The 72089-nt window shown below is 36.2% G+C and overlaps 6 protein-coding genes across 6 annotated transcripts; 2 read left to right on the top strand and 4 right to left on the bottom strand.

The window, feature by feature from the left end:
- Positions 1–17276: 17276 nt before the first annotated feature.
- LOC110864336 (AT-hook motif nuclear-localized protein 24) lies at positions 17277–18946 on the bottom strand. Its single transcript, XM_022113383.2, has 2 exons — positions 18600–18946; positions 17277–18525 (listed from the first exon to the last, which is right to left on the bottom strand). Exon 2 carries the CDS (start codon positions 18486–18488, stop codon positions 17601–17603), a length of 888 nt encoding a protein of 295 aa, XP_021969075.1. The 5' UTR covers positions 18489–18525; positions 18600–18946; the 3' UTR covers positions 17277–17600.
- Positions 18947–37456: 18510 nt separating this feature from the next.
- On the top strand, positions 37457–37945 carry LOC110866054 (uncharacterized mitochondrial protein AtMg00810-like). Its single transcript, XM_022115408.1, has one exon. The coding sequence runs from the start codon at positions 37457–37459 to the stop codon at positions 37943–37945; it is 489 nt and encodes a 162-aa protein (XP_021971100.1).
- Positions 37946–43075: 5130 nt separating this feature from the next.
- LOC110864337 (protein DETOXIFICATION 56) lies at positions 43076–44644 on the top strand. Its single transcript, XM_022113385.2, has one exon. It carries the CDS (start codon positions 43138–43140, stop codon positions 44575–44577), a length of 1440 nt encoding a protein of 479 aa, XP_021969077.1. The 5' UTR covers positions 43076–43137; the 3' UTR covers positions 44578–44644.
- Positions 44645–45346: 702 nt separating this feature from the next.
- On the bottom strand, positions 45347–50909 carry LOC110864338 (ATP-dependent Clp protease ATP-binding subunit CLPT2, chloroplastic). Its single transcript, XM_022113386.2, has 5 exons — positions 50552–50909; positions 50434–50472; positions 50218–50327; positions 45724–45903; positions 45347–45650 (listed from the first exon to the last, which is right to left on the bottom strand). Exons 1-5 carry the CDS (start codon positions 50773–50775, stop codon positions 45493–45495), a joined length of 711 nt encoding a protein of 236 aa, XP_021969078.1. The 5' UTR covers positions 50776–50909; the 3' UTR covers positions 45347–45492.
- A 13407-nt stretch (positions 50910–64316) lies between these two features.
- On the bottom strand, positions 64317–67524 carry LOC110866056. Its single transcript, XM_022115409.1, has 2 exons — positions 67459–67524; positions 64317–64982 (listed from the first exon to the last, which is right to left on the bottom strand). The coding sequence occupies exons 1-2, from the start codon at positions 67522–67524 to the stop codon at positions 64317–64319; spliced, it is 732 nt and encodes a 243-aa protein (XP_021971101.1).
- A 559-nt stretch (positions 67525–68083) lies between these two features.
- On the bottom strand, positions 68084–70730 carry LOC110864340 (ACT domain-containing protein ACR8). Its single transcript, XM_022113387.2, has 6 exons — positions 70352–70730; positions 70227–70272; positions 70017–70131; positions 69535–69602; positions 68868–69434; positions 68084–68784 (listed from the first exon to the last, which is right to left on the bottom strand). Exons 1-6 carry the CDS (start codon positions 70420–70422, stop codon positions 68323–68325), a joined length of 1329 nt encoding a protein of 442 aa, XP_021969079.1. The 5' UTR covers positions 70423–70730; the 3' UTR covers positions 68084–68322.
- Positions 70731–72089: the final 1359 nt, after the last annotated feature.

Here is a 72089-nt window from a genome sequence, read left to right as displayed (position 1 = left end):
TTGTTCCCTACTCAAACTCAACGTGAACTTTTCAGTTATCTTTGGATCCTTTCGAAACTCGATGCTATCGAGTGTTACCTGAACACCCATCTGAACATCTAGCGAACCGTGTAGAATGTTAGGTGCTTATACGAACGTCCTTGAGTTGGATGTCCCAACATCGAATGATTGATCGATACCATTCTTACTCCTCCTCGTTTGCTGAAACTCATGTATTGACGTCTCCGATCCCGAAGTGTGATCACTCCTGCAACACTCCTGCAACATACTGTGTGTTACTCGGACCACTTATAACATCGATGGACAGGAGGATGAGCGTAGCACTTCACCGACTCCAACACTTTGACGACCTTGATTACCAGCAATTAGCACCAGCGATTTGGCTTCAATCGAATCTTTAACCCTTGTTAGCGGCCCATGGGAGTCAACACCTACGAATCAATCGAGGCATAAGAAGTGATAATTGACCTTAGTGTGGTATGGGTAACAGCCAGCACAGTGAGTAACGCTTTAGGACGCGGCTCAGGACGTGAAAAGATGGACTATGATGGTGAAGAATCGTAGGGCTTGTTTCGAGCAACGACATTGGAGTCAGCGGTCACAACGACAACAAGGTGCTCGTAACTCTAGCTTTCAATAAGGAAATAAAGGAGCCTACATCATGAGTTGGCCGTAGATAAGTTAAGAGGTCAACGATCAAGGGAGTAACGGCAGTACTTGGAATTTTTGTAATGAAAACAGCAACACCAGAAGTAATGCTCTTGGAAAGGCAGTTAGAGTTGGCATGGGCGACGCCAAGATTGTAACAACATGGTGGCTTACACATTCTTAGTAACAAACCGCTTCGTCACTGTTTTGCTCAACCCTTATACTTCTTGAAACCGAACCTGCGGTGGAATCGGCAGGTGTCAAGCCCACTGAAACCTCATATGATTGTTGGAATGCAAACTCGACCTTGTGGGACAAGTGTTCGACGTCGACCACCCTTCTACTACTCTTGCTAGTTTTGATGCAGTGGTCCGTATGGATTGGTTATCCAGATATCACGCAGATACACCCAGTGAGGAGAAAACTTTGTGTAGAGAATTGTTATCTGACCTAACATGCCAGAGTGGCACAACGGTTAGCGCCATTTCAGCAACGGAAGCTAGGAGCGTCTACGGATGGATTACCCCGCAATGATAGCACTCGATACTGATGTCAAGGCTAAGGAAAGAAGGAGCGAGGATCCACCAATTGTTCGTGATTTTTCCCTAAGTACTACCAGAAGAATTGTCAGGTTTACCTTCACGTCGTCAGGTGGAACATCAGATCGGTATCATATCGGAAGTAAACCTTGTTACTGCTATACCTTATTATCTTACACCGGGAAGGTCGCAGGAACTGCCTAATCAACTTCAGGAATTATTGAACTTGAGTTTCATCGGATCTAGTTTTCGCTTTAAGGATCCCTCACTATACTCAACAAGGTGACAGTCAAGAACAGTTTGTCGTGACCACGTATTGAAAATCCGTCGACTAGTTGCGAGGAACAAGCTTCCATTCGAGGATTGGCTAGTGAACGAACTAACATCAGATGGTAGCCCAAGGGAAGAATGCTCTTAGAAGAGCATGTCGAATATAATGCAGCCACTTCAACGTTATGCACCAGGATCATCAAGTTGACCAACACACCAGCAGCTTCGGGGATCACTTGAATCGACCGCATTTGTTGACAACATCCTGAATCCTGACCAGGAGAATGGAACGCCATGGGTGGCATTTGTATCTTAGAACTCCTGAGGGAGGGTCCACTCCGCTCAAGGTCTTGTTAAATATAATCTCTGGATTAGAGAGGTACCTCTTGGATATATAATCAGCGTAGTGGAAATGCACGTGGATCTCGCTGAGATCCGTCTTGGTTGGAACTGATCGACACAAAAAGTCCTTCGTGGATACAACAACTTCTTAGTCTTACTTGATGATATTGCAGATAAATCACAATATTTGCGAAGGTCGCGCAACTTAAATCTCTCTAGCACAGCAGGGTGCTGTGTTCGTGAAAGACAGTACAGGAGGACGTCATTTCAGCTTTCGAAACCCGACTTTGCAATGCTCTGAGCATCGTTTTATCCGTGGATGCGGGTGATTCAGTGTTTTATCCTTATGGTCCAAATCAGAGTCCCAGCTACACGTCGACGCAACACAAGAGGGTGATGGCTTACGAAGCGGAATTATAAGAAGAGTTGCAAGAATCACAACCTGCGGTGGAAACCCCGGTCTTTGGATTTTAGATGGAGGCATCATTTGGACGGTGCCCGACACATTAGTTAGACCGATCACAAGGGCCTCCCGTGTACCTTGACTTCGACAGAACTAAATCAGTTAATGGCATCGCTAGAGGGAACTTTAGGATGATTACAATATGAAACCTGAACGTGCACAAGCTTTGCAGCTCGCTATCGACTCTAACTTACCAGTGTCAGACTCGCTCTGTTGAACTGGAGAACAGAAGGAAGAGGAATCTTCAAGTCGAACCCATGTGGGGCATGGAGAAGCAACCTTTGACCAGTCAGACGATACACGCTACTTCCTAAAACGAAAGTGGGTCCCATTACACGGCAACTGTAGGAAACTCGCGTTGAGAAAGCACACGAGTTTCAACATTCTAGCCACCTGGGTTTTGATGGAAGGCATTAGGATTTATAAACCCTGTATTGGTAATCGGACATGAAGTCTCATCTAGTTAAGTATGAGAATGATGGATCGACTTGTGGAAAGTCAAGGTGTAGCATCAGCAACCAGCAACACTCACATGGAAATAAAAAGCATACTGCCATGGATTTGGTCGATAGACTGCTTACAACTCGAAATAGAAACAACATCACCTGGATACTCATTGATTGTCTTGCGTAACCAGAATACTATCTAGCCATCAAAGAAATGGATAAGTTTCTACACTTGCAGTCATCTGTCTAAAGGAAGCGGTTGCTATGCACGGGGTGCCAACCTTCATTATCTCCAATCGCAACCCACGATTTGCATCTGATTTGTGGCAAGCGATGCACAAACCCTTTGGCTCGAGTTAAACATGAGCACAGTATATTACCCACAGACGGATGGGTAGACTGAACGCACCATCCAAACTTTTGAAGACATGCTTCGAGCACGTGAAATCGACTTAGGCATCGATCGGAGAAAAACACCCCCCCTTTTAGTGGAGCTTTCGTATAACAACAAGTTACCACACCAGCATTCAGGCTGCTCCGTTCGAGGCATTGTACGGGTGGAGGTACCAATCATCTCTTTGTTAGGCAGAAGTCGGAAACGGCCAACTCGCCGGCCCAGAACTCATCATTCACACAGTAGAGGAGATTACTCTGATATAACAATGAATGGCGGCAGTTTATGATCGCCAGAAAAGCTACGCTGTTTAGCACAAGAAACCACTCGAGTTCCAAGTTGGGGATCGAGTACTACCTAAAGTCTCACCTTGGGAAGGTGTACTTCACTTGGTATTCAAGACAAAAACTCAAACCGCGATATGTTGAACCGTTCGGAATCATAGAGAAAATAGGAAAAGTGGCCTACAAACTGAACCTACCAGCAGAACTCAATGGAGTTCACAACGTTTTTCATGTGTCGAATCTGAAGAAGTGTCTGTCAGATGAGACTCTCATAGTTCCTTTGAAGGAGCTCACTATCGACGACCAGTTGCGATTCGTCGAGGAACTAGTTGAAATCACAGACCGGGACGTTAAAGTTCTCAAGCGCACCAGAATACCTCTTGTTCGAGTTCGGTGGAACTCCCATCGTGGCCCAGAGTTCACCTGGGAACGAGAAGACCAAATGAAACTCAAGTATCTCCATTTGTTCGGAAACAGTGCAACCACTCCTGAGGCTGAAGCTACTGCAGAATTTCGGGACGAAATTCCAAACAACCGGGGGGATGATGTGACACCCAAGGAAAACCAGGAAACAACGCAACACAACTAGCTTCCTCAGTAACCACGTGCTAAATTTCGGGACGAAATTTCTTTCAAGTTGGGGATAATGTGACAACCCGAGTTTTCAAGGTCTCTATTCGACTTAACTTAGTACTTATTTGCAAAGTACATTTTTATATTTAGTTGATGTGCAATATACGTGTTGCTTGTAGATTCGTGGTGTGTATGTTGTGTGTGTATGTATTATATATATCTTGTATTAATAATATGATTTGTATAATGATTAAAACATGGACCCTTATTACCAAACACCCCACCCGAAAACACCCTCCTCTCACGAAAACACCTTAGTGTTTTCGTCACCCACTCCCTGGCGAAAACACCTAAGTGTTTTCATCTGCCATGGCCAACGAAATCAAGTGGGCCTTTGGCCCAGTAACGACCTGTTATATGTTTTGTTCAACCCTTGCGTGAAAAATTTTCAATCGGCAAACCCTAATCACTTCTCTCCCCTTATCCCTGTGTGACGACAAGTTTAGGGTCACAAAGCCTCTTGCATCGATCGATTCATTGTTCATCCTGCCTGGTTAGTAATCAACTGTGATTAGTTATTTGATTGGTTTCATCAAATTTATGTTTGGTTAACTATCATGTGTTAATTGTGATTGTGAAGTGGTTATGATCATAAAACCGAACGACGATTGATAAGTATCTATATCTCCGTGTATTCCATGTTAGGTTGGGATTAATCGTGACGGTTATGTGATCGTATGTTATTTGAGTAGATTTTTCAGTGATTTTGTTATGATGAAGCAATGATTTCAAACTGATATGAATGAACGATTTGTTGTTGAAACCGTCGAGATTATTAGTGATGATTTAGTTTTTTTGCGTAACTGATTTTCCGATGAAGATGATGTAACCAACGAAAACACAGACGAAAATAATAAGTGTTTTCGTCACACCCTATGCCCGACGAAAACCCTTGGATTTCGTCGCCTGGGGTTTTCGTCCGAAGTGATTTCGCCACCTAAGGGATTTCGCCCAAAAAGGGTTTTCGCCATAGTGATTTCGTCGCCAAAGATGTGATTTCGTCACAGAGGTGATTTCGTGGAAAGTTTTGATACAGTAAACTTTGTTAAGTTAGGTATGTTGAGTATATTAACTCTGTTAAGTTTAACTCTGTTAGCTCAGTAACTCTATTAGCTTATTGATTCTGTCAAGCCTGTTAACTCTGTTAATTCTGTTAAGTTTATTAACTCCATTAAAATATGTTAACCTTGTTAAGTATGATAACTTAGTTAAGGAACTTGCAAGTAACTTGGAACCTTGTATGGATTGACTAACTGTTTATGTGTTACATGATGATAACTGCCAAACACACCCTGTGATATTGATTGCATGTGAAACATTACGAACTTGAACTGATTGAGTATACGTGCATACTATAGGACTTGACTGACTATTCGTGAGCACATAGTTTAGCATACCGAACAAACCAAGGTGAGTTCACACTCTTACCAAGGCATGGGATTCCCGGTGGGTTGGGAATGGGATTTGTATGACTACCCGTACTTTCACCACCACCGTCGCGGCTGCCATCAACCTTCAACATCATCATCGTCATCACCGTCGCGGTTGATTAGCTCAACATCTCTGCCATCAAACACATGGTTTCTTCTTTGATTCTCTCCACCTATCATTCAACCTTCATCTCCCCTCAAAACCCCTTTGAAAAAGGTCATCAATTTGGTTCAAGAATCAGAAACCCAATTTATTGATTGATTGTTTGTATAGAGGGTGTTGTAAAGATGAGATTTTTTTTCACGATTTTGACCATAATCTTTGTGTTCTTGGAAACCCCTTTTGAAATATTTGATTTTAACAATCTTAGATCCATCTTGTATAATCTGGTATGTTCTTGATGATTGTTACTTTTAGTTTTATGTTTCTTGTTTCTGTAATTTCTCATATGGGTTTGCATTTTTTGAAGAAAGTTTGTTCATTTCTAATGTAATATAATCAAGATGCTCTGTTTTGACTAAAAGATTTATGCTTTTTGTTTATTTTGTTATGTGTGTTTGATTTATATGTTTCGACTTTTTTAACAGTTTGATATGTTGGAGATTTATGATAAAGTTCCTCGATTTGTTTGTCCCATGATGTTGGGTAGGAATGTGAATTCAGTTTAGTTTGTACAGACAATAACAATTTATAAAAACAAATAGTCTTATATTTTCAGCTTGAAGAGCTTCTGACCACATCTTCAGTTGCAGACATGAAAACAGATGAAATCAGCTTGCAGACAGTTTATGTCTGCAAAAACAAACAACACCTAACTAAATAGTAAGCAAATAAAAAGGAGTAAGTCATGATCAAGCGGTGTTAAACATAAAGAGTGAACCAAGGTGTATTTAAATCATTCTTAACTTTATCTAGGTGTCACGTTATCTACTTTTCCCTATTTCATTTAAAGAAAATAGTTTAATCTCGTTTAATCTAGATAACTTTATTTTTAGTGGTTTTTGGTTTAACAAAAATTAATTCAATCTCTTAAGATCCCGTTAACATGTTAACAAATAACCCCTTTAATTACCCTTAAGACTTTAACACAAGAAGAGAGTGGTATGCAATACCGGTTAACATGCCATATCACCCTTAATGTCTCTAAGTTGTTAGTGTACACCTCAATACCAAAATAAACGAATAACTCGCATATGAACTTCACTTTTTAGAATTTAGTACTTTTTATTAGTTAATAGAGACTTTTTTTATATAAAGTCAAAATATATAATATACAAATAAACTTGATTTTTTTAAAGGCTAATTTCATTAGAACACAAAAGGGCCAAAACTATCACGAAGACGAAAATATCAAGACCACCATATTCCTATACCAAAGGAATCCCAACGCCTTCACGTCCGACACAATCTCCACAACATTTAAACACCTGTTGGAAAACACTCTCTCATTCCTTTTCTTCCAAATTCTCCAACATGTCATAATCGTTATCCCATAGAAGATTTTTTTCTTAACCGAGGAACCGCCAAACAACTTGTGAAGCTCCAGAATATCCCTAGCCGGAAACACAAAGATAGGGGGAGTACCACACCAATTCGATATGCCTTGCCATACTCCAGCTGCGAAACTACACCCTCCCTCCAATGGATAATACTTTCGCCTTCCATAAAGATAAACGGGCACGAAACACCTCCAAGACAGGCAGTGGCAAAGCTTTAAAAAAAGTTCGGGGGATCGGATGGTAACAGACCTAAAAATTTTTTTCTATCGCGTAGTTTCGAGGTGTATGTTCGGGTCGGACGTCGGTGATTCGATTCGGGTCGGGTCGGGTCAAACATTAATATCAAATAAAAAACCTTCTCAAACATTAAAACATAAACATTGTTTAACAAACAAACGAATAAAGACACCAAAACATTAAAAAGGAGAGAGGAAGGTGGGCACCCGGTTCTCCTGGATGAGAATTATAGTTCTGCCCGTCTTCCCCATAGCATAATCCAATAATAAAACAAGTTACAAATCACCCTAAATTTCAAACTCTAATTTCTATCTAAATCAAATCACAATAAGATTAAACAAATAAAATTAAACATAGTGACAGAAAGATTCAATAAGTTTAGGGCAAAAATTCGGACCAATTTCACCCCTAATTTCAATCTAAATCACATAATTTGCAGCCCTAAATTAAATCTAAAGATAAAAAAACACATACCTTTAACCTTATGAAGATTGAAGAAGTCGAACAAGAGTACAAGGCCACAACAACGAGTCGCGTTTTGGCTTCTGTTCTCGAACAAGAAGCTGAAGTCGATCAGTTCTGGAACCTGCGTTTTCCCCCCTTCTGCAGTTCTGGCTTGTGGCTTCTGTTCTTCTAGTCGATGCCCAAAGTAAACGAATTTAGGGTTTTTTTTATAGGGTGGACTTTTAAGTTGGATTATATAATGATTTGATTTGGGTTATATAATATACATTCTAGTATTCTATCAAATATAATGATTTGGGCTATAATATTTGGGCTATATAAATAAAAAAATTAAAACCGGGGGTTCGAAAACGTATATACCTAAATTTTTTTATAAAACCGGGGTGTCGAAAACGTATATACCTACAAAATCCTATACGAAACATACATATATAACACTACTGGCCGAAAAGTTCGGGGGGTCGGGCGCTCCCTCCCGCCCCTTAAATCCTGCGCCGCTGAAGACAGGATCCCAATTGCCTACCATGTTTATGTTAGCACCAACCTTAATTCCAAGATACACAAACGGAACCTCACCCAATTGGCACCCCATCCCTTCAGCTTGCAACCTCACGTTTTCAATCGTTTTACCCACTCCAAATAATGTAGATTTATGCAAGTTGATATTTAGACCCGAACATAAAAAGAAAATTCTCAAAATGTGCTTTATATTTCTAAAATTAAAATTTGACCACTCTCCCATAATCATGGCATCGTCTACATAGAGAAGATGAGATAATACCGGACCCCCATTCGGCAAGTTGACACCATTAAACGCCCCAATCGCACATGCTTTCTTCATTCGGAGAACGCTTCCATCACAATATTGAATAAAAAAGGAGAGATAAGATCCCCTTGCCGAATACCTTTGTGACAATCAAACTCAAAGGTAGGAGAACCAACAATTAGAACCGAAGATCTCGCTGAAGCCAAAATACCCCGAATCTATTTACACCAAACCGAAGGGAAGCCAAATTGATTTAAAACCGACAAAACAAAAAGCCCCAACAAAAATTGTCATAGGCTTTTTTGAAGTTTATTTTAAACAAAAACATTTGCTTTTCCACCTTCCTCGCCCAAGACATAACTTCATTAATCACCATGGGCCATCTAGAATGTACCTACCCTAAAGAAAGGCCGACTAAGTCTCCGACGTTATAAATCGAATAATTTACACGTAAAATAATCATATCTTTATTCAATATAATTAACTAATTATAACATTAGCTAATTAAATGCAGAAATGTCGATCATTCATAACAAATTCAGTTATGCTTTCCTTTTCACCAACAATTCAATAAAGATAATAATCTCATCAACGATTACAATGTTGACTTTGTATTTATTGTGTGTGTAGGTGGCGATTATAGTGGTTCCTCATGAAGGTATGTTCACCTCTTGTTGCTTTGCCGTAATTGTCTGGTCTTACATCAGCAGTTGGTGCAAGGTCCTTAATATTTTCGTTTTCTCATTTAAAAACTTACTTGAAGTGCATGAGCATGTTGGGTTAAATGGCAAGAAAAAAGAGGCGTTGATGAGTCTTATCAGAATTGGTTGTTGGAGCATTTAGAGGCCGAAGAATGAAGCTAGATTCAGAGATAAGCCGGTTAAGCTAGAAAATATTATTAGTGATATAAAGTCTAAAGGTTATTTGTGGTTTTCGTCTAGGTCTAAAGGTCAACCTATCACTTGGAAAGATTGGTGTGAATATGTAAATTTGTAATTTTGTTCTGGCCAGTTTGTGTTTTAATGAAGTTTACCTTTAAAAAAAAGGCAGCCAAACATTGCATAATAACTTATCCTATCATAAGCCTAACATAGATTCAACACTTACAAACATGCTATTTATACGATTTTTTTAATACTACTAACATCCATGGTTAGTAAAAGTCTAGCCTAGTTTTTGAGTACTCCCCAAATACTCGTTACAAGGTAGGCTATCGAGTCCCGATTATTGTTCGTCTAGGCCGATTACTCCTTGAGTAATCTCCACCTAAGCCGAGTACACTCAAATCCGACTAGAAAGCGCCTAACGACTTTTGCGACCATGCTAACATCAATACATTCCTGTCTTATATCAAGTTAACCAACTAATAACTTTGCGAAAGATATTAAAAAAATGAGCACTTTTGTTACATGACTTTAATGTATCTGCTTGTTTTGATAAAAAAAAGTTTATGAGAAATAACATGAGCAAAACATTATATTTGGTGCCAAGGTATGTAATAAATATACAAACTTATATCATACCGATTGTTTTCGGCCTCCCCTAATGTCATAGTGGAAAAAAAACATGTATTACAAGTAATCATTGTTGGCTACCAATATTGTGTTGTATATTTCACGTTGGTTGTTTAATAATTATGTTCTAAACAACATGTGGATGATGTTAACTTATCACATGATGACAACATGTAAACAAAAACATGTTCAACGTAATGCTAGCATTACATGGTACAAATACTTAGAACGATATGTCGGTTGATTGTAAGCATTTAGGCGTCGCCGTACCCTAAGGTAAGAATATGGTTAGCTAAAGGAATGTGAGTGTTTATTATTAGAGCACATGGGGTGGTCCGTTATACCACCCTTATAACTCGTTGAACCATCACGCTACACCGTACCGCCGCGGACCACCCCATAACGCGTGATAAGGAAAACGCGTTGAACAGATAACGCGTTGAAGTTTTGAAAATTTGGACCGTTTGTTGAATTTTTGACCGTTTTAAAACGGTAACATTCATTTAAAAAAAAAAAAAAAAAAAAAAAAAAAAAAAAAAAAACCTTAACCATTTTATCTATTTATATATCTCCATTTTAAACCATTTTACACACACCAATCTACATATTTTAAACCAATTTAAATCCATTTCACACAATTTTTATATCTTTCTCAAATGGAATTCCCTACGGATTCGACATTTCCGATGTCTAGCGATAGCGATACCGAGTCGTCTTCCGACAACGAGACACTAAAATATTTTGTGTCGGTGTATAACGAGCTTGATGCCGAGTCGTCCCGCCCAAAGAAGAAGATGGCCGACCGTGATCGTATACGTGCCCATGAAGTTTTGATGAACGATTATTTTGTGGAAAATCCGCTATACAATGCCGAAACGTTTAGAGATCGGTTTCGTTTACCCAAAGAATTATTTTTAAAGATTGTTAGAGACATCGAAGCAAGCGAGGAAAGGTTTCAAGAACGTTACGATGCGAGGGGCAAACCAAGTTTCACGCCGATACAAAAATGCACGTCCGCCATTCGCCAACTAGCGACAGGTAACCCTCCCGATCAATATGATGAATACCTAGCTGTGTCGGAAAGAACTTCACGTGAATGTTTGCAATTTTTTTGCAACGCGGTCATTAAGTTGTATGCTAACGAGTTTTTACGTAAACCGACGAGCCACGACATCTCACGTATTTACGCCGCACACGAGGCTTGATGGCATTTTCCCGGGATGCTCGGTAGCATCGATGGTACACATATCGAGTGGAAAAATTGTCCAAGAGAGTTGCGAGGGGTGTATGTTAGGGGAGACATCAAAAGACCAACCATCATACTAGAAGCGGTGGCGTCGAATGATTTATGGATTTGGCATTAATATTTCGGTGTTCCGGGTTCAAACAACGACATCAATGTGTTGCACACGTCGCCGTTGTTCCAAAGCGTAACGGATGGTACCACACCTTCCTCTCCTTTCTATGTTGACAGTCGACATTACAGACGAGACTTTTTTCTTGTGGATGGTATCTACCCGTCTTGGTCTGTTTTTGTGAAAGCTCCCTCATTTCCTGTCGAGGCTAAAGAAAAGGCGTTCAAAAAATTGCAAGAATAGGCAAGAAAATATGTTGAGAGGGCATTTGGTGTTTTAAAGGGTAGATGTGGTATACTACACCGACCGGTTCGTTCGACCTCCAAGAAATCAATACATAACATAGTGTATGCATGTATCATATTGCACAATATGCTGATCAAAGAAGACGGACGTGCAATATCCCCGGATTGGGTGCCGGATCCTCCTACACAAGTTCAAGTTCCACAAAATATCCATCTAGAATTGCGTAATGAAGAAACTCACTTTCGGTTGAGATACGATTTAATCGAACTAGTAGATTCTCTAGGTTTGGAGTTTCATGATTCGGACGAGGAGTAAGTTTTTTCTTTTTTTTTTAAATTGTATGTTTCTAGTATGTTAAATTGAAGTAGTATGTTTTAAATTTAATGAAATTTTTAATTTTAGTGTTTTATTGTTAATTTCTAATTTAAAATAAAAAATTAATGAAATTTATAATTTAGTGTTTTAAAATAAAATTAAAAATTTCTAATTTTAAAATGAAAATTAAAAAAATTTGGGAGTGATAGAATTTCATCACTAGTGATACCACCCCCTACATTTCTATCATTAGTGATAGAATATTGGGTGATGACATGACATGATTTGATTGGATAGTGAGAGTAATAGAAATCTATCACTAGTGACCATTTTTCCATCACTCACAATATCCAATCATGTTCCGCCATGTCAGCAACCATTTTTCCATCACTCACAACCTTTTTTAGTGGGGGTGGTCATCACTCACCACCACACCCAACAATTTCCCCCCAACCAACAATTACCCTCACAAATAAAACCATCAAGGCGCGGAAAAATTAACAAAATCATGTTTTCGTTATACTATAACGCGTTATAGTTTCTTGTGGGGGTGGGAAAATGGAAGTTTAACGCGTGCTCATTTGTTCCCGTGATAAAATAACGTGGGTGCCCCGTGTGCTCTTATAGGTAAACATGGAGGTACGTGTATGGTTATTATGGATCTTTATGACGAAAAAAAGTGTAATACGAGTTGAAGAAAATTGCCTTTATATAACGCATAAGTCATCCTCTAGTCGTGCTCTTGTTGAACCAACCACAAGCAGAAATGTACAGTCGCATCATTTTTGTCGTCAGTCGTCACCATTTGGTAAGTCATGAACCTCTTAATTTGACCATCATGCATCTTTTTATTTATTAATGGGATTCAGGCAACACAACCCTCCTAATACGAGCACGAAATTGGGCCATGACCCCAACTTTTTATGTAAGTTGTCATTAGTTATACTTACAACCATAGCGTTGCACCATTCGTTATGTTGTCTTATGATAAGTTGACAACGTTTCATAACAACACTTCTATGAGTACTTGTAATTGATCTTTACGTTACAAACTAACCACAAGCAAAGATAGATCATGTTTCTAAACATGTATATCCAAGTGACGCTCGTTGTCAAAATTTTATTCTTTTACATAACTGAACTATTCTTTAGTCGTTGACATCTATGATACATGAAGAAAATGGGTATCTAGCGACTTGCACTCGCATATATATTGAATCAACGTACGCAAAGTACTACTGAAGAGTCGTGTAAAGCTTATGATACGTGATTGCGGATCATGTAAGACTTTAAGCACATTCTAAAGGTAGACTCACAACAAAAATTTTACGTATATGTCATTGCTATTTAGAGTAAGAGTAAAGCTATTCTAAATGTATAAATTTATTACAAACAAGGATATATATTTAGGAAAATAATAAGTTTCATGTTACTTTTTTGGATCTCAAGTTTCATATCATGTCATTATAAATTTACTAATACTAGAGATGAGGATATACATAGGCCGACAGTAAGTGAGGTGTCTCAAAAAAGCAAAACAAAGGGCGTGTGATTGCTTCAGTACGAAGCATCTGACTGACTTTTGTTTCCAGTGGATAACAAGTGTATACAAAGTACCTACAACTTTTAATGCACCTTCCACAACTCACACCATGCAACCTGTGTTTTGGGGAATGACATTTTCAGTGATCTATGTGCACGTACGCACCATCAAACAAGGTGAATATGTTGTCAGAGATGAAAAAACTGGGACTTTTTACACATATATTTGGAACACATACACTTTCTATAGATTGTATAGTTTCATCATATATAAACAATACTATAGCACAAAGTGTACAAAGTGTGCGAAAGATTAAAGTAATTATGTTGCTAAATATTGAGTTAAAGTAACAATAAGGCTATACTTTCTCTGATTCAATTTTGTTGTAGCGTGGTTACAGTATATATGAAAATGATATCACGTATTTTTCTTGATTTGTATGCTTTGTGTACTATAAAACTTATTTGTATTTGATCCTAAAATTATATGTCTATTTAGAGTACTTGCTTTTAAGTTCGATATATATAACCACTTAATTATTTCAATAAAAAATATTAGGAAAACAATATCAAACACTTTTAAAATTATAAATTGCTATATCAGAAGGTAATAAGAATTCACCAGATTTATGAGGTAGGTTTGATAGGTGTGACCACCTAAATTAATCTACAAACATACCAGTTCCGAGGTACTAAATTACTGATTTTGATGTATGTTTACATTTAGAAAAAATAATTATTGCGATCAAATTATTAGAGTATATGTGTATAACAAGTTGGTTTAGTGGTTAGTCACTTGATTTTTCTTCTTGAGTTCTCAAGTTCAACTCCCACTAGCATCACTTTGAAGGACATTGGTGACGGCAATGAAGTTTAGAACTAGGCCTCTCTGGAGGTCGCCAGTTCGAAACCGAGCCGAATCGGGTTTTACCGTAGTGGGCCTTCGGGCGGTGAATTTTCCCCAGAACTGGTGGCTTGGTAGCTCTGGTATGCATCTAACTCTGACCATTATGGGGAAATAGGTGCATTTGCTCGATTAGGAGCATCCCGGGATGCTTATCCAGTGATTTATATAGTTGGCAATTCAAAAAAAAATTAGAGTAAGGGGCTGTCTGGCAACTTCTGAATGGTTAAGTGGTGAATCAGTAAGAGGTCTGAACCATTAAGAGCCAGTATAATGCTTAACCACTTAGAGGCAAATGACTGACCAATTCAGATTAGAGGTCTTATAACCATTCAGACTCGGTATAATGCTTAACCATTCGGATGCAAATGTCTGAACCATTCAAACATCTGCTCACGAAACAAATAGTCTAAACCATTAACTGCTAAACCAGTAAAAGGTCTGAACCATTAAAAGCCCCATTAATAGATAAACCCTAAATTTCATACCAAAATTTGTTTCTTAAAGATTGCGATCTATGCTTAAATTATACATCACTCCGACCCATAATTCATATTTTTAGTTAATGGTGAGAGTCAACTCATCCATACAACAAATAGTACAATAATTTAATATTATATTCATTTTTAATCATTCATTTATCATAATACCATAAATCTAGTATGCTATACATATTACATAGAGTAAATTTCAAAGTTCGTCCTTTATGTATGTCTAATATATCAAAGTATGTCATTTATCTTTAATAACCTCAGAAAACATCCTTAATGTTTGAAAAACCAATCAGGTTATGTCCTTTACCCTAAACCTTGTTTGTTTTCCTAGTTAAATCAGGTCATGTGAGAAGCACATGAGGGTATATTGGTCTTTACCTTAATATTAGAAAAATAAAATTATAAAAAACCCTTCTGTCTCAACTCTCTCTCTCTCTTCCTTTCCCTCAACTCTCTCTTCCTCTTTCTCTCTCTAACTTCGTGTATCAGATCACACAATCTCCAACGATTAATTTCCGGCGAGATACTTATCTTCTCCGGCGAGCTATTCTAGTTTTTCCAGTTTCAGATATGTTCTTCATCTTCTCCGAATCAATATTCCGATCAGAATCATGCTATGTGTTAAACCACATACCCCTCCGAAACCCCTTTCTTGCTCCGACAAGACCACCACACACCCACAACCCCTCTTGCTTTCTGATCGGTCACCGACGACTCGTTTGTCTGGCAACACGCACACCCACACCCTTCCTCTCTCTGGTTCGACAACCCCCAAAACCCACCCAGCTCCATCGTTCTATTTCCGACGCTGATGACGGCGGCGCGTGGTGGCACGTGGCGACGGTCCGTGTCTCGGACCGATGGGTTTCACGGTAAAGTACCCCCTCCCCTGTTTCCTTTTTTGGTTTGTATCTTGACTGAAGTTTGATGACAAATTCTGTTGTTGATGATGGTGATTGACTGAAGATGGAGTGATGATGAAGATGGTGGTGGCCGGCAACGGCACGACCACCTGAGTTAGTCCAAACACTGAGTTGACTGAAGATGGAGTGATGATGAAGATGGTGGTGGCCGGCAACTGATCACCATTCTAACCCCAAATCTCAGGGCAGTCATCGCACCATCGTCGGCATCCGACGTCTCCGGCCAGTCATCAACAGAAAATGACGGTGGGGTTAGGTTATTCCAGATTTGGGGGGAGAAAATAATGGTGGTGTTAGGTTTTTGTAGATTTCATTTTGATTTTGATTTTGGTGTTAGGTCAAAATTTGGGTTTATGAGCATGATACTGTGGTAAATTTCAAAAAAATAATGGTTGCAGATCTCAATTCTAACTTGAAGATGGTGGTGGACTGGTGGTGATAGTAGTGGGTGGGTGAGTGAGAAAGGGAGGAGAGAGAGAGTTGTCTGTATATATTTATAATTTTTTTATTATTTATTTTAATATTTATGATAAAATGACCAAAATACCCTTATGTGGGGCTGACTTAGTCAAATTTAACCATGAAAAGTAACTGGATTAGGACTAAAGGACGTAACATGTAAGGATTTGCAAACATTAAGTACGTTTTCTGAGGTTATTAAAGATAAAGGACATACTTTGATATATTAGACATACATAAAGGACGAACTTTGTAATTTACTCTATTACATATTATCAGTTCGCCTCTCAATGTCTATTTAATTTTCTTGCAACTGTTCTGAATAACAACAGTACAAGTATATCGCATAGTAGACTGACTACTTTCAAGATTTTCTTAAAAAGAAGTCTGGACTCTGCTAGAAAATGTGCCGGAAGTTGCGTAAGAAACAATTTCCCACAAGATTTTTTCCATTATAAATATTTTATCGCAAATGCGTCAGAAAACACCGTTTCCAACTAAAAATAAGCATCGAAATCACTAACTTTCTAGTGGGGGAAAGAGGGGTATGGGCGGATAGATTGCGATTTTCAGTGCACTAACGTTTATGACAAAGTGAGAGGATAAGATAGCTGGTTAAAACATAGATAACGGTCCTTGTCATTTTTGTTCATTTCTTGAAAAGGAGTGTGCACACTGCAAAGTGAATCTAGTAATGTCCCACGTTCGTACATTTCCTAATATATTATTCGATTGCCTAGTTTTTATTTTATATCATATCTAGTGTATTAATAGTTTACAGATTTCAGTGAAGCTATATTCGAGCTTAAATATCATATTTGTGTACAAATTAATAAATGCTAAATAATTTTACCGAAAGACTCAGAAAAAAGCTTGGAGATTTTGAGTTTATATGATCTTTATACCTATAAAATGAGAAACTTGTCGAAGTAGAGAAGTATTAGGTTCGGTTTACTTTCACTGTTAACATTTTTCAATTTGGATTTCTTATTATAATATTATTAATATTAATAATACTTATAACAAAATAAGCTAAGATAATAAAAAAGAAGTATGATTATTTGTAAGTTGGTTGTAGATGTCAAGTTATATATAACAAGAAATAACTTATGTGAAAATTAATAATCAAACTCATGATTAACAGCCAAAGAAGCAACAGTTTACAAAGATGTTTCAATCCATATGATCATAAATACTAAATCAAGCTCATAACAATTAATTAACAAAGTCTCTATCTAACTAATTCATTAACTAAGAAGTAAAAGGGTTGACACAAATTAGGAATAGAAGGGTAAAAGAATGAAACCTGAAATCTTGCTCAACACTTCAATTCAAATCCTCAAGGATAATTAAACCTAAATCTTGCAAGCTTGACATCCAAATTATTCTTGTGTGATACTTCAATACAACATTCCATATTCAACGCTATGGTTAGTATGGTTGACGACCACCACCACCACTGCCGCCACCGTTGCCCCAATAACCATCGTTTGGTAATTGAATCGAGTTGAGTAGGTTTTGAGACATGCCATGTTGAAAAAGTGAAGGATCATTTAACATTTGTTGTTGTGAGGGATTGATGGCTCCCGGAGATCCTAAGGAGCCACCTTGGATTGGTAAAGTGGCCTCCTCCTCTTCTAGAGGAAGCCTTTCATAGGCGGCGTTGCTAAATGACGCCGCCATGATAACAACGGGCCCTGCAGCTAAAAGGGCCCCAACCACACCTCCACCAACCACCTGACCCTGTCCACCGGCTAGATAAATAGTCAAGCCAGTGGCAGCAGGTGGAGCTGGTGGAGGCAAAAAAGACCCTGACAACGACAAGATCTCAAATCGCCCGTGCAATGTAACAACTGCACCGGGCGATGCTGGTTGTCGGAGAGTGACATTAGTCACAGTTCCGCTACCACTCATAATACAAACGCCACGCTGGCGCCGCCGCGCAAAGGTGGCAATGCCTTCCATCACATCACTTCCATCAGCAATCTCCATAACATGGGTTCTAAGCGCGTTCGCGCTATCTCTTGTGATAATAATCGGCGGTTTCGGTTTGTTCTTCGAACCCGCCGGTCTTCCTCTCGGCCGCCGTGAGATTTCACCGTCTCTACCTTCACTACCACCGCCACCGCTAACATTCAACATCTCATCATTGTTATTCTCATCACGGTCTCTCTTTTGACCTCCCATGTTGAGACCAGTTGTACCACTTTGTTCATCTTCTGAATTTTGTTGATGAAACTGATGCTGCAAGTTGAAGTTTCTTGTGTGAAAAGGGGGTGGGAGAGAGTGAGCATGTGAAGATGCAGCTATCTGATCCATTGATCTTGATCTTGATCTTGATCTTCTTACAATTAACCTATCAAAGAGCAAGAATTTAGGTTATCAGATTAGGGTTTTGAACCTTTGATCCAAGATTCAAAAGGGTATTACTATTCACTGTATTGACTTTCACCCAACAAAGATTGATAAGTGGAGTCTTTAAGGATCCACAAAATCTAACTGAACAGTGAAAGATGAAGCTAAAGTTGAGGTTATGTAAGAGGTTTCATATGGTTGAGAGTTAGGAAGAATGATGAGGGTTTTGGTGCAGCTGCTTTCTCTCTCTAGACTCTCTCTCTCTCTCTCTCTCTTGGTTGAATGAATGTATGTGTGTTGGGTTGATAAAGATTAGAGGATTTATGGGTTAGGGTTAGATTTGGAATGAGATAGAGATATGGGATGGACGGGGAGGATCATCTACGGAGATCATAAATTTCCAAAATTTATGTTTTGACAACACATGTTCTAACTGGACCAGCATTTTGTTCCTTCTCTACTCAATACTTTGTCTTATTTTCTGTATTGTATAAACATTTAAATAAGTTTCCAAATTGAGAATTTTGGTCAACATTATTAGTATTAGTATTATTATTGTTAGAACTTGTTTAATATGGTTAGATTGAAGTTTTATAAAGGAATGCTGAACCTATATTCAAATGAGAAACTAATAAATTATATATCTTTTTATATGAAGCTTTAATGGTGGATGTTACATGATGGAAATTTAAGTAGAGAACTTAAAAGCTTAAATCAGATAAGGGTGAAGGAAGTGGAAGTAAGAGGTTTACGGGTAGGGTTACCCAAAAAGCTCGCGACTCGGAGCTTGCTTGGATTTAGCTCAGAAAAAGTTCGCAGGATATGGCTCTATTTGAAACTGAGCTGAGCCGGTTTGGCTTGGTTACAAAGTGAGCCTAGCTCGGCTCGGCTTGTAACGAGTCGGATTGGCTCGGTTTGTAGCTTTTAGCTCGGATTATTTTACTTGTAATATATTTTATTTTTATCTACATTATGAAATATTAATTATAGAAAACTGATTATTATTTGCATGTATTTAGGAGTCTAATTTGATATCTATGACATATTTGAAGGTTGATTACTATGCTAATAAACTAATATTGTTGTATTTCATTTAAATTTGAAACTTATTTGTGTTGTTGAATTTGATTTTGGCTTATAATGTATTAGATTGAACTGATCTTGAATATGTTTTCTAAACTATTAAATAATATTTTAGGCTACTGAATTTTGAAAGCTATGTGTTAATTTTTCTTTTTAAAATCGAGCCAAACCAAGCCTAGCTCAAGCTTAGATTTTCAACTCTGTTCAAATTCAAAGCCCCCAAGCTTGCCCTAGCTCGGCTCATGAACAACCCAAGTTAGGGGTGGGTCGCAACGAGGGTACCACAAGGGAGAATTAGGTTGAGGTTGAGAGAGAGTGGATATAATAATTATAAAATCGTTTAGTGTTTTACATGTAAAGTTACATGTATGATATATATGTGGGTTTCATAATTTTGTATTCAAACATGGTTTACAGAAAAGAAAGTAATGATAAGTATATCAAACATAGTAAAAAGACAATGAACAGAAATGATTGAAAATACTTTTAAAAGAGGCATTAATCATGGACATACAGTTTTCCCGTTGTTAATCATATAAACACGACATGCAAGTTGTTTGACCTGTCTGTCATTAAGCAATGTGGTGTCATAACGTCTTTTCCACTTAGTTTGGTGGATGTTATTGTTATATAATATAAAGTTATCCTTAAGAAAATATAATGGCATCACATTTTTTGGTTAAGTTTAAATTAGTTTAATATATGTCAAATTACTTTACCATAAGGCTACATTAGTGGACGACTTGTGACTTTACCAGGCTAGGTGTTGTACTTTTGTTGTGTATGTTGACGCTAAGGCCAAGTGTTATTGAGCAACGTCCTGGCAAGGTCAAGCGTTATCGAGCAACGCCCTGTCCATGTAAAGAGTTGCTCGGCATTATAGGGCGTGCCACCCCGCTTTTTGGGGTGTGACCAACCATGAAAAGGGGTGGGGCATGGAGCCAACAGGCCGCAGGAAGAGGAGAGTAAAAGGTGGGAATCATTTTCCTATGTATACACAACACATTTTCCTATACGCCCCGCTGGCGGTATGTGCATATAACATATATATGTGGGCGTTCGAGGGGCAAAAGTGAAAGTGCACTAATTTTAACGTTATTTTACTAATTTCGTGAGAATAACGTTAAAGAGGGGGATGGTTAATCATGTATCATATGGTGGCGTTGATAGCCAAAAGACAAGGGAGTACATGCACTAATCGGCCTTTGTCTTAATTGTTGAGTGTTATGTGTCTTATGTCCAAGGCTTGATGCAAAACTACTATCGAGCCAGGGTCTCACTGGAAGCAGCCTCTTTATTTTTAACGGGTAGAGATAAGGTTGTCTGCATCTTATTCTCCTCAGACCTTATCTTACCTTAGCTTTGCTATTGGTGAGTTTTACTGAGTATAACGATCATGATGATCACGGCGACACAACACATTTTCCTACAAAGCTTTCATTTCTCTCACGTTATCTCTAATTTCTTTTATTTTTTTTAAACATGAATTTCATTCTCGAGTCATCTGATCGATATAAATTTGAAATGTCTTATTGGTCAGTCTTATTTTAATTTTCTTGATATTCTCTTTACTTAATTCTTATAACTTAATATTTACGTAATATACATATGGATAAGATTTATGAAGGCAACATGTAAGGAGCATATGGATGTTACAATGAGACTATTATATATGTTTTATGTTACCAAGATGTCAATCACATGCACCACTACCATTCATATTAGCAACCTTCGCTGGGGCCCAATACACTTATTTCATCGTTGACACGTGTCACTATCTTCCATATTAACAACGTTGTATGGGACCCAATAGTCCAGTACACTTATTTCATCATTGACACGTGTCACTACCCCCACCCATATGAAAGAAGTAGAAGAAGATGATGGTGAGGACAACTCTGTTTTGGGTCTCTTTTCTTTTAACCTTTTCTTTTTCCTTTGAGTTGGCAAAATAATTAAAAGGCGGTTTTACTAAATTTTTATATAATATTAATAATAACAAACTTTTCTTTCATATGTATTTATCACTTTCTAATTTATTATTATGAAAAAAAAAACTTGGAAGCCAATGGTTCATTCTTAATCATCGATTTATAGGTGTCCGGATACGAGGTTTTAGGTTATGTTAGTCATTAAAAATAAGTAACAATCACACGTGTGATTACTGTGATATATACAATTAGAAAGTACATGTATATCTAATGGTTTCTGTAAAAAAGATTATAAGTGTGAGAAGGGTGAGAAACAATCTCAGCCAATAGATCTTTTGATCTAATGGTTTAGATCAAAATTGACTAAATTGTAAAATGTTTTTTTTAGTTTGGACTGATTTGAAATTTGTATGGGTAATTCTGTCGTTTACATCAACATGAAAATAGGAAACTGTAAATCAATTCCCTAAATTTTCGAATTCTCTTTCTTCTTCATTCGAATCATCCTCCTCCTTCTTCCAGAATTCGAACAGCGCCCCTCCTTCTTCCAGAATTCGAGCAGCGCCCCATTTTCGTTTTTCCGATGATTGCGGCGACGGCGGATGTGTCGTTCCGGCGGTGGTTTGGGTGTCCGAAGGTGCAGGGGTTCCGGCAAGGTGGTTTCGTACGAGCGACTAAAAGACATCCAGCAAGGTGGTGTCGGGTGGTTGGCCACCTCTACATGACAGCGGCGGTGGACCGGCAGTGGTGGTGCCGGAAGTGGAGAAGATGATACAAAGATATAATGATTATTGAATGGTGTTATATATGTGATAAATGGTGTTATATACTTTATTGTATGGTGTTATATATGTGCTGAATTGTGTTATATACTTTATTGAATGGTGTTATATATGTGCTGAATGGTGTTATATACTTGTTGAATGGTGTTATATACTTGCTGAATGGTGTTATATACTTACTTAATGGTGTTATATACTTGATGAATGGTGTTATATACTTGCTGAATGGTGTTATATACTTACTTAATGGTGTTATATACTTACTTAATGGTGTTATATACTTGCTGAATAGTGTTATATACTTGCTGAATTGTGTTATATACTTACTAAATGGTGTTATATACTTGCTGAATGGTGTTATATACTTGCTGAATGGTGTTATATACTTACTGAATGGTGTTATATACTTGCTAAATGGTGTTTATAGAGATCTTTTAAAAAAAACTAGTTCCTATAGTTAAGGTGGCGGTTATGGGAAGTTTTTAATTAATTGAATTATTGATAAAAATTACTTCTTTACCCTTTTGATTTAATTTAGATTTAGGACACATGTCACCTCCACAATATTTCTCACCTTTCTCACACTTTTAACCTTTTTTACAATAACCTTACCCTATATGAATATATATATTTTACGTAGCTATCAGTTAAAGTTCCGTGTGCGTATACTATTGTTTTTGCGAACACTTCTTAAAAAAATTTGTACATTGTTTGTATGGTATTAAGAAGACATGTCATTTTATGATATTTGATTCTTTTGTTTGTCGTATTAAGAAGACATGCGGTTTTATGTTATTTGAAGATACGAAAAACAACACACATTAAAACAATCAAAGAAACATCAAGTGGGTCAGTTCAGATCTACAATCACCATATTAATATTGTTTCTCTATTTAGATTGTTACCGCGACAATTTGGTCCCTTTTCTAAAATCCTCTTTCGATTAGCTAACCGTGGTAAAGAAGCTATGATGCAGGAGGGAGAAAGTTGTGCGATCACCTTCTCCTCGGCGTAGTGAACCGGACTATGTTGGAAATCGTCAATACTAAGCTTTTCCGATGATGACTGTTCTTTCGTCTTTTTGGCCGTGGAACATGTTAGCAATAATTTTGTTGGGTTCTATACTTCTATGAGATGTCCTCTAATGTTCAAACAAAGATTCATGTACACTATATTGGCCCAGACGGTTAAAACAATCTTATCAACAAACACGTGCATGATCAACAAACACGTACACGATCAACAAACATGAACATAAGATATTGGTAAGACAGATCCATGACTCTTTCTATTCAATCAAAGGAACATACGAACTTACAAGGAAAAGAGACAAATAAAAACAATAACATAGACCCTTATTTATAGTACTACTAAACTTGCTCTCCAAGATATTAAACCTTTCCTAAACCTATTACAAAACCAATTACCTAAAATAAATCAAACTTTAATAAAACTAATTATATCAATCTTTCATTTTGGCCCTTCAACTTTCAACTCATACGAATTTTAGGATTAACTTTCAACGTTCCCTCTTAATCCTAAAACCCGACTCGAACTTTCTTGACTTTGTACCGCCAAGGTCTTGAATCCCTAACAACATTCTCAACTCTTCAATTTCAATCCTTGGTTCGTCTTTATTCTTTCTTTTCAGTTGTTTGTAACACACATGTTTAACATGTTTTTCACGTTCATCATTCAAACCATCCACATTCATCTCAGATGTAAAATTTTGTACACTGTTATTAAAAACATCTTCAATTCTTCATTAGCATCATGTTGCAACGGCGCAGGGAAATTTAACTCGTGTAATTTTAATTTGTGTTTATAGGTTATCTCTACATGTGGACCTAATTGTATCATTTTACGTAATTTAATATTTCATCGTTACAACTATAACTAATTTTAGACGTGTAATATGAGTTGGAGTAAATTACGAAAATCGTCCCTAAGGTTTATGCCTTTTTGACAGTTTAATCCAAAATGACTTTTTTGTGCCAAACAGCCTTCACCTTTGGCTTTTTTTGTCATTTTCATCCAAAGCACTAACTTAGTATGCTTTTTTTGTGAAGTTGACGGATATTTGGATGGAATAGGCAAATATAAAACTTCAGGGACGGTTTTGACAATTTACTCAAACTCTTTCTAATTTATTTTATTTAATTAATTTTGTCACATATATATAAAACATAATATACATGCATTTTTTATTAAAAAATTAATAGTTTTGTCATATAATTTTATTAATTTTCATCCAAACCATTAATTCAGTTTATTTTTTCTTTTAAGGTGAATGATGTTTTAAATTTTATAAATTAAGAGAGAAATTAATATCCTGTTTTTTTATATAAATCAGTTTTATAAAGAGAAAAATGATATATAAAATAAATATCAATGGTGTGCAGCACATAACAATCGATTACAACTTTCAGTATTTAATCAAGTTTAGAGATAGTAAAAAATTGTAAAACGTTACATATTTTAAAATGTGTTGAGCACCTAAGAAATATTTTGGCAGAAATAAAATATTTATCTAATTAAGATTATGAGGGTAACTAACTAATATTTGTTCCGAGTGGTTTGACTAAAGAAAACTTTTGGTTCATGTTATTATACTTACTATTTGGTGGGTAATTTTAAGGTTTGGTAACGATACGTTGTTTGATGGGGGGAGTGGCTTCTGTTTTTTGTTAGGAGCGAATTTAAAAGAGTAGAAGATAAATTACAAACTTGGTACATATGATAAGATTTGTTTATTTGACCTTTTTTATATAAGGTCAGTAGCATTATAGTTTTATAAAATTTAGAGGTTGATGTAGATTTTATTTTTATAAAACTGATGTATATAAAAAAAGTAGAAATTAATTTTTGTCTTACTTTATAAAATTTAAAAGATCTTTCACCTTAATAGAAAAAATAACTGAGTTAGTGGTTAGATGAAAATTTATAAAAACTATGTGACAAAACTATTAATCTTTTTTTTAAACTGCATGTATATTATGCTTTATATATATGTGACAAAATTAATTAAATAAAAGAAATTAAAAAGAATTTAAGCAAATTGCCAAAATCGTCCATAAGGTTTTATACTTGCCAGTTTCATCCAAATATCCTTAAATTAACATAAAAACTAAACTAAGTTAGTTAATTGGATGAAAATGACAAAAACTGCTAAGGTGAAGGGCTATTTGACACAAAAAAAAAAAATCATTTTAAATGAAACTGACAAACAGACCTAAACCTCGGGAACGATTGTGGCAATTTACTCTATGAGTTAAACATTTAATTAAACATAAAAGTATCAAATAATAAATATTAGACGGGCATTATTTTAAATCAGAATATTATAAATTTTAGATAAATATTAAATTAAAAATATACTTTTCGGATTTCCAACATCAAAACTATCCACACTATTATTATATTCTCTCTGATTCCAAATCCAAAAACTTTTGATATATGATAGTACCACACTATATAATGACGCTAGAAATGAGTCGAGTATTTAACTTATGTGGTGACTTTTAACTAGGCTTTTGTACTTTGTTCTTTCGTATCTTTCTATTGATATTAATTTGATGTTCTTTTTTTTTATGAAATAAATAAAATCAGAGTTGGCTCAAGGGAAGTGAAATAAAGCTAGATGATTTTACCTTAGAGATTGTGGACATTAAGATTTATGATCTATAATTATGGATACACAAATGAATCATAAGATGGCAAACATTTTTTTTATTGAAAGGGCCCCAATTTTATTATTCGCTTTGAGCCTATAATATTTTGAGCCGGCCCTGAATAAAATTATCATATCCACTTACCTTTTATACTTAACTATTTTAATATAACTGTGACACATGATAAAACAACAAAATGAGATCGTGTGTGGACGACACAATAGACATTTATAACACGCTCTGTATCAAAATGGATTAAGGTGGATGAAGCACCTTCTCGCAACTAATAAATTTTATTAATAGAAAGTTGTCATCTTATTTGAAGCCACTCCAACCTATTTCAACCGTAAAGGACATCTATAATATTGTGTCACATTATCATCCAATACATCTTTTAAATAAATTGAATATTAAAACTTGTGTCACATCACATCCAATACATCCATCCATTTAGCACATGTTCATGAACCCGGAATACATCCTGCAAGCTGAACCCATGGTGGTTATGGTTTTCCCATGATACCTGGGTGAACACGCTACTCTATCTTGGAGACGCTCCTCCACCCTTAGACATTAGACTAGCTCCATTGTTAAAGAGAGGAGAGACACCCTTCCCCGCTGCCTTCACCAAGGGCGTAGCTTTGTAGGGGCGGGAGGGGGCGGTCGACCCCCCGAACTTTTCGCTCGTTAGTGGAGAGTATGTAGTTTTCATATAGAAATTTTTGGGTATATACGTTTTTGACCCCCCGATTTTATAGAAATTTTTGGTATATACGTTTTCGACCCCCGGACGAAAATCTCAAGCTTCGCCCTGGCCTTCACCTTTCTCTCTCTCCTCCTTTCTCTATTCCCACTCACTCATAAACCTTATGTTTTTGCTATTAGACTATGTGTAGTAGGGTGCGACCACATGCCATGTCACCACCTCTATTCTGCGACCACCTTTCTTAACATGGGGTGCCAAAACTTCATTTTCTCTTCTTCGTCAATGTAATAACGAGTGTGTGAGGGTGAAAGGGTGGGGCCACCTGCAAACCAACCAATAACACTTTTTTTTTTTCCTTTTTTATCTTTTGTTTAAATTTTAGTTAAAACCATTACACTCTTCTAAAAAGATAATGTACTTAAAGGACAAATGCCTACATACCAATAACATGTAGCTAAAACCACTACACATAATCTTAAGCAAAGATACCCTCTTCTCTCCCTCACTTCTACCTCTTCACGAATTATCTCTTCTCTCACACCTCCATTTTCATGTTACTCTATATATAGATAGTCTTGAAAGGAAATTTAATTATATGACATTATTCTCATGGTACTCTATATATAGATAGTCATAGAAGTAAATTTAATTATATAACATTATTCAAAAGAAAGAAACAATACATACACATCTCTCTTGAAAGAGTGAATTGCAAGTTTTGTCTTTTATCTTTAGTCCATTTTGCAAGTTTTGTCCTTTATGTTTAAATTTGGCGAGTTTTGTCCTTTATGTTTGAAAATCAAGCACGTTTTACCCTTTGGGGCAAAACGTGCTTGATTTTTAAGGACAAAACGTGCTTGATTTTTTAAACATAAAGGACAAAACGTGCTTGATTTTTAAACATAAAGGACAAAACGTGCTTGATTTTTAAGGCCCAAAGGGTAAAACGTGCTTGATTTTTAAACATAAAGGACAAAACTCGTCAAATTTAAACATAAAGGAAAAACCTTGCAAAATGGCCTAAAGATAAAGGACAAAACTTGCAATTCACTCTTCTTGAAAAGAAATTTTCATATATGAATAACTAGCTTACAACCCCGTGTATTACACGGGTTGAGTGACGAAAAATGTAAATTATAAACTTGTATATAATCCTTATTAATGAAATGATTTATTTAGATAAATTAGTAAAAATAAAGAACAATTATATTTTCGTTACTTATACATGTGATTTGATATTTTATTAGTAATTATAGTTTATATCCAAATAATATATTTTATCTTAACAAATATATATGGTTAGGGTAAAATAAAAACTTCTACAAGTTGTGAGAACTTAGAAAACTTAACCTTACAAAAGGTTTTTTGAATTTTTTTATACAGAGGGTGTGAATGAGCGGTTAGAGACTCAAAGTGTTGAACTTTTTGATTTTAGATTCAAGTGGTTAAAACCACTAAAACATAGGGACTCAAAAAGTAATTTACTATTAATTAAATTTGAAATTATACGTTTGATCTCTAATTATATTAAATAATATTATACTTATTATATTATTTGATACATTTATATTTGTTATAGATAATTATTATTTAAATTTAAATTTAGACGTTTATCTCTAACTATATTATTTAATATTATATTATATTTTGTGTATAAAATTAATATGTAATACTATTATTAAAAGGGAGGAGTCACCAGAGGGTGACACGTGTACAAAAAGATTTTCGTTTATTAATATATAGGAAGATGTTGATGCCATTAATAAAAAAAGAATATAAAAAGCTTTCTTGGATAAAAAACCGATCAAAAGCCGCGGATTTAACATGGGAACAATGGCGTAGTTTTGATGTTTTTTGATGTGTTTCGTAATGTATTAAATCGGCAATAGTATTAGTGCCTGGTGGCTCCTTTCTTTTCGGTGTACGTAATATTTGGTGCTAGCCACTGGCTAGAGTTAATAAAATTTTTGTTGGCCGTTCAAAAAAAAAAAATAAAAAAAGAATAATGTTGAGGGTTTGGAAAAGGATCGCGTGGGTGGACCTGACAAAAAGGGAAGTGAGCACGAGGGTGCAGCCACCCCTCTAACCGGCGTAGTCTTCGCTGACCACCCCTCATTTGGTGCCGTTGGGATTTGGTTGTAGCTAGCATGCTATGCCCTTCCCACTAATTACCACCAACATGGACCAATTCTAATCCACAATTATCATCGCATTCAAAACCAATACTATTTTTTAAAAATGGTTTTGAACGGTCAAAACTTTTATATAACTCTATAGAAACCGGACCAGAAAGGAGCTGTAACACCCGAAAACTAATGAATTACATCTTGTATATCGAGTAACGAACAATTTTATGGGGTTCAAGAAAAGAAACAAATTTAAGGGTGGAGGGAGTTGTCTCGGTGAATGATTTGGAGAGGGGAGTTTGCCGAACGGGGATGGAGTGTCGGGGTGGAGCGGTAATCGGGGAGAGGCAAAAGCGATGAGTAGTCACCTAGTGGAGAAGAAGAGAGAGGGGTTAATGGTGTGTCTCAACCCCTTTCAACCGATCACACTTTTTTTTAAACTGTTTAGCACTCATCATGTGTTTAACCATTGCTAGTGATTGAGTGTAAAATGAGGAGTGAAGTGAGGACTTGACATGATATGACACTATTGTTTATAATATAAGTTTACCACTCCCCAAATGGTGACCACTCCTTTCACCCTAAGCTATGTAATCTATTTTAGTAGGACTGGCGTTGCTCTCCAATAATTTTGTGTATCTTTTTTTTTTTCTTTAACTATACATTTACGGTGATAAACTACGTTGGAATATAATCTAATTCTAATAAAAAATTCTACTAAATGTTATGTGGCAATTTTTATGCTACCTCCACTATAATAAATTTCAAATAATGTCATGTGGCAATATCTCATCCACTCTCAAAAATAATGATAAATATGTATACTAAATGCTTGGATTATATATATATATATATATATATAGGGTGAGGTTCGGCTACAAAGTCCATTTTTCGTACAAAGTGTACAAAGTCATAAAACACTATAATTTCAGCCATAAAACACACTCAAACTCCACAAATAACATAGTGAAGATTACTAAAACACAATATCAAAACTCTAACAGTCCTTAAAAACTTCAAACACATCATCATACAACTATGAATATAAAACACAACATGATAATCAACATAAAACACACTAATGTTAGTCATTCGATAATCAAAGTCTTGTCATCAAAAACACAACACAAAACCCACAAATATGGGTTTCAGTAATCTTCACTATATTATTTGTGAGTTTTGAGTGTGTTTTATGGTTGACATTATGGTGTTTTATGACTTTTTATACTTTGTAGGAAAAATAGACTTTGTAGCCAACTCCCACCCTATATATATATTAAAATAATCTTATATTCATAATTATTTCACTTCGATATCATTAATAATTAATATTAATATTAGTTATCTACTTATCTCTCCATTTTAATAAAAAGAAAAGACAAATTTATTGAAAGAAAGAAGATGGGATAACAAAAATATATATATATACAATATAAACAGTATATATATGTTTATAATATATACATATGTTCTTAGATCGTGAACAAATTTCATTCCATCTACTTTGATAACACTTTCCAAAATAAGAAAATATAAATTTTAAAATAAAATACTTAAACGCATTATTTAAAATGAATAATGTTATATTTTCTTTAATTTTGTATGTAAAGTTCATATTAGAGTTATATGTATTTATATCAAAATTATGTTTATATGTGTGATATAAGAAACAAATGAAATATAAAAAATAATTCAAAATTCATAACAGTTATGTTCCTCGAACACAACCAACCTCAACAATAATATATTTATTTAAAAAAATTCATTCAAGTTTATATAGATGGAAAGCACAATTTTCTCAAAAAACTCGATCAACTTCATGATTATTTTAAGACCCTTTATTTTCTATTATCAAACCAATGTAATTACATGGGTCTATAACCTATTACTTATATTAGAAAACACCAATAAATAATTTAAGATAAAATGATAAAACTCAATGATAAGAAATAAACAGGAATCTTATATGATTTAAATGGTCAAATGATATTTTTTTGGGTTATATGTTAAATATTTCTTTATGTCCCGACCAACAACCATCTCATACAATTGACTATTTAACTTATTCCATTTTTAAAATTATCGTGAATTATTATTCAATTTCTTTGTGCTGCATTAGAAAATGACGGGTTCATAATAAATCTGCCACATTTTTCACATTTGATGAACACAAAAAAAATTGTTAAATATAATAGTAGATTTAAATACTTGGGTCATCATTTATTAAATGGTAAAAGGGTCTTGTTTGTAGGCCTGTAAACGAATCGAACGAACATGAAGACAGGCATGTTTGTGTTCGTTTATTTAACTTTAACCAAACACGAACATATAATCGAACACATTTTTTTGTTCGTGTTCGTTTATTAAGAAATCAGGCATGTTCGTGTTCGTTTATGTTCTTTCGTTTAAAGCCGAAACGAACAGTTCACGAACATAAACGAACACAAATGAACATAAACAAAAAAATTAACTGAACATATTTAAATAAACATAAACAAACATAAATTAACATTTATTAAAAAACATAAACGAACACAAATGAACGTAATTGTACATATATAAACAAACACAATTTTTAAATTTCATCCAAAAACAAATCTAATATATTACCGTTCATCCAAAAACACATCTAAATTAATGCTCATAGTTACTAAAACTTAGTAGTTTTTTTATATAAATATTAAGTAACTAATCAATTACGATCTAAGAAAAATTTTTAAATTTCATTTCTATTACTAGAAAACTCAATTACTAATTAACTATGTTTATATAAGTAGTTAGAAAACCTAATATTTATATAAACATAACTCTTTATGTATTTAATATTATTTAAACGAACATAAACGAACGTTCACGAACATAAACGAACGAACACAAGGTGTGTTCATGTTTGTTCATTTAGTTAAACGAACAAAATTTTTTGTTCGTGTTCGTTCGTTTATTAAATAAATGAACATAAACGAACTTCCCGCCGAACAAGTTCATGAACGTTTGGTTCATTTACAGGACAAGTTGTTTGCATATCAAAGAACTTCAGGGGAGGCTTGGGTTTTCCAATGAATACTCAAGTTCAATTCTCAGTTTTGTCATACTGGGATGGATATAGGCAACGAATGATTTGGACTAGGCCTTGTGTGAGGTTATCGGTTCGATTCCTGAGCCTAACCGGGTTTTCGTCCCATTATGTGTTACGCCAGAGAGTTCCCCTCTTGTGGTGGCACAACGACTGTCAAGTGGCAGCCGACGGTATAGTTTCCCGGGGTAACACCTAAAAAAAGCCAAACTTTGAAGCCAACGTGTGCCCGATTAAGACAACATAGTCTGGTTAAAGTGGGGCAATACAGGGCTCTCCGATTTAGAGAGTGTGGTAACTTTATACATGAAGTTCACCGTTCAAAAAAAAAAAAAAAAAAAGTTCAGGGGAGCTGAGTGAAAAAAATGTTTGGATATGAAAGAAGATTGACTTAATATTCTTATACCAAACCAAATGCAATACATTTGAAGTGCATCAACCATATTGTTTCTCGAATTTGTTTTCTTATTGATTCATTCATCAATCAACTCATATACCTTTTAAGTAGGGGTGTTCAAAACTATCTATATCCGAAAATCCGATCCGAAATATCCGATATTCGGATCCGAAATATCCAAAAAAATATCCGAAAACTTATATACGGATATCCGAAACTATCCAAAATATCCGTTTCCGAATATGAAAAAATAATAAAAAATAAAAATTAGATAAAAAGTTGGATTTTCGGATATCCGATTCACTATCCGAATCTGTATCCGAAATTTCGGATACGGATTCGATAGTGAAATATGGTATCCGAAAATTTCGGATATCCGAATTGTTACATAATATATGTCTATGGATTAGTTTGTATTTTATTGTAATCTTTAGGTAGTTTAGTGTAAATTAGATTGTATATATAATGTATCTCATATCATTTATAATGCAAGGAATATCAATTGTTTCATGGTATCAGCCAATAACTAGGTAATTAAGTTTCCCTTCCTTTCCTCTTCTTTCTTACCTTCAGTTTCGAGTTTCTTCTTATCTTCTTTGTCCAATCTTTTCTGCTTCATTTTTTCGTTCAACTTTTTCTCCTTTCTTTTCTATTTGTGGTTCCCATACTCTTTCCCTTCATGGCTTCCTCATCCAACACTCCTTTCCCTATGAATGGTTTGGCACCTCTGATTGCTATCAAACTAAATTCATCCAATTACATTTATTGGCGAACTCAGATGCTTCCATTACTTGCCAATCAACAAGTCGTTTCTCATATTGATGGCAGTCTCTCGGCACCTCCCTCTATGATCACCGCTGATAACAAACAAATTCCGAATCCGAAATATATCACATGGCTTCAACACGAACAACAAACCATAATTTTGCTTAATGCTTCTCTTACCGAAGAAGCTCTGTCTGTAACTGTCGGGCTGCCTACAGCTCGCGAAATTTGGTTGGCGCTTGAAAACGCTTTTTGCAACACATCAATTGAACGTGTTCAAAACTTACGCGATAATCTTCGTCTCATTCAGAAAGGAGACAAAACTGTTTCTGATTATGGCAGGGCTTTTAAGGCGATTTGTGATCAACTTCAAGCCATCGGTCATCCTGTCGATCCCATGGATCAGTTGCACTAGTTTCTGTGCGGTCTTGGTCCAGCGTTTGAAGGTTTTTCTACTCACATAAGGTCTGTTCGTCCCATCCCTAATCTTTCTTATTTACTTGCCAGAGCGGAAAGTCACGATTTGTTTGTCAAAGCTCTTCATGGGCCGACCACTCCTACGGTTGCCTATTCAGCCCAATCTCAAAATTTCAGGCCATACAACTGTGGTCAGTATAATTATGCTGCTGTGTCCAATCCAAACTCTCAAAAATTCAGACCAAACCGCTCCTCAAATCGGCCTAACAGTTCAAATTTTAGGCCCAATGGTTATTACAATACTAGGCCCAAGCGTTCTCCTATTTGTCAATTGTGTAGAAAACAAGGCCATTATGCCAATCAGTGTCATATGTTGACTACCTTTGCATCTTCACTAGCTCCTAATGAGGCTCAACTTGCGCAGGCGTTTCATGCTCAGTCTTATATGAACACTAACATTCCTGATTGGAGTGGAGATACAGGTGCGTCTGATCATATGGTTCCAAATAATGAAACCCTCCCAAACTCCACTCCAACTCAAGGTAATTCACGTGTTTTTTTTGGAAATGGTGAATCTTTACCAATTACTCACGTTGGCGACACTAAACTTTTTGGTTCTCTTAATCTCAAAAATGTTTCAGTTATTCCCAATCTCACCAAAAATCTTTTATCAATTGGTAAACTTACGGAGGACAATCCTGTTGATGTTATTTTTTCTCATCCTAATTTTTTCATACAGGATCGTCAAACCAAACAAATTCTAGCCCGCGGGTGCCGTGAGGATGGTCTCTACGTTCTTCACAACACCCCTCAAGCCTTGATTTCTTCCACTTTATGTCCGAAAGCTTCTTTTGAATTGTGGCATTCTCGCTTGGGACATGTCAATTTTGATGTTATTAATATGTTAAAGTCAAGTGGACTTATTTCGTTTACTTTTATTTTGCCTAAACCGGGTCTTTGTACCCCATGTGAACTAGCCAAATCAAAAGGCTACCTTTTGTTATTAATAATAAACGTGCATCTTTTCTCTTTGAATTAATTCATTGTGATTTGTGGGGTCCATCTCCAATTAAATCGGTTGGTAATTTTTTGTATTATGTGGCAGTTGTTGATGATTTTTCTCGTTTCACGTGGCTATACCCTTTAAAGGCCAAATCTGAGTTTGTGGATGCATTATCCATTTTTATACCTTTTGTACAAACTCAATTTTCCACTAAAATCAAAACTTTTCAAAGCGATGGCGGAACTGAATTTACCAATCATAAGGTTCGTCACATCTTTGAACAAATGGGACTTTTCATCGTATGTCGTGTCCTTATACTCCTCAACAAAAAGGGTGGGTTGAACGTAAACATCGACACATTGTCGAAACTGGTTTGGCAATGTTATTTCATTCAAAATTATCACCCTCATATTGGGTCGATGCGTTTACATCAGCAGTTTATATCATTAATCGTCTTCCCACCACTTTACTAAATGGAAAATCGCCATTTGAATTGTTATACAAACAGTCTCCAAATTATTCCATGTTTCGTTCTTTTGGGTGTAGTGTTTTTCCTTTTTGCGTGATTATGCATCAAATAAACTTGCACCCCGAAGCATCCTGTGCATATTTATTGGTTATTGCTTCAAGTATAAAGGATTTCGGTGTTTGGATCCTAATACTTCTCGGGTGTATGTGACTCGCCATGCTCGTTTTGATGAACTTTTCTTTCCATGCGACACTACCACAACATCCACACCTCTTCACAGTCTTGACCTTTCAACTTTCTTGGAACCTGAGTTTGTCTCTTTAAGTACCAAAAATTCAGTTACCCATGACTCTTCTCTATCCAACAACACTTCATCTTCTGTTTCCACCGCAACCTATCGAATTACCTTTTTTCCCAAATCATAACTTCCCACATGCCACTGTCTCGTATCCTACTTCAACTCCAACAACCACTCCCATTTCCACACCCAATACAACTCCTAATAACACACCACCTACCACACCCTCCACTCCTCCCACATCTCCGTTTACAGAATCCTCTACTCCACCCCAGACAAGTCCTGTCTCGACAACTCAATCTCCATCCGCACATCCTCCCATCCAACTTCCTTCCCATCCTATGATTACCCGTGCTAAAGCATGGATCTTTAAACCCTGACACCAACTTTATTTAGCTCATACTCAATTTATTCCTCTTCATCAAGCGCTGTTTGCGTCCACCGATCCTAAAACATTTCATTCGGCCTCCAAAAGTGAAAAATGGCAGATGGCAATGCAAGCCGAAATTGATGTGCTTCTTCGCAATCAAACCTGGACTTTGGTCCCTCGTCCGCCCAATGCTAATGTAGTCGGTTCGAAATGGATTTTCCGAACCAAGTATCATTCGGACGGATCCATTGAACGTCACAAAGCTCGTCTTATGGCTCAAGGATTCACACAGGTACCTGGACTTGATTATTCTCATACTTTTAGTCCGGTAGTAAAGGCCACAACGGTTCGTACTGTTCTTACCCTTGCGGTTATAAATAAATGGCCTTTGCATCAATTGGACGTAAACAATGCTTTTCTCCATGGTCATCTAAATGAGTGTGTCTTTATGGAACAACCAAAGGGGTTTATTGATCCACGCTTTCCATCGTATGTTTGTAAATTGAACAAAGCCATTTATGGGCTAAAACAAGCTCCATGAGCATGGTTTCATCGTTTGAGTGTTTTTTAACCTCCTATGGTTTCTTATGTAGTCGAGCGGATCCGTCTCTTTTTATTTTCAAGCGTGATTCTTGCATCATGTATCTTCTTGTTTATGTTGATGTTCTTATCTTAACAGGAAATCAACAACATATTCTCGCGTCCTTTACTAAGTGTCTTCATACCGAATTTGCAATCAAAGATCTGGGGAAACTTAATTATTTTCTAGGTTTGGAGGCAGTGGCAGACCCAGGAATTTTTCCATGGGGGTGCGGAACATTTTTAAAAATTTTAGGCCCCTATATATATAAGTAAAAGAATTGGTTCGTATCGGGTCAGGTCGGGTTACGTAAAACAAACGAACATCAAACTAAATTTATATAATCATCAAAAACAGGTCAAACCTTGTTACAAACATAATTAAAACATCATCTAAAGCTAATTTCTTAAGCAATTCTTTCTCTATATAACATAAGTTCATCGCTCTATAACATAATGTTTCAGTTTTAATTTTAATTTTCAACTATTCAAGCCCTAGAAATCAAAACGTAAGTTGTAATCACCCTAAAAATATATAAACAACATAATCATCCTAAAAATCATCTAAACAATGTCAAAACACACCAAATTTTAAACCTATTTAACAACTTTATTACCCTTTTTTTCTCCTATAATATCAACCAAAATCATCAAAATAACAAAGAAACTTACCCGTGTTTGGATTTCGGTAAGATTTGGTGTCAAACGACGGTGGTATGGTGGCTGATTACGGTGGTCGTCGGTTGCTGGACTGTTGTCGCTGGTGATGTTGTTCGTTGGCAGTGTAGGGACGCGAGAGAGAGAGAGAGAGAGAGAGAGAGCGGGAGAGAATTTCTAAAGGTTTTGGGCTTTAATTATTTTATTATAGTTTGAAATATTGTTGGGTTTGGTTAATGGGCTAAGACTTAGTGGGCTAGCTACTTAGGAATTATAAGTGGGTAAAGGTATGGGTATTTGGGTTTAGTTAGTTAGGTATTAAAAGTTATATAATTTAGGTAGTATTTTTTTTAAATAAGAGTTTACTAAAAAAATTTAAAATATAAATTGATAACACTTTTTACCTAAGGGGTGCGGACGAAAAATTTCAAGGGGTGCGGACGAAAAATTCCAAGGGGTGCAGACGGGATTTTCGATGGAACTTAGCACTAAATTTTTTTTCCCCGGGGGTGCGCCCGCCCACCTTGGGCTGGGCTTGGGTCCGCCCCTGTTTGGAGGTTACCTACACAAATAATGGTATATTCTTAAATCAATCTAAATACACCATGGATATTTTACAACGTGCTAAGATGTTGGATGCAAAACCTGCTCCAACACCTTTAAGCACCAATATTTCTTTTGTTTCTGCAGGTGAATCTTTTTCAGATGTTACTCATTATCGATCCATTGTCGGGGCCCTTCAATACTTAACTATCACAAGACCGGATATCTCGTATGCTGTCAATCAAGTTAGTCAATTTTTACACTCTTCGACTGTTGATCACTATCAAGAGGTTAAACGTATTCTTCGCTACTTAAAGGGAACACTTGCTTATGGTCTTCATTACACTCGTCCTACTCACACTGCACTACTGGGATACTCTGATGCTGACTGGACACGTTGTCTGGAGACGCGTCGATCAACTTATGGTTATTCTATATTTTTAGGAGGCAATCTTATTTCTTGGAGTGCTAAGAAACAACCCACAGTTGCAAAGTCTAGTTGTGAATCAGAATATCGGGCAATGGCCAATACTGCAGCTGAAATTGTTTAGTTAACACATCTTCTTCAGGAACTTCATGCTTTACCTCGTGATCGGCCGACTATTTTGTGTGACAATCAAGTTGCAATACTCACTCAAAATCCTATTTCTCACAAGCGTGCAAAGCATATTGATTTAGACTATCATTTCTTACGCGAACTTGTTGCTGCCGGAAGACTCGTCACCAAATTTGTTCCAACCACGCTTCAGGTGGCTGACATTTCCACCAAAAGTCTTCGAAGTCCTTAATTCAACACATTTCGTCAAATGCTTCACATTGGTCCTCCACCGTTCAGCTTGAGGGGGGATGTTACATAATATATGTCTATGGATTAGTTTGTACTTTATTGTAATCTTTAGGTAGTTTAGTGTAAATTAGATTGTCTATATAACGTATCTCATATCATTTATAATGCAAGGAATATCAATTGTTTCACGAATTTTCAGATATCCGGTATTAAACACCTCTACTTTTAAGAACCACACGATGTCATAAATATTTTAATTCATTTGCATATAGGAAATGAAAAATACAACTACATTGAACGAATTTTCGGATATCCGGTTTTGAACACCCCTACTTTAAAAACAAATGACGTATAAAAAAGTTATAGACATTTAAAAAATGAGGTGAAAATAGCATGTGACTTGCATTTGCATTATCTTTCTATTTTATTTGACAAAATTATCCTTTCTACTTGATTTCTTTTTAGACACTTGTTACTTTATAATGACTTCTTACACCTTTTATTTTTAAACTCCTTTGTACAATAACTCAAATTGTTATTTAAGTATACAAAACTAATTATTACTAATAACATTCTCGGTCTTAACCGTAAATATATATGTATTATGTTAATTTAATGTAAAGTACATATATTGTTACATTTTTGATGTTTCCATGATGACAACTTAACGGACAAAGGGTTGTTTAGCTTTCATTTATTTTTAAATAATTATTACATAAACATTTTTACTTAGACTACTTAGGGGTTGTTTATTTAAGCTTTTAATGGGCTCTTAATAATTCGGACCTCTTACTGGTTCAACATTTAATGATTCAGACTGTTTATTTCACGTGCAGATGTCTGAATGGTTCAGACATTTGTCTCTGAATGGTTAAACATTATACTAACTTTGAATAGTTAAGACATATTATCTGAATTGGTCAGATATTTGCCTCTGAATGGTTAAGGATTATACTGGCTCTTAATGGTTTAGATCTCTTGTTGATTTAGCACTTAATGATTTAGACATTTTACTGATTCAACATTTACTCATTCAAAAGTTGTCAAATAGCCTCTCAGTTAAGAAAAAAACTAATTAGCATCTTCTATCTCTATTTAATACATTAATCGTATATTAATTAAACAAAAACAATTGATTTGAATGGGGGATTAAACCTTAATGAAGGGGTGGACCACAATTAGCATGTGATTAGCATCATGGAATCCTTTCCACCCTTTGCGCTGTAACTCCATTTTTTGAGACCTTTAATTAATAATTCCATTTGATTTGTATTTTCTTACTTATTATTATATTATTATAATCTGCAGAGATTATTAATCATTAAGTTAACATGGCTAATCACTAATTAGAAACACCATGTGAAGGATTATGGTACATGACAAAAAACATGGGTTGGTGTGCTTAGCCGATTAATCGTCTCTTAAGTCTTAATTACTCGTTTTCGCCTTAGACTATTGATAAGAGTTTAGAATTTCGTATACTATTAGTTGAAATGATGCTAAATTAACCATAGTTTTCCATTTTTTTATACTTACAATACGTATGATGCGTTGACCAAATCATTTTGACTTTGGAAACGTTAAAAGACTTCAACATCTAATTTTATTGACCTATGAATATCGGTCACTTGTTGAAAATTTTGTGTTTAGACTATCGTAGTCTAGAAACTCAAAAACCTTTTATAAATCTGTTTGATCATCTGACACATCAGACGTAATGCTAATCGGATGCTAACTATTTGTTTAGTTTGCATTTAAGTATGATCAAAACAAGTTGTTGAGATAAAATGATTGATGTAACATACCTAATAATATGATTGTTTTCTTGATATAAATGGGTGTTGATAGAGACGAATCTTACTATTCGTATTATTTGGGAAGTGGGTCACTAGTATTCATTATGTTGTATGAACAACATTTAAATAAAATAAAAGTATTTAAGTTTGATAAACTTGATAAAAAGAAAGATCGAGTTGTGGTTTTACTATTGTTAATTAACTGTTAACTGTTACTATTTAACAAATAAATTTTGTTACACATTGTATTATTATAATGGTATATATGTAATAATTGATATTAAGGTGTTTAATTTTATATAATTTACTTCTCCCATGTTTTTGGGGTTGAACAGAAAATAAATGAAAAACTATATAAATACAGCGATATATATTTGACTTTGCGCTAGATTGAATTGGATCAAAATGATAGTTGATAATGATTGATTAACAAATACTTAATTATTTTATCATTTTTCTAAATTGTTGTTCTAAACATTATTCCAAAATACAGCCAAATCCAACTCAATTTAAACATATCTTTAAATACTAATATTAGTAAGCTTATCTTGTGTTTAGTATTAAAATATATTTCTTTTTTTTGTTTGACAAACATTTTACAGTTATGACTTACTTTTATAAACATGTGCCTTTAAAATAAAAACATTTTAGTTATGTTCGATTCAGTTGTATATTAATATGCTAGATGGGCCATGTTCACGGGTTTGCGATCAAACCCTACACAGATATAAAAAATCGTATGTGACACATGAATGTGAACGTAAATGCAAACACAACACACGTATAAGTGGTTTCACACTAACTTGTATGATTTTCCTAGAGCTAAACTCAATTTGAGTTTTCTAGCCATTGACGTGCTTTGTTTTCTTTGACTCGCTATATTGACTTTCTTCTATTTAAGATCTTGACTAAAGTTACTAGAAGTCTAAATACATCTGGGGCTGTAAATGAACCGAACGAACACGAACAAGGCTATGTTCGTGTTCGTTCGCTAAGAAAATTAACATGTTCGCGAACTGTTCACGAACGAAAACCGAACATAAGTTTACGTTCGTGTTCGTTCGTTAAGAAATTCAGTTGTTCATGAATAGTTCATGAACACTGGTCTCGAACACAAAGGAACACAAGCAAATAAAAACGAACGCAAACGAACATTTAACTTGAAAACAAAAAATAAAAACATTGTCATCCTTAAACATTATATATAAATAGTTAAATATAACCATCAAATGATAAATTAAAACACAAGAAGTCTATTGCACCACCAAACGATGAATCAGGTTTAACTAACTTAGACATAATTATCCCCCAAAATGTCTTAGAATGTCCAAATTTTAACTAACTTTGAAAAAATAGGGTTTCAAGTTTTCAATATGCTTAGATAAAAGGTTTATTATTTATTATTTATTATTTTTTAATATAATCAAACGGACACGAACGAACATAACCGCACATATTACCGAACGTTCACGAACGCAGTCGAACGAACGAGACCTGTGTTTGTGTTCGTTCGCTAAGCTAACCGAATGAAATTTTTTGTTCGTGTTCGTTCTTTAAGCTAATCGAACGAACATAAACAAACTTCCCGTCGAACAATTCACAAACTGTTCGCTGAACGTTTGGTTCATTTACAACCCTAAATACACCCGTATTGTGGTGTGGGACTGCCAAATGTCAACTGTGGGTATACATATCATCATGTGTATTTACCAAAATACCAAATCTCTTAAAACTTAGGTGAAAAATAAATGGTTCTGGAACTAGGTATCATTAAGAACCTCCGAACCGGTTCCATACCTGACCGGGCCTACCCTTTAGTTATTCACAGGTTCAATATCCAATGATTAGAAACTAGTTTCAACCCAGTTTTATCCTACCTGAAAAAGGACTTCTAACCATAACCGAACCAATCACTTCCCTCTCCAAAACTGGTTCCATACCCGTAGACTGGCAGTTCTTAATGAGGGCCAGGCGCCACCCCACCCCACCCCATGTTTTTGTTTGCTTCGTGGTGTAAATTTTACCGAAAATTTCCTAAATTCTTTTTATGTAATGTAAAATATTGGATCCTGAGAGCCCCCTGATTTTACCGAAAACTAAGTTCAAGATCCGCTAATGAGTTCCAACCAATACCTGGTTATTGACTCGTTGATTGGAACCAAGATCGGTTTTGAAAAAAACCTCAAAACCCCGATTTTGTGCACTTCACTAAATAGTGAATTTCCTCTTTTGGAAACTAACAAATCAAATAGTATGACAAATTTTGTATGCACTTATTTGTGAAACCAAAGTACAAGGCCCAATCATTTTGGGTTTTTTAGGAAACTACATGATATTATTGGATGTTTGTTAGTAGAATGGGCTCGAAGTGGGTCACGTTGGTTCAAGTTCAACACCACTTTTATTATTCATTTATTTGTTTAAAGGCGAATTTTTTTAATCCTGTCGTCTATAGGACATGAACCTAAAATCTCCAAACCTAAGTGTTTCTAAAGACACTTTATCTTTGCCAACGAGCCATCAACCACATTGGTACACAACTTTAATTTAGTTTATAAAAAATGAATGTGGCAAATACATAAACTATATACGGTCAGTGAATTAGAGATACAACACATGACCCATTTTTGTTGGTTGGATTTTTTTTTTATTAATAATCTTTTCGTGTTCTTATTAATAAAAGGTTTGTTTTAATGTTTTTCGCTAAAAAGAAGAGCCAAAAGAAAAAGAAAAAAAAAATATTATAGTAAGCTCATAACCACATACCCATGGCCATATAGCGTTTGTACTCTCATCATGCACTAAACCCAGTACCCACCACTACAAACACTACTACTTTTGTTAGTCTTACTTTAATTGGCTGAATTTTTTAACTCTTTCTTAAAACAAATAAATTTATTCAATTCAAGCATATATTGTTCCAATTTCAATTTCAATTAATATGAAAATGTAACATAAATCAACTTTTTAAAAATATACTAAAACAAATTACAAAAAAAAAAAAAAAAAAAAAAAAAATCATCATTGGAAAGTAAGCCAACCCCTTGTTTTCCACAAGTTTATTACCAATAGGAAACCCATGCATCCAAATCCCAATTGTAGTTTTCACCCTTAATATGTCTATATATGTATCACTAGCTTTCATTGCATTCTAATACTCATGGAGGAAGAAAACCCAAACCCGCACCCGCACCCGCAGCCTGAGAAACTTCTTGGAATGGCCTTAATGGAGCTTAAGACGCAGCAGGCGATTGTGTTCCCGTTGGGGGCAATGAACTTGCTATGGTTTGCCAAGCTAGCGATAACTACGGCGTTTCTTGGTCGACTTGGTGAACTTGAGTTAGCTAGTGGGTCACTCGGGTTCATGTTTGCAAACGTGACCGGTTTCTCAATCTTGAACGGTTTATGTGGTGCCATGGAGCCCATTTGTGGTCAAGCTTATGGAGCCAACAACTTCAAGCTACTTCACAAAACTCTTGTAATGATGGTTTGTTTGCTCCTACTAACATCACTCTTTTCTTGCTTCTTGTGGCTAAATGTTGATCAAATCTTGATTCATTTTGGCCAACAAGAAGATATCTCTATCGAAGCAAAGAAGTATTTGTTTTGTCTCCTTCCTGATTTGATCGTTACGTCGTTCTTGTGCCCTCTTAAATCCTACTTGACTTCACAAAGCATGACCATCCCTATCATGTTAACCTCGGCTCTCGCAGTGGTTCTCCATGTACCGGTTAACATTGTCCTTGCAAAAACTAGAGGTTTTGAAGGCATTTCAATGGCCATATGGATCACCGATCTTGTGGTAGTCATTCTACTAGCGGTCTATGTGGTGGTGGTTGAGTTCCGAAAGGGTGGAACATGGAAAGAAGGTGGGTGGTGTGAACACCGGTTCGAAGACTGGGTTCAGTTGCTAAAACTTTGTGGTCCATGTTGCCTTACTACATGCCTTGAATGGTGGTGCTATGAAATTTTAGTCTTGCTAACCGGAAAGCTCCCGAATGCTAAACAAGTGGTTAGCATAATCGCGATTGTGCTCAACTTTGATTACTTGCTTTTCGCTATAATGCTTTCGTTAGCCACATGTGCATCCATTCGTGTTTCAAACGAGCTCGGTGCAAACCAAGCCGGACCCGCCTACAAAGCGGCTTATATCTCATTGACGTTGGGCTCCGTTGCAGGGTTAGTTGGTGGGTTAGTCATGGTGTTAGCTAGAGGCACATGGGGTCGTCTATTTAGCCATGATAAGGCGATCGTGAGAGGCGTCGGGAATGCAATGTTGTGGATGGCTTTGCTAGAGGTGGTGAATTTCCCATTGGCGGTTTGTGGCGGGATTGTGAGGGGAACCGCTAGGCCGTGGTTGGGGATGTATGCAAACATCGGCGGCTTCTACCTATTAGCATTGCCTTTAGGTGTGGTTTTAGCTTTTAAGGTTCATATGGGACTCCAAGGATTGTTGATAGGTTTCATAGCCGGCGTTTCGGGTTGTTTGATGTTGCTATTAGTGTTCATTTCAAGGATTAATTGGGCCGAGGAAGCCGATAAGGCACAAAGATTTGCCGCTCCGGAGTATGTTAAAGATGAAAACATTGCCAAAACATGAGCAAAATGTGTAAACTTTCATCAAGATTGTACATTAAAGATTGTAGTATTTTTCATGATTTTTTCCAGTTTTAGAACCGAGCCCGAGCCCGGGAGTCCGAGACACAACATTACCGGTTGCGTCTTTCAGCCTAAAAGGTGAAACAAATCATGAAAGTGAATAGGAGATTAGGAACACTAATCCTAATAGGATTGCATTAACATATACCTTTGTTACAAAGAAAGCATTAACAATAGATATGCATAAAGTAGGACCCAAATGCACACTAATATAGTCTACAATAACAAGTATGTGGGTAAGAATGGTCAACATACTTTTAGAGTGTAACAAAACAAGGATCCCACTACCTACAAATTGGGCTTTTAAAAGCTCAAAAATTGTGTTTTTCTAGCTCAAAAGAGTAAATTACGTTTTTGGCCCCTGTGGTTATATCACTTTTACTATATTAGCCCAAAATAAGAATTTTTAACATATCTGTCCTCATGGTCTCTATAACTAACCATTTTGGCCCCTAAGTCTAACCATTTTGGCCCCCATTGTCTCTATAACTAACTATTTTGGCCCCCATGATCTCTAGACTTAGGGGCTAAAATGGTTAGTTATAGAGACCATGGGGGCAGATATGTTAAAAATTCTTATTTTGGGCCAATATAGTAAAAGTGATATAACCACAAGGGCCAAAAACGTAATTTACTCAGCTCAAAATATCTATCATCACAATTCACAAGTACACTAATGTACTATGCAAGTTGGACTCTTAAAAAATACATTTGAACAAAGAAACAAGAACAAGATTCTAATTATTAAAAAAATGGTATAAAGATAACATAAATCAAATTATCACAACATTTACCGGATTTAAACGGTTAGGAAGAAAAGAGTTTATGAGCGAAACAATGCATGCTAATGAAGCGGTTAATCTTCAACAAACCCTGGTTTTGAAATCAAAGCGTGAAGTTCTTGGGCTTTCTCGTCGTTAAAACCGAGCGTAGCCATTATTTTGTATCCCGCTCCTTCCTTTTCAGACCATACGCCGAGAAGCAGGTGAGACGTTGTAATTTCCCCATCATCACCTAAATTCATAGCCATTATTTGAGTTTATTAGCATCCTGCTTGAGTTTTTTATAGCACAGTATAGAAACTTGCCTGATTTGAGTTTCTCATCGACGGCCCAATCAAGGGCTTTTTGAGCCGATTCGGTTAGAGGAGGATGTTCGGGACTGAAATAGAAGTAGTCGGGTTTTCCAATCAATTTGATGGCCTCTTCGCGCACTTTGCCAAGTGTAAACCCGTTTGCACGCAAAAGTTTTGAAGCCCGATTTGTTCCTGCAAATTAACAGAAAAAAAGGGAATTTAAATAAAAATAATATAAATAATAGACTCGTTTAAGCTCGCAAGCTCGGCTCGGGTTCGTTTACTAAACAAGCTTATTATTAGGTTCGAGCTCGGCTCGTAAACAAGCTTAAATAAGCTCGGCTCAACTCGTTTACTAGACAACTTTAAATAAGGGGTAAATGTTATTAAATATTAATAAAAAATTAAAAACTAATATTACGCTAAGGCTCGACGAGCCTAACGAGCTTCACATGCCAAGCTCGGGCTCGGGCTCGATACATAAACAAGCTTTATTTTAGGCTCAAGCTCGGCTCGGGCTCGATAAGGCTCGGCTCATTTCGAGCTTTTTCTCGAGCCGCTCGGCTTGTTTGCACCCTTAATATTAGGTAATCAGAATAGGATTATCATGCATCTGTGCGAGGACATGATCGGTGATAGGAGTTCTTGGAGACGTAGGATAAAGTTTAGGGATTTTTTGGGATGCGTATTACATTTCTCTAAGCTATGTCTAGGTGTCTTGGCTTGTCCTACCTACAATCTTTCAGTCTAAAAATCTGGTTATAACCAGGGGTATTTTTGGCATAACTGTTGTGTAGTGATAACCAGGGGTAGTTTACAACATAATTTATAAACCTCATAATAATTTAATGCCAAAAATACCCCTGATTATAACCTGGTTTTTAGACTAAGTTAGGCAATGTGATCAAAATGGCAACAAAAGGAAAAGTCAGGGACCCAGAGAAGAAAAAAAAAACTATTTGGACTAAAATGGCAATTTGGACAAAAACTCATGGACTAAAATGGCAATTTACTCTATACTACTAGTATTTATTCTATGTTTTTCTCTATATTTTTTTTTTACTTTTTTTATAATATTAAATTGTTTGTTGAGTCGGGAATGTCATTGAGTGCAGTCTCTCTATTTTCTGGGTAGAGGTAAGGTTTGCCTCCATCTCACCCTCCCCCAAACCCTACCTATGGGGGGACTTTACTAGGTATGTTTGTTTGTAATGAAATTATCATGTAGAAGATATCATTTGGATGTGGTTTTTCTTCTAATATTTAAGAAGCTAATAGATATAATAAGAGTGAATTGCAAATTTTGTCCTTTATCTTTATATCTGATTGCAAGCGGTGTCCTTTATCTTTAGAATTGACGAGTTTTGTACTTTATGTTTTCAAATCATACACGTTTTGTCCTTTAGACCTAACCCAGTTAGTTTTTGCTGTTAAATTTGATCATGTGCAAAATTTTGTCAATTCATTTTTATAGGGACTGAATGTGTAAATAATATAAATGTTTTTACTTCACTAAATCCTTGAAATGCCCTAACCTCTGTCTCTAAACTCTCCAGACCTCAAACTTGGTGATTGTTGAAAACCCACAAACACTCCTCTCAAATTCTTCATGGCTACCACAATCATATTCATTATCTTATCATTTTCACCATCCAAACAGTGAAGAAACACGACGATTGTCTGACTGGCGCCGGAAGTGAGGATTTTTGTGGTTGAATTTTAGATCTGAAATGTTGTAATGTTGATGTGTTAAGATTGCAACGGTGGTGGGTGGGTGGTTATGGTGTGGTTGCAGCGTTCGTAGGTGGGTGGGTGGTGATGGTGGGGTTGCAACGATGGTGGCGACAGGTGGTGGCGGGTGGAGGAGTGGTGGTGGGTGGAGATGTGTGAGTGGTGGCGCTGATAGAGAGAGGGGAGGAGTGGTGGTGGCGTAATAACGTGTCGTTGAATACCGATGGGTTGTTCCGGTGAACCGGGTGTTGAAAATCGGCGGCGCAGGTGCCGGAAAATATGATTTGGAAGTGGTAAACAGGAAATCTTCTTTCTGGGAAAATGGCCAAAGAAAGAGATGGTATAGGGTAAACTGTAATCGTAAGAGATAGATTGAAACTATGAGTCTATGAAATAAGAGTCTTTATGTGTGTATATATGTGTTTAGTGAGTGAATGGGTATTGAGGAGATTGAATGGTCAGAAGCCTGAATGATGAAATGAGATCGTATGTAAGAAATTACAAGATATCTTGCCATCATGGCAGAAATCCATCTCTTTCTTTCTGTCTCTAAGAACGATCTCTGCAACTATGTGTGTGTTTTGTAGTGAAGATGGAAACAGAGGAAGAGACAAAGGCCGGTGTTGGTGGTGGCCGGAGTTGGCGATGGCAGGTGTTGGTGGTGGTGTTTGATGAAGAAGGTGGGCCACCTTTTTTAAGTATTTTTTATTTTTTTAAAAAGGTTGGTTATTTATATTATCTACACAATTAGTCCCTGTAAATATGAATTGATAAAATTTTTCTCATGTGTTTGCACATGATCAGATTTAACAGAAAAAATTAACTGAGTTAGACCTAAAGGACATAACGTGCAGGATTTTAAAACATAAAGTACAAAACTCGTCAATTCTAAACATAAAGGACACCGCCTGCAATCAGGTATAAAGATAAAGGACAAATTTTGCAATTCACTCATATAATAATTAGTAAGGGTACCTAAAAGAATGAGTTAATTGCCCGGATGGTCCCTGTGGTTTCATGTTTTTCACGTTTAGTCCCCACCTTTTGAAAATAGCAGGTATGCTCCCTATGGTTTGTTATTTTGTTACTCGCATAGTCCCCTAAGTAGATGTTAGTTAGTTTGGAAATAGCAGGTGTGCTCCATATGGTTTGTCATTATGTTACTCGGATAGTCCCCTATCCGAACTATCCGAGTAACAAAATGACAAACTATAGGGAGCATACCTGCTATTTCCAAAGGTGGGGACTAAACGTGAAAAAACATGAAACCAGAGGGACCATCCAGGCAATTAACTCTAAAAGAATTAACAAGCACTAAAGAAACGAATAATCGTTGGTAAATTCAAATATTTTCCAAACTTACAAATACCCCCCAAGGGGTTATATTACTTATATAGGATATTAGGATTGCATATTTAAACAATTTACTATGTATTATTGTGAACTTTTGAAAGCAAATAAGAACTTGTGAGTGGTTAGCCGAAGAAGACATATGGTTTTGGTTATATTAAGGTGAAATAAGTTGTTTCCAATATGTAGCTTGAGATTGATTACTTCAACTGATTATTTTTCAGTGGTTTAAAACTTCCAATATTACAAAATAATCTGATTATTCGCTTACACTTATAAGCTGTAAGCATACGCTGTTTAAATAAGTGATCCCAAACACCTCTTAAGTCCTTGGTTTTAAATTACACAAGGCGCTCCAAGGCAGTTAGAATCCCAGAAACCGAAGCGCCTAGGGTCTAAGAATCCAAGGTGTGAGGAAAGGGTGCCAGCCTCACCTATGCGAGGCGCCTAATATTTAAATAATGCTTGTATATTAAAAAAAAAAAAAAAAAAAAAAAAAAAAAAAAAAAAAAAAAACTCAACTTACATACCCATAGTAATCTAGAATCAAGCAAGCGATCATGAAGGTGATCCAGTGATAGTCTATCTATGCAGTTAATGCGGTAAAAATATTGGATATCGGTCAAGGACCGATATTTGAGATATAGGTTATAGGTTATCTCAGTGAGATATCGGTAATTATAATATAATGTAGAATTTATATATATAGCAATTTAACGCTTATAATTCAGTGATATATCGGTTATATCAGTAAAAAATCGGTGATATATCGGTTATATTGGTCAATATCGCTGATGATATCGGTACCGCTATTCTGACCGATATTTTACTAGGGGACCGATACATCACCGATATTAACTGCTTAGTAGTCTATAATCTATAATTATAGTATTATGCTAATTGTTATCATTATAACCAAGCACAAATTCATCTCCCTCATCATTGATATCTTCTTCAATCTCAACTTCAACACGGCCTTTTCCTATATCATTTCTTGATTGCCCGAATCCATCATTCATCACTTGCTCTTAACTCTTGATGCTCTAACTATATAACTAGGCTCATATCCCTTCGAAGCTCTACCTAATGTCCCACCCGTTAGGTAGGATCTCAGGAGGGTGACATGAGGTCAATCCTTACCTCTATCCCATAAGATAGAGAGGCCGCTCCCAGTGAGACCCTGACTCAACAACAAACAACATGATGCGTTTGGCAATTCCCGCACGTCCCCTGTCAATCCCTCATTGTTTCCTCTAATTGTCCAAGCTTCAATATCAGCGTTTCAATGCACGATTAAAAAAGGCCCTAATTTCTTCTTCTACATCTTCTTAAAACTAACCATATACATTCATTCATGCATGATCACAAAAGACAACATTTCCATAATAAATACATTAACAAAAAAAGAGAAATATTTACACTAACCTTCAACCAAAATCCCCATAAGTATAGCTTCAGTACCAGTAATCGAAAACTTGAGCTTTCTCGCCTCCAATTCCCCCATTGCAAACGACTTTATTCCTTTCAACGACCATCTAAATTACCTCAAATTCAACCCCAATTCATTCACTTGAATAAAAAATTAATCAATAAATTAAAACCCCTAATTTTCAACAAAAATTACAAGAATACAAAACTCACTTGGGAACTTTATCAGTTGAATTAATCCTCTCTGGATTCCTACAACCAAAAAAAAAAATCAAATTTAATAATTTGTTATCAGATTCATGCAATAAGAGTTGAAGAAAGAAAAACTCACGCAGTTGGGAGGCTGAAAGTGACGTTGGCGGAAACGGGTCGGGTCTTGGGAAGACGGGGTCGGGTATGGGAGTGTTTAAGGGGGAATTTGGTTACTACACCTAACCACTGAGACTGTAAGTTTTGTGTGGGTATTTGGGAAATTGAAGAAAACGGGTCGGGTTTGTTGAAGGAATGATGATGGGAGCATGTAGTAGCAGAGGAAAAGAGAGAATGAGAAGACATTCTTTTTGGTCGGGTCAGAAAAAAACTTTGGGGTTGCTTTTGGGTAAGAACAAGGGTATCTTGATATGGAAAGAAGAAGAAGAAAATAAAACTACCTGAACGACGTCGTCTCGGGTTTTTTTTTCTTCTTTTTTGGCTGATTTGAAACTAGAAGATTGTGGGGGGCTTTCAAACGAGCTGAGGTCCACTCGAAAAAAAAAAAAAACTCAAAGCCGAGCGTAAAAATAAGCTCGTTTAATAAACGAGCTCGAGTCTCGCTTATCAAGTTTGAGCCGGCTCGTGAGCCTAAACAAGTTTTATGTTTATATATTTTTTTATTAATATATTCAGTATATATTAAATAATAATAATTACCATTTATTAAAGTAACTAAATTATACATATAATAATAATCATAACTAATAAAAATTAATTAATAACTACTAAACAAATTGAGCCCGAGTCAAGCTCGAGCTTCAAAAATTACTTACGAGCCGAGCTCAAGCTTGAGCCTAGTCGAGTTCGGGCTCGTTTGCACCCATATCTTGAGAAACTATGGACAATATAGTTTAGTTTAGAGGGTGATATATCATTTTTGTGTGAAATAGAGTTAGGCAATTCATGAGCATATAGTTCAGAGTTAAACCACTCGTAATATTTTGGTTTCGTTTTGATTTTAACGCTTTGTTTTAGTTTATGTTGATGAGAAAATATTATAGACAGCTTGACCTAAACTGCTAAAATCAAATCGTGAATACCATTGTGTATGATACATTAAAAACATGGCATGTAAGTATCAAGATTTGTGATAATGCAGAGTAGAACATCAAGCAAAAGTACCGATCACAACGAACTATGTGAAAAGAAAAACTAAATAACTGAATTAACTGAACCAATTGAAAAACCATTATTTCCGTTAGTTTGTTCTTTATGTAACCAAGTATTAGGAATTATTTCACATATTGTTATAGACTTATATCTATCGGATTAGGTTCAAACGTGAACAAAATCCCAAGAGTGAACTGCGTGAACTGATCTGGGCCCTTGATTTTTATGATCTTGAGATTAAAGTTAGTGGCATGATAGTAATTATTTGGTTAATTTTTTTCATTTAATTAAATACAAAAAGGGCATATGTGTAATTTCAATCTTAAATTGATTGCATAAATCTCTCACAAATCAAGTAATCAATTATCTTCTTAAATTGATTGCATAAATCTCTCACAAATAAAATCAAGGATTAGGAAAAATGTAACTTAGTTCAATTATTAAAATAATTATTTGTTTAAATGCGATGTACACATGTGTATTCTGATTTTACCCTCTTTTTAATGCGGTGTACACATGTGTATATCGTCTGTTTTTGTGATATCTCAGAATTTTTTTTGTATTGAATGTTGATGTACACCTGTGAATTACTGTACACATATGTAACGATGCTGAGTACACATGTGTATTATTCTATTTATATCCAAGTACACATGTGTATACCGTTGAAATATATCAAAATTTGAATTCTGATGATGAAATCTGAAATAAAAATTAAAATGGAAATATGGTGATTTGTTGTTTGTTTTGATAATTATCTTATTAATAAATAAACATAATGTGGATAATGAATTTAAATTAGGAAAGATGTAACTTAATTCAATTATTAAAATAATGATTTAAATCTAATTTTTTATATAATTACAATCCTACCCTTAACAACTAAAAAGGAAATCAAGGGTCCATATCTGTTCACGCAGTTCACTCTTGGGAGGTTGTTCACGCTGGAACCCTACCCTATATCTATCTATATAAATGATACAAGTTAACTATTATTTAAAAAAAAAAAACATTTTTATTTTACCTTTTATACGTGATATATTATATGCCAAAAAACCTTGTTAGTTTTTTATAGATAATATACAACATGCCCGTTGATCTTGTTTATAAACTAGTCTTAACACTCCCGCATTGTGAGGCAGGAGACATAAAACCATGCTACTAGCGTTGCGGGACGGGAGACCTAAAACCGTGTTAAGTAACAACCAAACGACGACTAAAACCAGGAAAAAAATTAAAACTAAATCATGAATTTTTAACAACGAGTGACTCACGTGACTGACCTAAAACATAGACAAAGTCGAATGCATACCGACACATATTATAAGTTCAAGAGGGTAAAAAAAACCTGAGGGACCAAATGTGACTACCAACATCGTGCTAAGTAGCAGCCAAACGACGACGAAACCCGGGAAAAAACGTAAAACAAAAACTAATATAAAAAGTAAACTCAATTGACTTTTGTTTGCAAAATTATAAAAAAAACCAAAGTTTTAATCAAAAAATTTGAAGTTTACTATGAAAAAACCAAAAAAAACAAATCACAAAAAAAAAAAAAAAAAAAAAAAGAAAGTTACTATTACTCATGTTGTTGCGAATTAATAGATATAGAGAATTAGTGTGTTTGCTATGTTTGCTTGATCTATAACTTGGTTGAATTTATTAACCAAAATGGGCTTGATTGAACGACTATTAACTCAATTAACTTAATTGTCCTAATAACTGAAACAACTAAACTATCATTAATCTAGACCAATTGGCTATGGTTGTGAAAGTTTATAAACTGAAAAATGATGGGTTCAATCCTATAACCAAACTGAACCGATCAGTCTTATAAATGAATGTGAATTGTTCATTTGATGATGTGGATGTAATTATGTGCACGAGTGGAAAAAAGACCTGGTATTCAGGGGCGCAGGTTGGAAGAGGCCGGGGGCGTCCGAGCCCCCGAATTTTTCACTCAATAGTGTTATGTATGTAGCTTTCGTATAGACATTTTTAGGTATATACGTTTCTGACCCCCCCCCCCCCCCCGGTTCTAAAGAAATTTTTTTGGTATACACGCTTTCGACCACCCGTCGGAAATCTTAAGCTTCGCCACTGCTGGTATTCATGTGTATTCAAGTGTATTATGTACAAAGTTATGCAACCACAAACCCTTTGTTATATAACCAATTTATAGCATCTAACTTATAATAAAAGACTCCAAATAATGCCACATGTCATTCTCTCCTTCAATCTTATAAATTTTATTTATATTTGTTTAATAAACTTTTTTTTAATATTAATATTAATTAATAACCAATATATAGATCTCATTTATTTTTATTCTTATCTTTATCTAAAGTTAATAAATAACTTCAATTTTACTATTTAGACCCTTTGTCTTTTTACTTTTAACCTAAAGTTTTTCATCTTTTGCAATTTAATCTCAACTATTTTTTATTTTCAATTTTGGCCCACCATACTTTTTATCTTTACTAAGTTTTTCATTTCGTTCTAAATTTTGTGAGTTAACACACCGCAACGTGCGTGCGGGGTTCAACATTTTTTCGTATATATTTTTTCCTGTTTGACTCATTGACTGGCCCGTTGTGTCACATCTATTTTTCTGCGTTTGACAAGTTTGTCCAACACGCGGGTCCTGGATGGACTTAGTTATTTTTTTCTATGTTTTACGTTTCGGTTTAATCTCTCAGCAACGAGCGTGCGTGATTCAAAGATTTTACGTCTGCCTTTCGCCCGGCGTTATTTTTTCCCGTTTTTATTTATTTTGTTTTTACGAGCTTTTTCCGGTGTTGGTGGTCGCTGACAATTGTATAGTATTGCTACTACTTAACACAGTTTTAAGACAACCGCTGCAACGCAGGGGCTTAATACTAGTACGATGATATTTGAGCATTTGACCTCTATACCACGAAGTTATGAACTTATGATGCATAATTTGGGCCAATCCCATACGTTCATATAACTTATAGGTCTATTATTGGTATGTCTAGTTCGGCCCACTGTGTTTATTTTAAGGCGGTGAGGCCCATTTGAGAAGTTTAATAGGCCGAATAAGTGAATCACACGACCAAGATCATATGTTGTACTTGTGATATTTTTATTGTCTTTAAGATGTTTAGTATAGCATTTTAACATAACCTAGGATAATACCCCGCGGGCGTTGCGCCGCGGACAACACGTGCGGACATCACGTTAAAGCGTGCGCAGACGTCATACTAAATCGAGCTGAGTCGTTGCGTCTCTAGCTTTTGTTTAGCACGGATTATAACAAATCCATTGTGTACACATATTAGTAAGAATAACTATTCGTGGCATAGTATTCTACATATCATCTAGAAGCCGAAAAATGTGGTGCCAGTTAACAGCAAACATGCCAAACGACAACTATTTTGTCAAACCTGATGCCAATGTGGTGCCAATTATAACAAATCCATTGTGTACACACGTTATTTTGCCAAACCTTTATAATAACCTTCAAACCAATTGTCAAATGACCATAAATCTCACCAATTTAACCAAAACCCTTTGAATCTTTCAACTTCAATAATTGTACACGAACTCATTAGATCGACTTTAAAAATAAACAAAAAAAAACATACTTTTTGTACAATTATCATTAGAACCCCTCGCTCGAGCCACGGTTGTCATACCGCAACCTAATCGTCTCCATTTTGCGAGTATTCAGCCCTTCACTACTTAACCCAGATGGGTGCAATATGTATTCACTCCTGGGCTAGCTGTACTCACTGCTAGCCTAGTCTTGTATGCCTAAAGCCATTTTTCTGAATTTGATCATGTCTTCGTTGGTACTGGGCCGTGTCATAGTGTGAGCTCCCATTGTAGAACGACCAGTGTCTTGTCTTGATCCCATTATCAAGATCAGACAATGATGCGGAGGCGAGCAGAGTATCAGACACACACAGCTCACAGCTGCACATGACAATGTCCTGCTTCTCTCATCTTGTATTTCTTCCATGACACCGGGTATTGTGGCCAAGGTGGACTGCTCGACTGCCGCCAGCCCCTTGGCTCTCCCCAGATGTGCGAAAACCCGACCTCCACCTGCCCGAAGGCACGACAGTGGATTAATTGGTAAAACCTCACCTCCCATCTGAGTCGAACCGGCGCCACCCGTATTTGCTCTTCACTTGGATGCCGCAGAAAATAATGAGGAGAGTGGGAATCGAACCTGGGTCACAAAGAACACCAATTCTTTCTCCAACCACTCCACTCTTTGACAATATTTATTAGGTAATTAAAATTAAGTAGACATATTTTATTTAATTATAATTACATAAATATTTTCTAAAACATAAAGTGCAATTTGCGTCCCTGTGGTATGTGCCAAACATCAACCTGAGCCCCTAAATTCATTTTTTGGTTTTTTGAGCCCCTGACCTTATGAATTCATAACACTTTGAGTCCCTGTCGTCAGTTTAACTGTTTGTGCCAGGGGTATGACCGTCTTTTGGCATATATTAATAACACTTTGCGTCCCTATGGTATGAGTGAAATATCAACATGAGCCCCTAAATTCATTTCTTGGTTTTTTGTTAAGAAATCGTTGATTTAATAATTGAAATTAACTCTTTTAATCAATTATTAACTCGTTTTAAATAAATGCAATCTAATAATTAAATGTATACTATATATAGCAAATTATTAAAGCCTAAATTGTATATTAAAAGTAAACTTTTAATACATACAATACAGAGACAAAACGGCATACCAACTTCGTAGATTTGACGGAACTTACAGACTCGAAAACAAAAGACCGTAACATACAATACAGAGACAAAACGTCATACCACCACAAGCAATTGTGGATATTTACTGATGGGTGCACTTCGGAATGTAGCAGATATGAATGAATATAACCCCAGTGGTAGATATGTAATTAGCGAGCTCTGGAATTTCAAGGAAAATCGAAGAGCTACACTGGGGTTATATTCATTCATATCAATCACTTCCTTATGTGCACCGCACCAGTTTCTAGGAGGTTGTCAAGTGTTCTCGCCTTCGTAGTTGGTGTTTTGCGTATCTTTACATCCACAACCATTCTGTACATCGAATCAAACCAAAACCAAATAACTGTTATCATCGAATCAAACCCAAAATACCCAAATAACTGTTATCATCGAATCAAACCAAAACCAAAAATCAAAATGAGGAACACATTCAAATCATTGAATTAAACCAAAAATACCCAAATAACACATTCAAATCATCGAATCAAACCTAAAATACCCAAATAACTGATTATCATTGAATCAACACATTCAAATCATTGAATCAAACCAAAACATCACAAACAAACCTGAACAAACCAAAACAAATCAACCCTCTGTTTTTTCAAAGCAAAACAAACATGAAGAACCCTCTGTTTTTTCACAAGCAATACAAACATGAAGAACCCAAAATACCCAAATAACTGATTATCATCGAATCAAACACATTCAAATGACCAATAAACACATTCTGTTTTTTCAAAGCAAAACAAACATGAAGAACCCTCTGTTTTTTCACAAGCAAAACAAACATGAAGAACCCAAAATACCCAAATAACTGATTATCATCGAATCAAACGAAAACCAAAAATCAAAATGAGGAACACATTCAAATCATCGAATCAAACCAAAAATACCCAAATAAACATTCAAATCATCGAATCAAACCAAAAATCAATATTGATGTGTTCAAATAACTACACAAGAATCAACACCAAAACACATTCAAAAACCTCTGTTCTGAATTTAGTACCGTATTCATAACCAAAACACATTCAAATAACTACACAAGAATCAAACCGTATAATGACTTTAGTACCGTATTCATTTCGTATATGAGTTATCTAACCCGTATGAAGATAACCCTCTGTTTTGATACCCGAGACAAAAACCCACAAGAATCAAACAAAACCAAACCTCTGTTTTGATATCCGAGACAAAAACCCACAAGAATCATGTTATCGATGCGATTTAGGTATGTGATTTCACCTTGGATTGTTATCGATGAAGATGAAGATGATCAAGCTGATGAAGATGAAGATGATCTGTTCTGAAGATGAAGATGATGATGATGATAATCAATGTTGGGAGTTGGAGAGATCTTGTTGAGAAGTGTGATGATTGATGAAACTGATCTTTACATTCATATCTGCTATTAAGTGTAGATGTTAAGGGTCAAGGGCATAAAGGACTTTTCACACTTGTCAAACGGTCAAATTGACGGAACACTGACGGCAGGGACGCAAACTGTTATGAATTCATAAGGTCAGGGGCTCAAAAAACCAAAAAATGAATTTAGGGGCTCAGGTTGATGTTTGGTACATACCACAGGGACGCAAATTGCATTTTTCTCTATTATTAATTACATTTTTGGAACTAACAAATATTAGAGAAATAATAGATTATATATATTTTAGTTTATTAATAATGCACTTTATTTTCTAATTTACAAACATTTAAAACCACATAATTCAATTTTTTTTTTTAAATCACCCAAAGTTAAGAGTACAATCAACTAAGCTCAAACTTGTTGTTTATTTATAATGGTTAAAGGTTAAATGCTTGAAAATAAATTAAAAAAAATCCCATTTCCATTTCCGTGCATGAGGATAATGTCGTAGTATTTTTTACCATATAATATAGGGGTCTTGTGCCATTCAAAAAAGATAGATAAAAAGGGTAAATTGTCAAAATCGTCCTTGAGGTTTGGGTAGTTTGTCATTTTCATACAAAACAACTTTTTTGTACAATTTAGTCCTTCACTTTTGGGATTTTTTGTCATTTTCATCCAAACGTCTCACTTTTTTTGCCAAAATCGTCCCTGAGATTTGGCGTTTTTTGTCATTTTCATCCAAATGTTTGATAGAAAAAATAAAGTAAATTAGATGTTTGGATGAAAATGACAAAAAAAAAATCCCAAAAGTGAATGACTATAGTGTACAAAAAATTGTTTTGAATGAAAATGACAAACACGCCTAAACCTCAGAGACTATTTTGGCAATTTACACAAATAAAAAAATAAAGGGGGCTTGTACGTCAGTACGTGTAATATCACTCAACATGACCTTAGCACATACATTATCTCAACATCCTACCCAAGCATGTAAGGAAGATGACCTTGACCTCATAACCAAGGTATTACACTTTGGTAACGGCGGCAGAAGTGGTGGTGATTGGCAGCAATGGCGGTGGTAGTGGGTTATAACGGTCGTCGGTTGTGAGTGATAAATTAACGGTTGGTGTTGATTGCTCGTTCAGATTCGTTACAAGTTAGCTAGTATCATAAGGGGAGGGGGTAGTCACTACTGATAAAATTCTATCACTCACAAGCACCAATCAAGTTCCGTCATTTCATCAACTATTTTTTCATCACTCACAATCTTTTTTAGTGGGGGTGGTCATCACTCACCACCACACCCAACAATCTCCCCCCAACCAACAATTACACTCACAAATAAAACTATCACGGCGTTATAAAAATAACGAAAATCGATTTCGTTGAAAATATAACGCATTATATATGGAGGTGGGGGTGGGATTTATGAAGTTCCACGCGTGATACAATTGTATCACGGTAATTAACGATTGTGCCCTGCCTGCTCTAAGAGTGGCTCGTTTTACGCATCATATAATTTAAGTATCCAAATCAACTCATTTATTTAAAAATGGGTTATGAGACCATGTGTAGTGGTGAACAAACATAATGCTCCCACCATGGGGCATTATCCGACACGTGGCATCCTAGTCATCGTTGGGCATTATAGCAAAAGTGGCGTAGTGGGGCATTATCCAATAACGCCCCTTCCAATTAGAAAAAAAAACAAACAAAATGGGCATGTCCCTGTGCATATTTCGGTCACTGTGCATATTATTTTTTTATTGCAAAAGTAGGGTTATATCAAAAGTTGTCAGAGGCATAAAGCAATTTGATTGGTGGGTCAAAAGGTGGTACAAACCAATTTGAGCGTTTTAAATAAAACGCCACCAACAAAACTTTTCAAAAATAACGCCGGCTAACGCCGGGTGTAGTGGGGTTAGGGGCGTTTTTTTTTCAATTTTTTTTAAAAATCACGTCCCACTACGAATAGTCTGATTGCAATGTATAAGTTGGTTCGAAAAATAAACACATTTTTTACAAGTATAGGAAGCTAGAAAGTGCCTCGCTTTATTTAAGGATCTTGTGGATGCTAATTAAATCATATCAAACTTCCGTACATTTTATTCTTTTGCAAAATTCAGTAGCAACCCACCCAAACCTTTTATTATTGACATTCTTATTCCATGTTTTCCAACATGTGGAATAAGTGATAACTTTTTTTTTAATATATATCTTCTACTAGAGTGGATTTCTGTAGCTAATATTTTATACACTCATGGCCTCATGCATAAATAAACTAGTTGGCATAAATGTGGATTGTTCAATTCCGCATTTACATTATATTTAAAAATAAATGTTTTTATATATTTCTACAAAAGTATGAAATATAAATGCGGAATTGAACAATACAAACACCAAAGAATTGAAGATCAAAAGAATAATGAGAAGTGATTATAAAAAATCTAATGATTTAGGGCTTTATTGATTATATCAAATGTTGCATGAAAATGAGAAAATTGTAAGAGATACAAGAGTGAATGACTAATCTCTAAACATGACTAGAAACTTTGTTTCATACTAATGAGTAACTAACTTCAACTAGCTAAAGCATGCTCTAACAATCTTCACAGCAAAATACCGAAAATACCCTTATTCGCCAATTTGACTATTACCACCAATTTTGACTTTCAACACTTTTAGTCAACAGCCCATGGCATTATAGCCTAGTAACGTCTTAAGGGTGGCATAAAGCTTAGAGACCATTAAGTCTTGGGTTCGATTCCCACAATGAGCTTTTTCTATACTTGCCGTTAAAAAAAACACGTTTAGTCAACAATCTTCACAGCAGAATACCGAAATGCCCTTGTATCCATGGATTCAACGATTAGCTCCGTGGAGCTTATGACAACTCTAATATAATACAATGTACTTATCAAATCTTCTATAACAATGTCTTGGGGAATGTTACAATGACCTTTTTAACGAACATAATTTTAAAAGAGTTTATGGTCGTGAATTCTCCGTGATCTTATTCCTCCAACTGATCCCTTTAAATAGGGAGAAATATAATACCTATCTATCTCTAATTTAGGTAATACGATCATAATATAATTTACAAGAGATCAGACATATCTAAACAATAATAATTCAAATATTATTCCTAATAAAATATATCGGTTAAGACTCCCCCGCAGTTTGAGCGGGCGGAGGACAGACGCTCAAGCTGGAGCGAAAAGACTGAAATGACTGACGAGCAAGCCCTTTGGTAAAGATATCCGCATACTGCAAGGCGGATGGCACATGTAAAACTCGAATCTGTCCGACGCGGACTTTCTCACGAACAAAATGGATATCTATTTCTATGTGCTTCGTGCGCTGATGCTGAACAGGATTATCGGACATATATACTGCAGAAACATTGTCACAATAAATCACAGAAGCCTTCTGAATAGGAAGATGCAGCTCAAGCAGTAAGTTACGAAGCCAAGTTGCTTCAGCCACAGCATTAGCCACGCCACGATATTCTGCCTCTGCACTGGAGCGTGAAATTGTTGGTTGCCGCTTTGAAGACCATGAAATCAAATTATGACCAAGAAAAACACAATAACCACTAGTCGAGCGACGAGAATCGGGGCACCCACCCCAATCGGCGTCTGAGTAGGCAACCAAAGAGTGTGTAGGGGATTTTCCAATACGAATACCATACGTAATCTTGCCCTGTAAATACCGTAAAATACGCTTCAGGAAGGCAAAATGAGGATCCCGTGGAGCATGCATGAACAGGCAAACCTGTTGAACAGCGTATGAAATATCCGGTCGTGTAAAAGTAAGGTACTGTAATGCGCCAGCCAGGCTGCGGTATAATGTGGGATCATGGAAGAGAGGACCATCGGAGGCACTAAGCTTTGTTGATAAGTCAACCGGAGTCGTGCAAGGTTTGCAAGAGGACATAGAAGCTCTTGAGATGATGTCCTTCGTATATTGAGCTTGATCCAAAAATAGCCCAGTAGATGTCCTAGTTACTTTGATCCCCAAAAAATGATGTAGTTGACCTAAATCGGTCATGGCAAACTCGCGTGATAGCATACGAATAATATCCTGTAATAACTCATCTGAGGAGGCAGTGAGTACAATATCATCAACATAAAGAAGTAAATAAGCAGTCTGAGGGCCCCGAGAGTAGACAAATAACGAGTTGTCACACACATTGCTATGAAAACCCTGTGATAAGATATGAGTGGCAAAACGAGTGTACCAGGCCCGAGGGGCTTGCTTAAGACCGTAAAGGGACTTTTTCAACCGACATACAAAATTAGGATAACGTCTGTCGACAAACCCGGGGGTTGATGCATAAATACAGTTTCGTTTAACTTCCCATGCAAAAAAGCGTTTTTGACATCCAGTTGATGGATAGGCCACGAACGAGAAACTGCAATGGACAAGACGGTCCGTATAGTAGCCGGTTTAACAACCGGACTAAAAGTGTCCTCACAGTCAATTCCCACTGTTTGAGATTTCCCATTAACAACCAAACGTGCTTTGTATCGTTCAAGTGACCCATCAGATTTAAATTTATGGCGAAATAGCCACATACAACGAATAACTGGTCGATCTGGTGGTCTAGGCACCAACTCCCATGTATCATTTTCCTGTAAAGCACTAAACTCAGTCTGCATAGCATGTAACCAATGAGGGTCGGCAAAGGCCTTAGCATAAGTAGTAGGAAGCGGTGAAATAGAGGTGGAGAGTAAGGTACGGTGTGCTTTAGACCTGGTAGTCATGGGGTGGGTGTTGATTGAGGAAGTAGGCTGAGATATGTGGGAATGTGAGGGAGCAACCGTAGGAGGTGATGTGGGCAGGGAAGGAGCGACCGTAGCAGCATGTGACGGGAGGATAGTGGTGTTGGGTTTCGGGCGTCGTTGATTGGTTCGTATGATGGGTGGAGTTGGTGTGGTCGTAAGGGGTTTGGAGACGGGTTGGGTAAACGTGAACCCTGGTGGTATAACATCATCTAGGAACGAGTAAGTAGTGGGTGAGGTAGGAATGGTATAGGGGAAAGTGTGTTCATCAAAAGTTACGTGACGAGATATGATGACCTTACCGGTAGTCGGGTCAAAACAACGATAACCGCGAAAGTCAGGAGGGTATCCTAAAAGAATACATCGAACGGACCGGGGGTGTAGTTTATGTGGTTGGGTGGCAGATGTGTTCGGATAACAAGCACACCCGAAGACACGTAAGTGGTCGTATGTAGGATGGCGGAGATACAAAGCAAAGGTCGGGGTGAAAAAGTTGAGTCGTTTAGTGGGAAGAATATTATGGAGATAGGTGGCGGTGTGAAGTGCTTCGACCCAAAACATAGGTGGTAACCGTGCATGAATGAGCATGGAGCGGATGATATCATTTAGTCGACGAATCATTCGTTCCGCATGACCGTTTTGGGAAGATGTTTGGGGGCAAGAAAACCGAAACAAAAGACCATGTTGTTGGGCAAAATTTTTAAAGGCATGGTTATCAAATTCGCCCCCGAGATCACACTAAAAAGTTTTGATGTTGCGGTTGAATTGGGTGGTTATCATTTTGTGGAATTTGGTAAAGGTGGGAAATGTCTCGGATTTGTATTTTAAAGGATACACCCACACAAAGTTTGAGAAATTATCGATTAATACCATATAATATTTATAGCCAGTTTTGCTAACGATAGGGGATGTCCACAAGTCACAATGTATAATATCAAATGGAGAAAATGTAAAGGAATTTGATTCATAAAAAGGTAAACGTGTGCTATTAGATAAATGACATGAAGAGCAAAAAGAAGAGTGCTTATTCGAATTACAAGGAAAACCAAAATTTCGAGATAAAACATCTAAAACTTGTGCTCGATGCCCAAGGCGGTCATGCCATGGTAAAGTCGTGGACGCAATGAAGCAAGCTTGTGGCGGAAGGGTAGGTGGAGTGACTGGATAAAGATCGCCCGTGCTATTGTGGCGGGAAAGGAGTCGTCCCGTTTTGAGGTCCTTCAAGGAAAAACCAAATGGATCAAATTCAACGGAAACATTATTATCATGGGTAAAACGGCGGACGGACAATAAGGTTTTGATAATGTGAGGACTATAAAGTATATTGGGTAGTATATAAGTTCGGTTATACATGGGAAGGTAACCGGTGCCCGAACCCTCAATTGGTAAACACTGTCCGTTGCCGACTAACAGTTTAGTGTTAACAGTAAATGAATTTGGGTGTCTAATCATACCTCGATTGTCTGTAGCATGACGTTCAGCGCCTGTGTCCATAATTGGATACGGATCCGGGTAATTGAGTTGCATGGTATTGAAGGCTTGGCTGAGATCCGACGGGCTCAACGCATCATACCCGGTTGTGGGAGGTGCTGGATAAGTTGGTGCTGGACCATAAGTGGGCAGACCTGAGTAACCTGTGTAATGGGCTGCGGAGTTGTTCGGGGCTTGATTTGGCCGCCATGTGGTTTGGGTCGGATAGGGACAAGGTGGAGTATTCCACCAAGCCCACTGTGGGTAAGCCTGTGAGTTCTGGAATTGCCATGAAGTCCCCGTAGGGTTCCCCCGGTAGCCGCGTCCACGTCCGCCCCGTCCACGGTAATTTTAACCATGTTTTCCACGACCCCGGCCTCTATAATTGGACTGGTAGGAGCCTGAGTTGGTTGCAGTTGTGTTATCAGGTGAGGATGTTGCTGCAGAGGGCTGTTGCGACTGGGTTGTTGAGTTTGGGACGGTTGAGGCGACTAAAACGGATGAAGATTGCTGTTGACGAGCAGCCTGACGGATGACTTCATCGTTTAGCATAGATCTGGCAAGATCCCAATCTGCATCCTGTGAGTTAATTAAAGAAGCTGTGGTGTCATATTCTTGAGAGAGGCCACGAACCAATTGAAGTACCAGACGTGATTCCGTCACCGGCTCGTCAACATCGTCCAATTGATTTGCTATATCCTTTAATTGTTTGCAATAGTCGTCAACTGAGCTACAGGCCGCAAGGGTGAGGTTTACGAACCGTGTTTCAAGAGCTGCTGCTTTGGCTTTCTTATTGCTAAGAAAGATTTTTTCAAGCTTTAGCCAAGTGGTACGGGCCGATGCCTCTGTGTCAAGAATTCGAGTAAGTAGGTCATCAGAAACTGTGCTATAAATCCATTGGGAGACCAAAGCGTCTAATTCCTTCCAATCCGTGTATGTTGGATCAGCCGACTCTGGTGGTGGGGTGTCATCGATGTGATTGATGACCCGATATGCAACTGAATGAAACTTGAACAACTTTACCCAGGAGGAATACGTAACAAAGGTGCCATCAAGGGTTCTGATTTTTTATTGTATGTTTGAGACAGAGTAGGCAGGATGAAGGGTGGGGGTTGTCTTAGGATTGGAGGAGGACTGCTCATCAGTTTTGGGCATAGTGACTGTGGTCAATAAGTATTCAGAACTAAGAAGGAAAGAACGACAGAAAAAAATTCAGAACTGAGAAGAAAAGAACGAACAGAAAAAATAAAGAAGGATGATATTCAGAACCGAAGCTCTGATACCATAAAAGAGTTTATGGTCGTGAATTCTCCGTGATCTTATTCCTCCAACTGATTCCTTTAAATAGGGAGAAATATAATACCTATCTATCTCTAATTTAGGTAATACGATCATAATATAATTTACAAGAGATCAGACATATCTAATCAATAATAATTCAAATATTATTCCTAATAAAATATATCGGTTAAGAAATTTGTCTTCTTGATCCTCCACCTCAAAACCATAAATGATTATATATAAAAATTTAGGATTAATAAATTTATTATAAGGTAATTCTCAACATAGGGTTAGGTTCATTTGTGAACAACCCCCTTGATAATGAATTGTGTGAACTAATCCTAGCCCATGATTATAAATACACAAGTGTAAATCAATGGCCAGGATTTGATAGTGTATTTTATGAATACACTAGTGTATTTTACGATTTGATGATGTAAATCAATGGCCAGGCTTTGTTCACTCAGTTCACAAATACACTAGTGTTCACTCTAGAACCCTACCCTATCAACATATTCATGTCTGGTAATGTTACTAAAGTTAATTAGTTGATGCATAGAAATCTAAAACATATATTCGAAAGATTACATCTCAAATATTAATCAATATAAGTGGTATAAATGTTGGTATATACCAAAGGGGAAGATAGTTGATGCATGATGCATCATGCCGAAAGTTGTATGAACACAAGTATATGTGCCAATATCATATTCTGCAAACCATACTTTCCTAAAGTCAAATGAACATATTCCGCTTGATCACACAATTACTTGTATGATCCATTTCAATACAAATCATAGGTTGATCACACAACGACCCGTGTTGAATTTCAATCCAGTTAATCAAAAAACCACCCGATGATCCATTTAAATACATGGATCACGTAACTACCCGTGTGATTTATTCATTTCATCCGACCACAAAACTGTCGTTGTAAGCATTTCATCACATCCTAAATTAAAATCATCATGTTGTAAATATATTATTCACACAAGTAAATACATGTTTGACCTCTTAAGAAAAAAGAATTCAAAGTTTGACTCCTATATCTACGCATTTGTCTGTTATAGAATACCTCAACCACTTAGGAAGGAAAACCATTATATACACACGTTAACACTGCTAGACTATATAGCTTTGGTATTTAGAAAATGCTTAATTCACAACTATCAACAACTATAGATGTATCTATGTTTTGAGGATAGGGGGCGGCCACACCTCATGATTATTTTTAGTATATATGCGATTATAATCTCGAGGAACCCTTAAAGAAACTTGAACGCCGACCCTCATGACATTTTGACGTCGTGCCCCCATGATATTTTGAAACGACCCCATGAAATTTTAACACTGGACCTTTAAATAATATTTGTTTAAGATTTTAAGATTATACAAATACATTGTATAAATGTTTATAAACTAATTAAATATTTTAAAACGAATAAACCTAATTTAAACAATTTAAAATAATCTCATTTTAAACTAAATGCATTAACCATTAAACCTAAGTACCCATTAATCATTTTAAAAAAACTAAGCTCAAACACCATTTGTCCCACTAATTTTTAACAAATTTGAAACTAACCTTATAAAAAATGAGAGCAACATTTTTTATTAACCATAAGCTAAATCAACAACGATTCTGCTAAGACACTTATTGTTGCTTGTCGTAGAGGTGTGTATGGGTCAATTTTGGCCTCAAACGGAACCAAACACCAAAAATTTTGTTTCTGGTTATTAAAACCGGTAAGTTTCTTTTTTTTTTTCAGTTACCAGATTTCACCATGGGTTGAGTCTGTTTTCGATTTTTCTAGCTTTGTCACTTGGATTTGAAATTTTGGACCGAAACATTTATTCTATATTTTTATTATGTAATCTGACCCGGCTCGAGCTAAAAGAAAATACTATTTAACGATAGACAATGGACACCAAATTTTCCAACCCTCTGAAAAAATATTTTGCGTCAAACATTGCCAACAGTCAAAGCAGAATAATCAAAATAAATAATCAGCTATTATTCTATAATTAAGATGATATTAAAATCAACAATCAGAAAATAAATCAAAATAATTTTTTTTCAATATGTAGTTTTTTTATTAGTTTATATGTGGTTTTTGTCTCTCTCTTTTCTTCATTACAAAAACTCGTCTCACCCATCCTACCATGAGGTATGGTCCCCCTTCCCCCAAAGTCCATCTAGGCGCCACCTCACCTCCATGTCCACCTCATCATTTTTCTCATGCGTGTGGTGTGGTTCTCCTTCTTCCCCTTTCCCCATTCCATTTTTTATAATATTTTATTTCATGAATTTTATTTTTTATTTCGTTTAAAACGATGAATTCTTCCACGGCCATTGCGTAGATGATGATGGACATCTTTGTTCCCGATGCCACACCCCAAGATCTAAAACATGGACGAGATGGATACCGAACGATAAACCTAAAACCGTTGAAATAACGTCGTAAAACATCAAAAATATGCTCAAAACTGACTATTGTAGATGCTTTTAAAGGTTTATTCTCTCTAGACAAAAACCATCAAATGACATCACCTAACTTTAAATTCTATTTCTGTTTTGCATCTTCCATTCTCTCATATACCTTACATACATAACCATAATATTATTAAATAATAATTTTCATGTTCTAAAATACTATATTATTTATAACTTATTGGATCATAAAATGCAGTTTTAAATGGGTTAACGTCCATTGGTATAATCCAAAATCTTTAAAAACACTTACGTTTGATGATTTTTTATTCAAGTTCCAGGTACGACGGACCTAAAGAATTTTGCCGTTCAAAACAAATGTAACGCGGTTTTGAGAGGAGAGAGGTGAGACCAAATACTAAAATTGCATGAACAAGATACTTATAAAACAAGTTATGTACACCCAACCGTATCTATGTGGGGAACAAACATGTCCATCATCATCATCTACCTAAATAATTGCCACTGCCAGCAAGAAACCATTCCAAAATAATTGCTGTTGTTCCTGTATTCTACCTACTTAATACCAACCATCACCCAACCCACCAATATATACTGTACACAATAAATCATATTCTTCTCATCTCAAGAATATGACTTAATCAACCCCCCTAAGTTAGAAAGGTTCCTTCTTAGTAAGCTTCCAATTGATAACAACACTGCCCCACCCTCCACATTCTCCCCCTTTTCATTATTCCTAAATGCTAATGGTAATTCCTTTACTCTCAAGTAATCTAACCCGATTCTTTGTCGAACCGATTCTATGGTTTTTGAATCAACGTGGTTTCCATGTGCATCCGTCACGTAGAATATGTTCTCCGCCTTACCCATTGTCGTAGATATTTCGGCTCTTGTAACGTTTAGCGCGTTCTCCCTGAATGCTCGTGTCACTTCGGCTAGTAGTCCTGGTTTATCGTCCTTGCGTAGCTCCAGCCGAACACCCCCAGATGCTCTTCTCTCGATGGCGGATTTTAAGCATAGAGTCACACGTTGCTTTTCGTCTTCTGAACTTATTGCGGTCCCATCCGTATGTCTAATAAAAAATTCCTGTAACATAAAAAAGATTAAAACTTAAGCAAACTTAACAAAAGCCCATTAAAAATAAATAAAACTTATGTATGAAAATGTACCAAATACGCGCCGTTCTCTGTAGTGTCGATCGTGGCGTGGAACACTGTGTATTGCATATCGGATAGAGTGAAAACAACATCGAATAAAAGCTTGGGACGATCTTTGCACTGGATGTTAACAACAGAGTACCCTTTCTCTAAACAGTTCTGAACCGATACAGCCAGAGAGCATTCACCGCTAGTTTTAACCGAAGTTCTCTCGTAATCACGATCTGCAAACATCATCTGGTGAAGTCGTCTCTCTGTGTGAGTAACCGCCATAGAAACCGAGGTTTTTGCACTTCGGATATCGTTATCCCCTTTGAGCACGTTTCTTAATCGAGCCTCTATGCTCTCAAGTTTCTGAGAATCGTTAATCGGACATCCTGACTCGCAATCTTTTAAGTAAATAAGAGAAGCGATACGCCCGTTGTGAGTCCATACTTTGGATTCCACCACATCACACTTGAGATCAGAGAGGACTGCGAAAACCTCGGATAAGAGACCGACTCTGTCGGTACCCGTTAGCTCGATTGCGGTCATTCCGTCTATAGATTTGGATCTTGTGTGGTGAATGGTTCCTAGTGACTGGAAATACATCAAAACAATCATGTAATTAGTCTACAAAATATATAGTTAGTTAGTTAGTTAATAGAGTAACAAAAGCATCATGGATTAAGAAAGTTACTTGTTGAATGCAGTTAATGATGCTGTCATCAGTTAGTTTTTTTCCATCCAAATTCGTCACATGAAACACTGTAAATAAATAAATAATACACAAGATGAAATTCAATTAAACGGTTATTAAAAAAAAAAAAAAAAAAGGGTAAATTACTTTTTGAGTCCCTGTGTTTTAGTGGTTTTAACCAGTTGAGTCCAAAAGCAAAAAGTTTAACGAACTGAGTCCCTATAAGCATTTTCATTAACCATTTGAGTCATTTTGGGTCCAAATTTTAACCTGTTGAGTCCAATTTTTTGGACTCAAATCGTTATAAAATGAACAAAATTGGACTCAAAACGTTATAAAATAAATGGCTAGGGACTCAGGGCGTTAAACTTTTTGATTTTGGAGTCAAGTGGTTAAAACCACTAAAACACAGGGACTCAAAAAGTAATTTACCCAAAAAAAAAAAACAGAAATTACATTAAAAAAAATAAAAGGTTAATTACCATCCATGTTCCAACATCCATCAGAGGAGACATAACCTTTTTTAATTAAAAGATTAAGATCAGTAAGAACTTGAACCGCCTCTAAAAGTATCCCATCTTTCCTGGCACTATCAATCTACAATATAATTATAAATAATAATAATAATTAGCTTAAATATAATAAAATTAAAAATTTAAATATTATTGAGCTACTAGAATAATGTAACGTACCATGACAAGAGTTGCGTTTACACAACCAGCATTATCTATCATCACCCTACCAAAAAAAAGTTGATTTAGACTAATTAAAAAAAATTATAACGTAAAGAAAAATTCCAAAAAAAGAAAAAAAGAACCTTGGAGTGTTCATTCGAACAAGAAGCTTTTCAAACTCATCTAAACAAGGTCTCATCTCCATCTCCATCATTTCACCTTTTTTCTTCTTCTTCTTGAATAAATAACAACCGTTGATTTAACCTCTAGTTGCACCGTGAACGATTTCACCGAAGGTACAGCGGATCACAGCTCACACGTCACCAAAAACCGATGAAATTCTTTACAGTTGTTATCGGTTAACTCACCATGAAAAACAGAGCTGTTACTTTCTCTCTCTAGAAACTCTTTCTCTCTCTAGAAACTCTGTTTACGCCTGTTGTGTGGTATCTGTTGAATAGAGAATTATATAAAGAAAGATTTAGTCGGGCACATGGCGTAACGCACGGAGGCTGCCCGGATCATGCTGCCCGGATACGAGTTTCTTTTTATATAAGTCAACGTGGCACGACTTCCTTTTATAAAAAAACGTGGAAATGGCTGCTTTTTTTATATTCTTTTCGTGTTATAACGTGGAAAGGTGTAATAAATTGAATAAAAGGTGGGGGTTATGGTTTTGTAATAAATGTTAATTAAGTTATTTTGTTGATAAAACGGCCTTTTAGTTGCCAGCCTGGAAGGATGCCCCATTGAATTAAAAGAATGTTGTCCTTTGCTTTACTTCGACTCAAACACACCTTATATTCTGGTGAAGTGTCCTGTTTTAACTTTTAATTAATTATATGCTACATATTTGTTTAAACTCTTAATAATAATTAAAATAATTTATTAACAAAGTTATATGATTTTGAGTCTGCCCGGGTTTTCGTCTCACCATCTGTTACGTGAGAGAGTGTTCAACTCTTGTGGTTAGTGGCGGATTCAAAAATTTTTCCCACTGGGTTCCTTTTGATAAATTTTCACTATTTTTTTTTAAATCATAAAAGGTTTTCACTAATTTTTTCTATTTTTTTTTTCAAACCTAATTCCTGGGAACCCACAAATCTGGGCTAGATCCGCCCCTGCTTGTGGTGGCACAGGCAGTCAGAGGTATGGTTTTTCGGGGTAACACACAAGCCAAACTCTAAAGCCAGCGTAAGCCTTGTTAAGACAACATAGTATCGACACAGTGGGGCAACGAAGCTCTCCAAATTCAGGAGGCGGTGGCCAAACACAAGAAAGTTATTGTTAAAAAAAAAACAAAGTTATAAGTTGTAACTACTAGCAACTATTATGTTTTGTAGAAATTGATTATAGGATAAATTTTTTTTTTCTACTTTGTAAGAATTCCACATTTTCAATAAAAGACAAAAAGAGCAAATTACAAACAAGCGACAGGTAAAGAGGCAAGAGCTGGGTCGCAACTTCCTTTTGTGAATTTCAAAACCGATCTACCAAATACGAAGCGGCTTTTAAGGGTCGAGAAATTACTATTCACGACCCGTTAAACCATGTTCAGAAATTTTTCGGGCTCCAGGGCTAGAGAACCAAATGTATCACAAGCAAATGGGATAGACAAGTATTGATTCTCTAAACAGGTTTTCTCTTGTTTAGCGACTTTGTCTGATTCTACCTTCAATGTTATCTGACCAGCAACAAACTCATTATCTCTAAACCCAACAACAGAGGACACTCACTCGTGTATAAAAAAAATAGTTACAAATAACAACGATATAAAAAGATTTAAGAACTATGTTTATCATTCTTTTTTTAAGTTAGTTTATTTTATTAAAAAAAAGTTGCAAATAACAATAAAGGGGAATTACCAATGATCTTTTGGCC

The sequence above is a fragment of the Helianthus annuus genome, chromosome 6, assembly GCF_002127325.2.
Source record: "Helianthus annuus cultivar XRQ/B chromosome 6, HanXRQr2.0-SUNRISE, whole genome shotgun sequence".
In the NCBI taxonomy this organism is placed as follows: Eukaryota; Viridiplantae; Streptophyta; class Magnoliopsida; order Asterales; family Asteraceae; genus Helianthus; species Helianthus annuus.
The sequence above is the reverse complement of the archived record's forward strand: the minus strand, read 5'-3'. Positions and strand labels throughout refer to the sequence as shown.

Coding starts and splice junctions, on each gene's coding strand:
- LOC110864336 (XM_022113383.2), bottom strand. CDS start 18,488: ATGGATCAGATAGCTGCATCTTCACATGCTCACTCTCTCCCACCCCCT.
- LOC110866054 (XM_022115408.1), top strand. CDS start 37,457: ATGGATATTTTACAACGTGCTAAGATGTTGGATGCAAAACCTGCTCCA.
- LOC110864337 (XM_022113385.2), top strand. CDS start 43,138: ATGGAGGAAGAAAACCCAAACCCGCACCCGCACCCGCAGCCTGAGAAA.
- LOC110864338 (XM_022113386.2), bottom strand. CDS start 50,775: ATGTCTTCTCATTCTCTCTTTTCCTCTGCTACTACATGCTCCCATCAT. Junction 50,473..50,551: donor ACTTTCAGCCTCCCAACTGC/GTGAGTTTTTCT, acceptor TTTTGGTTGTAG/GAATCCAGAGAGGATTAATT. Junction 45,904..50,217: donor TATGGGGATTTTGGTTGAAG/GTTAGTGTAAAT, acceptor GTTAATTTGCAG/GAACAAATCGGGCTTCAAAA.
- LOC110866056 (XM_022115409.1), bottom strand. CDS start 67,524: ATGGGGAAAGGGGAAGAAGGAGAACCACACCACACGCATGAGAAAAAT. Junction 64,983..67,458: donor ATGATGAGGTGGACATGGAG/GTGAGGTGGCGC, acceptor TCCTGGGTAAAG/TTGTTCAAGTTTCATTCAGT.
- LOC110864340 (XM_022113387.2), bottom strand. CDS start 70,422: ATGATGGAGATGGAGATGAGACCTTGTTTAGATGAGTTTGAAAAGCTT. Junction 70,273..70,351: donor GTTCGAATGAACACTCCAAG/GTTCTTTTTTTC, acceptor TTTTTTTGGTAG/GGTGATGATAGATAATGCTG. Junction 69,603..70,016: donor TGGATGTTGGAACATGGATG/GTAATTAACCTT, acceptor ATTTATTTACAG/TGTTTCATGTGACGAATTTG.